The sequence below is a fragment of the Centruroides vittatus genome, unplaced genomic scaffold (assembly GCF_030686945.1).
Source record: "Centruroides vittatus isolate TY-2023 unplaced genomic scaffold, ASM3068694v2 contig_272, whole genome shotgun sequence".
In the NCBI taxonomy this organism is placed as follows: Eukaryota; Metazoa; Arthropoda; class Arachnida; order Scorpiones; family Buthidae; genus Centruroides; species Centruroides vittatus.
This window is the reverse complement of record NW_027121732.1, coordinates 576,282-638,215: the sequence shown is the minus strand read 5'-3', so window position 1 is coordinate 638,215 and position 61,934 is coordinate 576,282. Positions and strand designations below refer to the sequence as shown.

Genomic DNA, 61,934 nt, shown 5'->3' with positions numbered 1-61,934 from the left:
AGTTCAATATAATTACCTCTGTTATTAGATTCAATACATTCCCTATGCCCTCTAAATGCCAATTCTTGCTTTGCTAAAAAGCATGTAATATCTATTAATTTAGATACAATATATCTATTAGCCGTAACTATCTTGTTATAATTTTCAATATTAATTTTATATTGTTTACTAATGTTAAATTCTATTCTATTTTGATTTCCAAATTGCTTCAATTTTACGAAAGAATCGATGTGACATTTACGATTTTCGTGTCTTTTTCTAGCTTTACTCAAATTATTTAAATCGTCAAAGCCATTCTTATTCCACACACTAATTTCATTTGAAAATAATAGGCAAGGCCAACAAAACAATTTTTGCATTTTTATGCATCCACAAAGCCATTTTACGTCTTGATAAATTTTATCGTGAAAATGTCGAACAAATTTTTTTGTCGAAGTACTTATATTTAATTTAGGCGTTGGTCTTTCTCTTTTAATAATGGTTTCTTTTTCATTATATGGTCTCGAGCCAAAACTTTTTTAAAATAAATTTTTGAATCACTAGCCACGATACAAGGGCTAAAATTAAAATTATAAAAAAAAACTTACTTGGTAAAACAAAATGTGTGATGAATATACATACCTAGTACAAAAAATTCTTCAATTGTACGAATATACTTTTAAAGAAACTAATAATCAAATATAACTTTGTGAAGAAACGTACATAAAAATAACAAAATATTCTTTACTTTTTAAATCTTAAAACAGTCCACTTAGTGAAATAGCTCCCTACTAGTGGCTAATGAATGAAATCGAAGACGGTTCAGGTAGGTGTGTGCGTGCCAAATCCCGAGGGTGCCGATACCGGTCAATGTCAAATGCCTCTTTTGTCGCGTCACTAGTATATATCAAAGGACGCCACAGGGCCGTTGTAAATTTTAAACGTTTCTCACCATAGATGTAAATATGTTAAACTTAATAGTCATTTGTTTTCTAACTACTGTAATTCGTTTTAGTACCAGGTGTACACGGAAATCAGTTCCCCACTGTACTGAGCTAGTAATTGGTTCGGTTAAGCTTTTGTTTAAGTAAAATTCTGGCTCTTTCGGCAGGGTTTTATTTATGTCCCCATTTCCTAATCTCTTAATTATTTAACTACTTCTTAGTAGAAATAAGTCGAAACCGGTTACTTTGTACTTGGATATCTGTAGTCTTGGGAAAGAAGTGAAAAGAAATTTTTATGACAACCGATACATAAATCGTAAATTTAAGGAAAATAAATTCTAGAGCTTTTTTTGTACCATTGTACGTCTCATTCATTAAATTTGGTTATAAATGATGCTGCCAAAGTAACAATTAATTTTTTATCACTGTACTAGAATTGTACACGTTTTTTCTGCATTCCCTTACAGATGGGACATACTAAATCGTAATATCACCGGTTTAACATCGAAATCCGTAAGTAATATAAGATGGGAGAGCGGAATAAACGCGAAATAAATATATCAAATATTTTAATGGACTTTTTTAAAACTCCTGTCAACTAAACAGAACTATCATAAAAACATGCCGGTAAATTCCTATCGGTTGGGTTAAGTTATAAATCCAGTCTACAGTGGACAACCTTTTTTATAACATGGGCCAGAATAAATTTTACGTTTTTTCCGCGGGCCGTAGTAGTTAATTGACGCCTTCTTGTGACTCGTAATTTTTTTAGTCTGCAAATATGAAATAAATAAATAAAAAGTTAATTACTACATTTATTTCTCTTATCGTGTTCGAAAATTAGAAAGAATTGTAAAAATAACCATTAATTAGTTATTTTTGCAATTTAATAATCTATTAAAGATCTCGCGGGCCGGATAGAAACTTTTCGCGAGCCGTAGCTGGCCCGCGGGCCGGGGTTGCCCGCCGTTGATCTAGCCTGCTCATGATTCGCATAATCGGGCGAGGGCGGCCGAACATCTAGCAGGCGGGCGGCTAACAGCCAACAACCGGTCCGGGATATAAAATTAGATGCTTTATGCGTGTGTTGCTTCTACCACCTAAACCGGGTGACGTTGGTGCTCTGTAAACCGCATGTGCCAATGCCTATATAATCTGGCTGATTGGAAATTGACTCGGTTTCGACACTCCTTCCGCCACTGAATTATTCGAATATACAATAGCAATTTTATCGTTTTTTTCACATGTAGTATAGAAATTTGTAAAAGATACATAATGCAGTTTGTAAGGACCCAGACGAGGTCCGAAATAGCAAAAAATGCAGAATGCTGTTGTGGAAAAAAATAACGATAAATTATATAAGAGAGAGAGAGAGAGAGAGAGATAAACTCTTAATCAAAACAACGTAACGAAAAATGTAAACAACGAGTCTCGGGATGACGTCAACGCGTGTTAAACGACCTGTTAATGTTTAATCCAAAGGTAGAACTCTGACACACGCACTCATAAAGAGATATAAGGTTGACACAAGTATTCAAAGAAAAAATTAAACATAGGAAAACAATTTCAGAAAAAGGGAAAAATTGAAGGGATAGAAAAATATCGCGTGATCGTTAGAATTCCAAAATGACATCAATTGCAAACAACGGATTAAATTATGAGTGCAGGTGTTGTGGTTCTATCAACAATCTTGGAGCATAGTCGACAAAGGGTGTCAAATAGACACCTCGAATCGGACCTTTCCCGCGACCCGACATGGTCTCGTTTTGCGCTTGAAAACAAAGGGGAGACCAATCGGGAAGCGAGGAAGGGGACGAGAGACCAATCCGCAAGGTGGATAGGACGCGAGAAAAACGTATAAAAACTGGGACTTCAAGATCAAAGAGAGAGTTTTTCGGAATGACGGACATGACTCTTGTGGATTAAGACAGTGTGTGTAGTGTCGTCGCTCGGAACTTTAAGTGTGTCACCGCCCGTCAACATCGCTGTACGGCCCTTCTCGTCCGCCCGGGACTGGATATAGTGACCTGCCGAACTCTTACGTTCTGAAGATCGCCGAGATTTGGATCAACCTAACCGATGTAAGCATGTATTCGACCAAATAAACGGTTTTCCGCATGTAAACACTTGTCATCATTTGCCTCTTTCGCAACCGCCCACATACACGGATTCCCTTAAGCTCATCCTGACGCGGGATTAATTGTATCCTCCCCTTTCAAGTCGGCAAACCTTACAAGTTATAATAAAATATTAATTTTAATTAATGCAAAGTACGTTAAAATATGAAAATTTATATTTTATAAAATACAAGGGAAGGTCTTTGGAAGGTGGAATCGGCGCTTCCATCACTTCCAATGACGGCACGCCACTGAGCATATGCACTTTTTGTCTTGGACTGTTATGGCGGCACCTACTTTCTTTGGCTTCGGACAGCGGTGATAATTGCTACGTTAACTTTTATCCGATTCAGGGTCTAGTAGTTATATATCGTTGACGTGGACCTGTTTTAGTATTATTAGTTGCATACGAATTTGTTCTCATAAATCTACTTACTAGTCATGTAAATAAACTACCACAGAAAATATCTGCAGAACTTTAAATTTCTTCAATGTCAGGAGTACATGTAATTAAAGGGGAGAAACTTGATAAAAATTCATTACTGTACCCAACAGGAAGGGATGCGGACAAAAGTTGTTCAAAAATTGTACACATGATTAATTGATAGCCCCTGAAGAGCCGAGTGTAACAATCGTTTTCACTCGACGGCCAAGCGGGTAAGATGGTAGCCTATTGCTCTGGTGGATCCAAGATCGAATCTAGGCGAATCAAGAAACTCCAAGAAGTTTTCGGGCCCGCCCTTCTGAACTAACATTTATTTCTTTAGATGTCTGGTACTGTTGAGTGTCGTCTCGTTACAAAAACTGAAAGAACAAATTGATTTACACTTGATATCTTTCTTTACAACAAAATAACTTATAAACAGAAAAGAAAATAATGACAAAGAAAATGTTCATTTATAAATCCAATCGTACCGGAGGACGACTTATTCTCCCGGTGCTGCCAAAATCCCGGACCTACCTCAAGGCACATTAACTGTCAATAAGTCAAATGTTCTCTTAGACACTTTAAGCTGCCAAAATCCCTTTCTTTGCATCTAAAACTGTAAAGTACTTGGCAGTTCCCACTCGAGCTGCTATTTCAACTGTCATAAGCAGAAAATGGCATCGTTTTATCGCTTTATTGATATCTGTCGGGTCCAAACACAAGCGTACTCTCTCTTCTTTCTTCACGTCCACTAATGGACTAACTGAAAGCGTTGGATGTGTTACTGGTTTCAAAATTTTTATCTTAATCATCGAGTCAATCTCTTTTTTAACTATTTCGCGAATAGCATACGGTATTCTTCTAGGAAAATGTATCTTTAAAGTTGCAGTTCTATAACATATTCAAAGTCCTCGACACAGCCTATACCCTGAAGCACTTTCTTGTGGAAAACTAATTACTATTTCGGTATCTTCGATGCATTCTTTGTTTAGCTTCACTAAATCTAGCTTTTCACATGTGGAACAACACAAAATACAGTTAAAATTTCTTTTGACTATTATAAATCGGAGTTTAACCGGTTTGTTTTGGATAGTACAATTGACTTGTGCCTCGCTCGTTACTGTCATATATTTATTATTAAAATATTTCAATCTCGGTGTTTTAGATTGACTAACAGTTACCCGCAGCTTTTCTGCCAACTTTGCTGTGATAAGATTATCTTTGGCACCAGTATTTAATTTAAAATTCACGGCTAATCCGTTTTCAAAAGTAACCGTTGTAAACCAAGCACGCTGTTTACAACGTGCCGATACTTTGTCAACACAATGGGAAAGTTGTTTGATTCATCAACACTATTGTCTTTATAAACTTCTCGAGTTTTGTATACGGACTTTGTTATATGTTTTCGTTTTCTGCTTCGCTTTGATTTTATATTGACGAGCGCAATGTCCTTTTTTATTGCTAACTTTCAATTAACATTATACGCAGGCAGGGCCGGTTCTAGGGTTTTGAGCGCCCCGGGCAAAACAAAATTTGGCGCCCTTTCATACAAGAATATACAAATTTACTGCAAATTAAAAAAAAAGTAAAAAAAAGGCAAAAAATCAAAATTACACAATAAAGAACTGTGTAAAAAATTTATTTATTTAAAGCATGGCAAGTGTTGTTAATGCAAAGTTTACAGAAAGACAAAGTTATTTAACCATTAAGGCGTATGACAGGCGCCAGTATCACTTTGACTATTCATAATTTTGTTGATATTTGTAATTTATAAATTTGATCTCGTCCGTTTTTTGAGTAGATTGTTGTGATACGCGATACTGATTGCAAATTATCTTTTCAAAATAAATAAAAATAAACTTTTTAGAGATTAAAAAGCATTTGTCTGCATCAATGTTGTGTGATAAAAGCCATAAAAATTCTTAGGTTTCATTATTTTAATTAGTAAATTTTTGTTTTTGTCTATTAATTTGTTTTTTGTTATTATGAATTCTGACTATACAAATAGTTTTCTTTGAATAATTGCAATATTATTTATATCTGTTGACAATAATAAAATAATTAGCGTTGTGACCTTTATTTGGTATTATTACAGAAAAAACAATTTATTGCTTGCTAAAAAAGTCGATGTCTCATGAAAAATGATCAATTTTAATTTATAAAATCTAAAAAAATAATGAATGTAAAAAATATTTTATTTTTATATCGGCGCCCCTCAAAATTTGGCGCCCCGGGCAGTCGCCCGGCTTGCCCGCCCCTTTATCCGGCGCTGTACGCAGGGCATTTAAGAAAGGCGCCAACAAACTTTATCTTTCTTGTTAATTTTTTTCGTAGAGGTTGTGTAGAAGCCTGATTATTCCATTTACTTGAAATTATCGTTTTAGAATTCCTAATAAGCATTATTTCTCTGTCGTTAGTATCAGAAGCCACCTTTATTTCCTTTAGTTGAGTAGTATTTCTTTAAATGACCGGACAATTTATATGATTTGATGTCTTCATAAATGTTTAGCGATATAAAGCGATATTTAGATCAACTTTTTTTGAAGATTCTAAAGAAAATTTAAGGGTTATAATGCCAATTTTCATCGAACCAAACTAACTGAACAATAACTTTAGGTGAAAAAAAATTTATATAGTCACATGGAATTCCATAAAGTCAATTAAACTGAGGTTAGTAATGTCTTAATCTCAATATAATTAAATATATTTAGGATGACGTGCTATTGTACAGTACTTTGTCTTTTAAATACAGTTTGATAATTTCATAGATTTATTCCTTGTAAACACTGTAAACGAAGTTTCTTTTATAAGGCTTTCAGTATATTCGCCATTTTTTATACCGAAGATAGTTAAAATCTTCATAGTTGATGTTATTCCTTCGATTACGGAAACTAATTTATATCGTAGAAGAGAATTTATATGCTATTAAATGAAATCGAACATACAAGTAAATTCGTTTTTCACAATACATTTTAAAAGAACAATAGAATCTCGATTGTTTCTACCGTGACTGTATCATTTCGCGGTTCACCGATTGCAATATCAGTAATAGAAGAAATATTTTCGAAATTGAAATGCATAAAAAGTAAAATTGTCAATGGATAACTCTAATTTGATCAGCAATAATTTTAATTGAAAAGGAGCTTGTAGAGTTTAAATACAGTTAATACAGTAATTCTACTGTAAACAAATGTTCTTTATTATATTAAAAAACTAGCGGATAAGCCCGGCGTTGCTCGGGCAAAAAGTAACGATAGCGAAGATTAAGATGATTACATTATAGCATAGCCAATTTTACCCGTTTTCACAGAATGTAAGAATTAGGTCCCCCTGTTTCCAGACTAATTAGAGAATTTTTAGATGGGTCTAAAAATATGTTTGATTTCCCGCAAAAACGCAAAAAACCGCATCTGCGCCTATAAATCTTGCACGCCGCTTTCTCTTAACACTTCCATTGTTACGCAACACTTCCATTGTTAACACTTTCATGTTAACACTTCCATTGTTAACATTTCCATTGTTAATATTTCCATTGTTGACACTTCCGTTGTTAATACTTCCCCGCTGGGAGAAGTGTTAACAACCTCTCTCCCGCGGGGGTAATTTCGAAAAATCCCTTCTTAGTGTATGTACCCTATTAAAACGCAATCAAAAACGCAAAAAAAAACATCTAAAATAGTATAATAGAAGCCGAGCTCTTCAGGGAAAGACTTAATCCTCTCCCTCTCCCTCGTGGGGGAAATTTTCGAAAAATCCCTTCTTAGTGTACGTTCTCGTGGCGTACCCTAACTATGTACCAAATTTCAACTTTCAACCCCTAACCGTTTGGGCTCTGCGCTGATTATTATTGTTATTATTATTATCATAAACTCGTCTCGATTATATATATGGATTAATTAAAGCTTATAACATGCAAAATTGTAAGTTTTTATCTGTGTTTCATATGTATTTAATTAATAAAATTTTTAATGTAATATTTCATTCACTTTATCTATGATATACGCATTATTAGAAGAAGCGATGTTATTTTTCAAACATGGCTACAAAATAACAATCCAGAGGTCGGACGGCCGAACGACTAAAGCGACAACCTTCCGCTCTGGGAACCCAAAATCGAATCCGGACGAATTTTTCGGGGGTTTCGTCCCTTATCGTCCGGCTGCCTCATTGCGGACTTGGCCGAACCACGATGGTCTGGAAAAATGCCTTTTTAGTACCCTTAGGTCGGAAAGAGGCAAAATAAACTTTTTCTGTAGTGACTTCGAGCCTTTTTTTTGTGATAAGCATCTTCCAGTCGATGTCATCACATTCTTTCCTAGCACTTAACGTGGAAGTACAAACAGGAAACATCGCCTAGCAAAGCGGCTTTAATACAGCTAGATAAGCAAACCAATGACACGGTTGGTTTCAAATGAAACCGGATATATCATTAGTTTGCTTATCTAGTCATATTAAAGCCGCTTCACCAGACAACGTACCCATAATTTTCTTTCCCTTCATTCGATCTCTCGAATTAGCCTATTTGACATTGAATTAATAAGAGAGGGGGAAAGGAGCAATCCTTGGTTGGGTTAACGTTTAGGTTTTATTCGTATATGACAACGCGACACATGGACGATCTGCCGAGGGAGAGGATTTTTATAGGAAACTGGACCTTATTTAGGTGTTACTAACGTGAATAAAACCCGGAAAACTCCAGTGGCCAACCCGTTGGAGAGGCACGAACCCACGATTACTGTTCAGTGGTTTTATCAACTTGGCACTTGCAGAAACAGAAATATCCTCCTGTTGTTTCCGCAGAACCGAGGATATGAAAGGTAAAGAGGGGGAAATCACACATTATCTTCTTCAAATCGCGATTGCCAATGCTCACGAAGAATGCGGTACACCAATAGCCGAGTGGCTAACACCATTGTAGTCGCAGGTTCGTGATGTTTCGATACATTTACATATTCACGATTATTTTCTTTACAAAACAATCATTAATTACGTACATTACGTATCCATTACATATACCCATTTTATTTAATTAATTCAAAATTAATTATTTAATAAATAATGCATTACTGCGCCAATACATTAATTATTTTAAAATCATATAAAATTTACAATTAGACAATAAATTTTTTGAAATGTACAGAAATAGTTTAATATATTAAATACAAAATGTTGAATAAATTCACGTAAACTTTTAAATTTCCTTTATATTTAATTAACAATTAAATTGCGTAATTAATACTTTTTTATATTTAAATTTATATGTTTTTAATGCTTCTAAAACCACTCACCAGATGTCAGCACAAGTAGAAATTGGTTTAATATACGATAATATTTCTATAAGTTTATGAGGCTTATTTATACGAATTTTCTAGGAATAAATTAATGTAATTAATATTAAAAATAATTAAAAAATTCGTAATAATATTTACTTCAAAAATCCCGACGTTTTAAAGTTAAAAAAATTTTAATTTCCATTTAAAAATTGTAAAAATAAAATTCGATTTTTTTTTTTTTTTTTAAATAAATAGCTTTAATCTAAACCGAATATCAAATTTACAAATGGGATGTGTGTCTGGATGATTTCCCGTTTAAAGTTTTATGTGTCGAATATAATATATACATTTCCTAATTTTCCAGTTCCTTTAATCATTTTTGTTTATTTATAATTTTCTCTTTCCTTCTATCGATAATAATGCCGAGTTACTGGTCTTTACACAGCCTTGAATAAAACCAGTAAAAATAGATAAATTAAGAATCAAAAATTATTCTGAATAAAATTATATGTTCTACTTTATAACGTACAAAACGCGATGTCAGGGTCGTCTAGAATCAGTTATACAGGATAAGATTGAAAAATCACAGTTTATGAGATTTCTTTTGTTTTTCTTTAATAATATTAACTCAAATATAATATTTATCAAGGTTTTTCGTAGGCCATAATGAATTTTCGGAATCAGGAAAGGCAAACAACGTAAAAAGTACCTTAATCAGTCAAGAAAAATCGCGATTTTTCGCGATTTTTCTTGACTGATTAAGGTAATTTTTCGCGATTTTTCGCGATAAAAAATTACCTTTTTTTAATGATAAATTTTCAAGAATTTTTAACCTTTTTTTTGTCTTAATGATCCAAGAAATCCACGTTATAAACCTTTCTTTTAATATTAAACTTGCTTTTAGTAGGTACAACACTAAGCAAAACTTTACAAGAAACGTTTATCAATTATATTATCGCTTCTGCAGCTTTTTCTTTTTTGTTTTACGTAAAAGGAAAAAGAAAACAAATTCTAAAGTTGCAATTTAGTTTGGGAAGAGTCAAATTGTAATGCTTAAAAAACTCTTCCACGAGTCTTTGTTACGGGAGATTCAGTTAATGAAAGCGCAGCGTATAAGAAAGTGCAATAGATTACACTTTAAGAGAAGAAAAAAATTTTTTTTATTTCTTACACCCGGAAGGAAGCTATGAAAAAAAAGAAGCGCTACTCTCAATTTTCTCAAATGGAAACAGAAAGGAGAGTGATTAAAGAACAAGAGCGAGAAAATGCTGAATAAGACGAGTATACGTTCTAAACTTATAAGACCGACCAGTGATGTTTCATTATTAGCAGAACACTTAGAGGAACTTGAACACAAAGAAGTAATCAATAAGCAATTTATTTTATTCTCTCTATTTTCTAGAAGTGAGTGGTCGATTTGTTAATTTATTTCTTTCCTTTATCCTACGAAAGAATTGTTTCGACTAAAATGTCAACCTTGTAATTCCCGCTTGTATTATTTTTCGCGGCAAAAGATTTTTCCGCCCTTTCGACCTTAGACGAAATTTCTGTGAAACCTATACACTATTTAAAGAATTATTAATTAAATTATAAACGACCATTGATAGAATATTTATTTGAGGAGCGAGTTAATTGATAATTTGATTGCGTTAGGAGAAACAATATAAAGGGCGAGGCAAGAAAAAAGGGTAGGGCATAGAAAAAAAAAAGAAATAGTAGTTACGAGGTAGTTCGTAGAGCCACACCTGTCCAAGCTTAATAAGTTAATAAACCGCGGGAATTCTTTAATTTTCCACATAAATTAAGATTATGAAGGGAGTTAAGAATAGTATCAATGCTCTACTACTACTACAAATGGTTACTTAGAGAACAGAAACGTCAGAAATGAGCCATTCCTGATTACAAAGACTCAGCTGGATAAATCCCTTTACTGCGAGAGCTTCCTTGATCATCAGAATCTCCAAAGTTCTTTTATCAGTTTCAAACAGTTGCTAGCTTCACATTTTCTCCTAATTTATGGTTTTAGGCAAGATTAAAAGCATTATATATATATATACTAAATGAGGCTTATAAACGAATAGATAATGAACGTACACAGTTAACTTTAATAATAATAATAATAATACTTTTAAACATAAAAAATAAATTTAATAATAATAGAAGAGAAGAGAGGAATGTTTTCGTGTTGTCTGAATATTTAAACCGTTGGTGGGAATTTTAAATGGACGTCATTTCTTATATTTATTCAGTTTACTCTTAAGAGAGAGAGAGAGAGAGAGAATTTTCGATGATGATATTTCCTAAGAATAATGAGACTAGTCAAGAAGAGGAAGGGGCAAAAAATATTATTTTAACCAATAGCACGTAAAATTAATTTCTATACATGAGGGAAAATGATAAATTATATTCCTTGTTTTCTTTTTTTTTCGGTGTGGAAGCACGAATGGAGGTTGTTTTTATGAGAACTGTCACTTCTCTTTTTGTAAGACATTTATTGGAAATAGTAAATGGAAGAAAGAACTTGCAATCTTTTCTAAGATTCCGAGAAAAATAATACTCTTTGTTAACTGTATACTACTAGCGACAGTAATAAAAAATTACAATTTATATGACGTTTTACAGACAGCCATTTTGTAATAAATACTTTCTATCTTTAATAAATATTAATTTTTTTTTCCTCTCTCTCTCTCTCTCTTATTTTTCAGTGGCTCTTCGTGAGGCCCAGGCAAATTTGATTTACAGAATCCCATGTAGTGTTGACTTCAGACATTTTTGGGGGAAATATTTTCTAATAAAAGATTGGTTTTGGGCCTCCTATTGTTGGGGCAATTGCCTTATTCTCCCCATAGGATAACGCGCCACTGGTTGTTTTTTAAATGAAAACACTCATAAAACTTATCTTTATTATTTAAAAAAGATAAAAAAAATTAAAAACGGAAGCTCATATTTATACTTATTAACCGGATATAGCATTATTAGCCATTTAAAGTTAGTTATTTTCACGCATTCGACTTTGAAAATCGTTGAACTATATAAAAATTCCTCCGAGGGCACGAACTAAGATAATTAAATTTGACGATGATAAGACGTATATAAAATAATAATAATGTAACGATAAAATTATTTATTTAACAATATAGAAATTATAAATTTTTTAATTTATTTTCACTTGGCATTACTCCAAAGTAAAGGCTAATAAGATTAAGCAAACAGAGATTTTTATGTTTTTTTTTTACGCTCTATTTCTTTAATACTTAGATATTTTGTGTAATAATAAATTTATTATATTATATTATTATTATTATTATTTAATTTTAAGAGGGTATTGACATTACTAGTGCCAAATATATTTACTACAGAATTCAATTATATGCAATATAAAATAACAATAAAACTAATTTATCTGGGATGTCAAATTCCACAATGATTCTTCAAAAGGGTCTTTCCAAATGATAGATTGTTTCCTAACTCTCTGCCTTAGTCATTTGTACAAAAACCTTTGATTATTCTGAGAATTCATTTTCCCACCCACCCCCTCTCCATCTCTGCCATAGAAAAAGGCTCTCTTAGATGTCCTATCATAAAAACCATTAGTTCTTATGATAAAAAATAAAGGAAAAGAAGAATTTCCGAACGTTCTCGATTCATCTGTTATATATAAATTCTTTCATGAAACGATGAAAAGATTGGCAATTTTATTCTATAATCTGTTGCTTAAATGTAATTTAGATCCATTGATACTATAGAGTATGCTGAAAAGTATTTGCTGTAATGTAACAAGTCAGCCAGTGTGCATTCTTGATTAGAGTTTTAGCTTTACAAATTGATTTACATTGAATGGTTTGGTTATGTAGTGATAATTTCTCAATGGTGTGTTATCAATAAGGAATCTCTGAATATATGTTTAATATTACAGCTAAACGAGCGAATAAATTTAAAGTAGGAGAGAATATTCAGGCGGAACAACAATTAAAATGAATCTTCCAGCAACCTATGCGGTGGCGCGTTATCCTGTGGGCAAAAAAGGGCGATTTCTCCAATGACAGGGGGCTTCAAATCAATTATTATCCCTCAAAAAGTCCCCCCGAGTAAAATATCTGAAGTCAAAACGTGGGGCCCCTCAATTCAAATTCGCCTGGTCCCCATGAAGTTATAACGTGCCACTGAACCTATGTAACTTTTTTTTATTTTCCTGGCTCTCTTGTGTATAATAGAGGGAAAGTATGGCGATCGGTAAAAAAAAAGACCCCCAAGATATTTACACTTTTGGACTCGGGACCTTGAAACGTCGAGATATGTAAAAAAATTCGGGTTTTTTTAAAATATATGTATGGATGTTATATGTGGATGTGTGTGGGGGATTTTTTCACCCCTTTTGAAGCTTAATAACTCCCGTGCTTTTTGTCTAAAATTTCTGAAATTTTGCAGGGAGATTTGTGTATTAGGGGGATCGATGTTGTTAAATTTTGGTGATTAAAGATCGAAGGGGTGGAGAGATACGGGGGGGGTCTTGTGTCATATCTCGAGTAGGGTCGGACTTAATGACGATTTTATTAGTTTTAATTTTTTTTTTTTTATAAAACCCATCCCTACCCACAAAATGAACTTTTTTTTGGCTATTTTATAATAATTAAAACAGTGAAAAGTTTTTTAAATAAAATGTCACGACAGATGGCACCACGTGCAGTTTCAAACGTTGCCGGGAAAGTTAAGCAACCGGTTGCTGTATTTTTAAGTGAAGCGTGTTAAAAATTTCTAAAACTCTACACGAAGAATTGATTGTAGAAGAAAATAGACAAGCTGTGATTCTTATTTAAATGACCACCGGCTTTCATTCTTACTAATACAATTAAAATCTCATAAAGGCAGCAGAAGAAATCGAACCAGTTTTTTTTCTTTATTATTATTTTCCTTCTAAAAGTTAAATAGGTCTAGGCACCACCCAAGTAACAATTTGCTTTATTCTGTTGTTTAACAGCATTTCTGAAGTCATAGCACGTTTACGTTCACGAAACACAGAACTTTCTTATCCATACATTAAGGTTTCATTGTGTTATTGGGTTTCCGAAACACGATAAAATGTTATTCTTTTGTTACGAGAAAACCTTGAGTGTGTGTGCGTTATTTTATATATACTTGTACTTTATAAGGCCCCCTCTTTTTTTTTGGCTATTATTCTCATGTAAAAAAGTAAAAAATTTAAGAAACGATACCGGCTATTAAATCCTTGGAGTAATAAGGATTCTATACTAGAAAACTTGATATTGACTTTCTAATTAGCATACAAACTTAACCCGGTTTCAAAATAGCCTTGAGATGTCTGGGTTAGTAATTATTGTGCATCTGAAAGGTTTTTTTATGCGATTTCTAAAGCAAAATTATACAACAAAAACCCGACCCATTTATTTAACCTATTTATAAAAATCTTTCTTCTATTTTTCGGGGAGGTTGAAAGATTTTTATTTATTGATCCCATCTCTATCTTGATAGCACTTTTTTTGTTTTTTTCCCCCCTTCTTATTCCTTAATGGAATTTAAGGAAGTTTTTAGTTACTTCCGTTTAAAAATAAGGTTATGAAAAGCTAAAAAGTTTCTTTAAAATACAGTTTTTATTACGTTAAATCGTCTCATAGAGGAAATATAAAATATATAAAATAAAGGAAATTCTTTTTTAAATGCTGTAATAAATAATAATAGTAATAATAACTGAATATTATTATTTATATGCAATTTTAAGCCGTATTTAACACGTAAAACATAAAGGAAGTTTCATAGAAAAATCTGATTTCCGGCTTTAAAAAATATATATATTTTTTTAATATTCCACCTAAAATAGAGCTTAATATGGGATTAAAGTGTCATTTAAGTAAAGTTTTTAGGGTGATTTAGTAGTATATTTAATGGCAATAAAGGGCGTGTCTCCCTAAATACTTACCTTCTTAGAATCTCTTGTTAAGTTCTATGCATACGCCCCTAAATTTTTATCTATATCTCTTTACGTACAGCTCTATTAGAAAGATATAAAGATATTATATCTGGATATAAAATTGCTACTTAGCACGATATCAAGCACATAATAAAATTTACAAGCAAAATAATTCTTTATTCGCGATGTTTAAAAAATATAAATGTAGCGTTTAAAAATATTATCGCTATCTCAAAGCGCCATTGGTTCGTTTTGAAATGCGACATATGTTCTATTGGTGATTTGAAATGCGACATATGTTCTATTGGTTGATTTTAAAATACGTCATTTTTATTTAATTTTTTGTCGCATTATCTTGGGCATAAAGGGCCATCGCCAATCTTTTATAAGAAAATATTTCTCCCAAAAAATATCTAAATTTAAGTTAGGGCCCCATATACTGTTCAGTGCTATTTGAGACTGTATGTATACAGTACAGTACATGGTGCCCTCTAACTTAAATTCGCCTGGGCCCCCACGTTAATAAAATTATTTTATAGCCTTAAAAATAATATTTTAATAATTTAAATTAATAATTAACTTTTTGTATAACTTTTAATAAAATTTGAATATATTAAAACTTAGTGTTTATAATTGAAAAAGAGTTAAATGATAATTTTTTTTCGGAGCCTGAAAAGGCTAAAAGTAAACATTTTTGTCGGTGATTATTCATTGAATAATCCCATAAATAGTTTGACATGATTACGAGATGTCTCTAACACATCAACAGCTAGGTAAGTGCGTAACACACGATGGAGAAAATCCTCTTTGAATCAACAACTCTCCAACATCTCCAATTCCTCCGCTCACGCCCAGTTCGTGCAGGTAAGAATGAAAAACGACATTCTCGCGTGACGGGCGAATTGACTTGATCAATGTTCATTATATCCCGAAAGGGGTTAATGGGTTGTAACATCGTACAATATTAAATACACTTCTATATACATATATATATTTTTTATACAAAAGTAAAAATCAAAATACGTATTACTCTTGAAATATGAATGATGAACGAGAAGTTAATCCTAAGGATTTTTCTGTTTTGCAACAGGAATTGATACGGTGTGACTTGAAGCGTTAATAATATTGCATTGTAGTAAATAATATATATATATATGTGTTACATCATATGCCAAATTTAGAATTTGAAAATTATTAAATTAAAAATAATATTACTTAACATTTTTAAAACTGTCCTAATTTAAAAAAAAAAAAAATTGTATTATCAATTTCGTTTAGTTTGATTGGTTAAATTTGAATTTAAACAATCGCCAATTGGTTAATTTCAAAATACGTCATTTTCGCTTCTTTTTTTTTCGGGAAATAGTCACATTTTGATTTAAAAGAAGAAGAATAGAAGGCAATATTCACGCCGAACATTAAAATTTTTTAAAAAATACAACATAAATCAATATTTGTACAATATTTTTCATATAACTGTCAAAAACTTCAATATCACGAGACTTTAATAAAGATAAGACACACGCATTATTGGAAATTATATATTCAGTTATATTTTAATACGAAACAAATGAAAAAAAAGGAGAAATCTAATTTATTAAATAAGAACAATTTATTTAAACGATAAGTTTCAATCAATTTAAATCTGCATATTTACATTAATTCTGTATTAAATCAGTTTTGTTTTTAACTTATCTCGTTCATCTCTTAATGGATTTTTTTTCTCTTTTATAACTTTAATTAATCTAGACTCTTTTTTTCTCTTCCTCCTCCTTTTCTTCTTCTTCTTCTTCTTCTACTCTTTATCGTTTCTAGGAATTTTGAGTAAGAATAAACTCTATTGAAATGTGTCTATAATAAACAGAAAACAGAAAATTTCCATTAAGCAAGCTTGGATTATTGAAGAAGACATTTTTTTAAAAATTCGGCTTTAAAGTAGATTTTTCTTACTTTAGAAACTTTACAGCCTTTTTTTCTTCTCTCTTCCTTTCTGCCCATGTTTTATAATGGAGGAGTTAAAAATAATAGAGAAGAGCCGCTACTAAAAATGCCACACAACGTAAATATCGCAGTAAAATATATATATATATATATAAGTAATTATACATTCGAACAATATTGAGTTTAATAACGTAAATTTAGGTATGTAATTTATTTTACGACAAGATTTTTAATGTCTTAAGTGATTCTTATCATTAAACCAGTTTATAAAACCCTCGTAACTGGTATAACATGACTTTACTTCGTTTTAATGTGTTAAAAATACAGGAAGAGTTCACAATATCTTGCCTTAGAAACTTCTTAATGTTATAAAAGATTTAGTAAGCTATTATACATTTAATCCTTGTTGTATACTTTTAAAAAGTAAGATATATTTTACAGAATTCTGGTTTTTTTTTAACTTTATCGTTTAGCTATTCATTAATCAAATCCCTCTTTAAAACTCTGTACGCTTGTTAAATGTCTGTAGATAAAGCTTCATTGACAAAAAAATTGATAGTGACCATTCTGTGGGCTATCACTCTGTTGTTAATCATTAATAATGCGGAAATGATTAATTGTTATCTCGAAAAAAACACATTTTTTCCCGTTTTATATACCTAAATAACGAGCAATTGTTTTTTCTAGGCCCATGAAAGGGCTCAGAAGATGAAAGAAAAGGGAGAAATTCTATTGTTTTAGCTATTGAGAAACGTAATTTTCGCCAAGTAGAAGTCGTTCACCCTTAGCTATAATATTTCCAATGTTCAATGAGATTGATATCGATCTAGATACACGTTAGAATTTATGATTAGAAGTGAACCCACTTAACAAATACAGTTTTTAGAAACTTTTAGAACTGCTAATGGTTGGTATGAATGAGTTTTTTGATAAGAAAAACAGTAAAAAAAAGAGGCTTATCTCATACTTTTGTTCGTTTGTTTTATGAAAGAAAACGCATACATACTGTTAAGAAATCGGTTTTATTCACATCGAATTCACAGATTGACGTTAAGAATGATAAGGTTTTATAGGCACAAATACGAGGAAGTTTGGGAGAGGCGAATCATAACAAATTAATCAGTAGGGATGCTGATTGTTCGATTCACCTACACTTCATAAACTTAAGTTTATCGGGCCAATTTGAATGGATGAATTATTTCGTATAAAATACGTCATTTTATTCGAATTATGAGTGATATTTATCGGTTGGTGACTACAGGAACTCATTTTAAATACGAATAAAAGTTAATAAAAAAAAATTTACTATTTCACATTTTCCCTTCATCACACTCGTGGAATGTTCAGTATCTACTTAAAGATGGCACCAAAATGTTTTGATATAAATTAAACAAACAAAAAAAAACTGTACCCGTTTGACACAAATAAAAGAACACTTGTTTCCAACTTTACAAATACGCTGGTCCTTTTTATATCGAAAATTCTTTCCTGTAAAACATCTTCCTGATTCACCTTTTCGTACTCCTTGACATACTTGCAAATTTATGCACATAAAACAGGAATGTCTTGTTTTTCGTGCTATTGCCCACATGAAATCATCACCGGAACCACGCGGTGAATAGTCAAAATCACTAAAAAATATGACTTGGATAGATTATGATTAAGAAAAGAATCCTAATTTCGATAAGACGTTCGCCGTTCTTTTTACTAATTCATCTTTGTAGCGCCAAATGATGGTGTCACGTATGGTGTGAATTCGAAAGTCAGTCTTGCAGCTGTTTTTTAACGATCCCACACAATCTTTCCTGTAATGTTGCAACTGAGCCAGAGAGGTATTAATGGAGAAAGTTGTGCAAGTCCCCAAACAATTCAGTGGGAAGTGATTATGCAAAGATACTACTCTCTCCGTATTGTGGAAGCATTTAACGTAAGCGCCCGGTTTAGTAAAATTTTTCGATCGATAGACGTGTTGCAGCATATGAAAATATCGAGGTATACCATGTTCGTGTGCTACATGAGTCAATTCGTCGCCATCTTGGAGATCGTCCAGAAAATAAACATTACGGACGTTATAACTAGCTCGTGTATAATTTTTCTCCTTTAGCGCCGATTTAACAACTTCGTCCATTAAATCCTTCCAGTTTTTATGCTTAATTGGCATAATTATTTCGTCCGTATCTAATAAAACTACGTAACTATACGAGTAAAGATTCCTGTACAAGCAATCGTTATATGGAATCAATTCATTTTGCCTTTTGTGAGTCAGCTTAGATTTCAGATAAAAGTGTCTGAATCCCGGTATATTTGGCTGATTTCCGGGTAAAGTAATGGGAGTCAGATCTACCAGACCCATTTTCTTATAATAGTGTAGTACTTTAGAGATATTGGGATGTATTTCTAGCTCGTACAGAAAGATTTTCTGTGCTCCTAAAATATTCAGGAGCTCGATCCACTCCACTAATCGTACACTCAAGTCTTGATGGAGAAAATCCAGACCTTTCACGCAGACAGCGAAGTTTTCTTTTACTTTCGGTCGATTGTTGATCACTCGTAAGTTTGTGGTTGGTTTATCACATCTGTGCTCGACCAAAGATACTGAAGATGGTACTTTACCACCCGATTCCTTCTTCGGTATTTTACAAGAGATGATAAAAGGCTGCAAAATTCCATCTTTATAATTGCCCCATTTACTGTACCAACCGTAAGTATAGGTTGTTGGAGAGAAAACGGCAGTTTTCATCCCATCGAACCAAAGCTGACAAGTGGTTGGGAGTGGTTTGATTTTATCTACCATTCCTAATATTCTTACAATGGGTACGCCACCGGCTCTCCATCTATCATCGTAATAGGCACCATAAAGATAGAAAGTGCCGTTAGAAGTGCGTAATGTTTGCCAGTAGATATTATTAAACTCTAATTCGTAGAGGCTGGGAAAGCGAGCGCAAGTCTTGTTGCCTACAGGACGGTTTTTATACGTGGTCCAGTATGCGAGAGGAAGGTTAGAACGATCGGCTAATGAACTCAATAACTCTTTTTCACTCAACGAGGGGGAACTGTCCACTTGAGGGTTGAGATCAAGGAACTTCTGTGGTATACCGGGTGTAGGAACATTGTCAGCCGAAGCGGTCGTAGTAATTATTTCACCAGATACTTTTTCTAACAGCCCTCTATTGACGTGGGCGTAAAGATATGTAACTGGGCCTTTGGAATAGCTCAATTTAAATACTACGTAACAGAGGCACGTCCAGATACAGGCGACGTACAGAAGTCTCATCACAACTCGGGCTGGCATGTTACGTCTTAAACTGGCCATATCTAGTTGATCGGTTGTCAGGATTTCTGAAAATAAAACAGAAAAAAACACAATAAATATTAGCCGTTTGGGTAAAGTAAACTACATACAAATGGTACAGTACAACTCCAACGGTATATTAATTTGTTATCATTTTCTGTCCGATCAATATTTATGCAATTTTATCCTCTAATGACCAAATTAATTTATGATATATACAAACTCCTAAATTTGATATTCGTCATTTAATACTGTCATTATATCGGTGTAGTTACGAAACCTAAAAACAATAAGGCGTGTTCGGTCGCACCAATCAATTTAAGAAGCGATCACGATTATCATTTGAAAGAAAGTAATATATATATATATATATAAATCTAGATTATAAAATTCTCGAATTTATACCAAAAACAATTAATGCTATTTTTTTAAAAAACAATAGGATTTTTAACAGATGACACGGATGACCTAAAAATGTCATAATGTACAAAAGAATAACAGAAAACAAAAAGATGAGACTAAGTTTAAATGTCAACATACTCACAATCTAAAGATACTTTACAGCTGCATAAACGTTTTAGTTTACACACAAATAACACGGGCCAATATCATAATACACAATGAAGTTCACACAGGGTTAAGCTGGATAAAGGAGATAAAAACATAGGTTCCATGCCAATCTTGCGTTTTTAAACGATATCAGAAGCTAGAATAACGTATTAAAATGTCTAATAAAACTGTCTGTATATTCAAACACTTAATAATAATAATTAACGAAGCGTTTAAAGTGGCAGTTGAGTATTTGATTTACAGACCCATCTCCATTTTTACGACACTTTCAAAAGGAAGTGATAACTACTATTACTTTTGACGCAGTTAGGAAATCTAAGAAGTTGATTAAATTTGGTTTGCTGTGGATCACGTTCTCTCGAGTGTCATAAATTCCCTCTTTACGTCATCCCTGAGCTAATTTTATCCGGTTATAATTGTTTATTAATGGATAATTAGATTTTGAAAGATAGAAAGTCGTTTTTAAACTAGAAACTTTTACTGATAAGAAATTGAATTACATCGGAGTAACCGGAATTATTTTCTAACTTAATAATAAAAAGAAAAAAAAGTGTTGTTGTTGCCCGAAGTTCATGAAGTGAAATACAAAGCCCGGAAGGCAGGGATAACACAGTATCTACTTGAGGCCAGTGTAGATGGCATCTTCTTCGATATATATATATATAAAGAAGAGCTACCTTTTCGTAAACTGCAGCTGAAGAACTATCATTCGTCGTCTGTCTGAACCATCTGTAAGCAAGCAAACCCAAACACTATCGACCAAACCCGGACTGGGTCGTTGACCTACGAACTAAGAGAACATGCCGTCTATCGTTAGTAAACTGCTATGTGCGGATATGTTACACCATAAACTGGAAGAACGACTCAGGTAAAAATGATAAACTCCACGGATAGATAACGTTCGTTGGAAGGGGTAGAAAGTAATGTCGCATAGAGCGAGCGCCTCCTCATCGATCGATTCTATCGCGAGTGACCATAACATAAACCTTTCTATACTTATAGTATATAGATTTCCAATACGTACATTAGTGTGTCTACACAACAACTAAGTCGGAAATATATATACGAAACGGGCAAACTGCCAGTAACTGGCTTCTTAAGAAAGATGGCATCAACCGAGTTACGCCCTCCATGAATATTTCACATTCGGTAGAAAGGAGGACTTCATTCCGGCATTATAGGAATAAAAAATATTAAATATATATATATATGTGTGTGATCATTCAACGGAAACTTTTTATTTTAAACACCTTTTTTACCGTATATCGGGTTACGATATTTATAATACCACCATCACGATACATCAAACGTAGAGATTCGCCTTTATAAGAATGTAAAATTTTGACCCGGTTTCCAATAACATACATGAAACTCCAACAATTCTGGGCTGAAGTGATAACACAAACGACAGAACTCCCTGTCAAGAATAAATTTCATATCTATAATATATATATTTATGATTATATACACAATATATAACACACAGTTACACGAATAAATGTAGAAATTATAACGTTCTTTATCGATAAAAAATGTTTAAAATAATTAAATATAACACTTTATAATCAATAAACGTGACTTTAATATACATTAACATTGTTTCCTGTGTTTATTAATGTGTGTTGACACTAACACGTGGCCATTAAACACATGTTTAGTCTATTAAGCCTATTAAAATTTGGAGAAAACAGAAAATGCATTCAATTAATATTTAATAGCGTATTATAATCGCACATGTGATAAAATCTGTGCTGTCGTTTATCATTATTATTTTTTTAAATTTTAGATTATAATCTTTAATATTTTTCAAATTTATTATTTTATTATAGAATGCTGAGACGAATTGCATTAATTAATTATAGAAGTATTTGTCTCGAGAGAGGACGAATGTCAAATGATTATAGTAAGCAATTATTATAATCCGAAAGCGCTTAGTAAACTATAAAATTATATTATTAAAACAGAAATTAATACTAAAGTAGCCATTTAATTTTTCGTTGTTTTAAAGGGTGATTTGATTTTGCTAGAATTTATTAATAAGGGATGTAGAGAGGGAAAGAGCTGAATTTTTCCCTGAAAACTTTGGGGTTATAATGGTTCCTATTCCTATAAAATGATATTTTTACTTTAAAAAAATCATAAAAATCCTTAATACTACATTTTATTAATAGAGAAACATTATACTTATTTCATCTGTTCAAGAAAATGATAAAGGGACCTCGCACGTCATCATGCTCTCGGGGCCCTAGCTCTAAATATAGGCATTGCTTAGGAAGGCCCACAGTGATTGAGTGTATAAAAACCATTGAACAACGATAATTATTCTCGGGTTCGATCCTTCCGGGTTTCCTTCACGTCTGTAACACGTAAATAGTTCCCATAGAAACTCCTCCCTCCTTGGCAGATAGCCATAACGTTGAGTTTCCGTATTCTATCAAACACGAACCATCGGTTAGGACCCACACGCATTAAAGGCCCCATACAGACTACGCATCTAGAGTGCTGCGAATAAATAAAAGTACAAATTTTTAAATGTTCCTGAACTTGATAGGGCTTCCTACTTAAGGCCCCTCAAGCTGTACGAGAATTGACCGACTGAATTAAAAGTAAAATTATTTATTAAATAAAAACCACCAATAAACTTTTATAACTGTATAGGCTAATATTTGAATACTAACATAAAATTAAAGGTTATTTGGCAATTAAATCGATGAAATACGAGAAAATAAATAGTATCACAGCATAGAAAAGTGTACGTAATTGCATTATTTTATTAATTTATTTAATTCCTTTAATATAGCTGTAAACAGAATTTTTCAATAATATTCCAAGTTATCGAGCACTTCACCTACTTTAACTAGAACAAACAAGTTAATAAATAAAGAGGCAAAAACTTCTTTTTCTTCCATTTAAGTGTTTACAAAATGTAAATTTTCTTGAAACATTTTCAAAAAACAACAAATAAAGAATATTTAATCAGAAACGTGAATTAAATACTGTTTATTTCCTCCTTTTTGACTAGATTTTCCTGTTATAATTTTCGTTTTTATGGGTAGACTCCTGTTGTAATTTCCGTTCCCAAGACCTTATAACGTCTGGGGAGACTCACCTGACATTTTGATCTGTTGAGGTGTCTGTTTCAACGCTTGCGAGTGGGGGAATTTAACCTTTAAAAACAGTAGAAACACGTATATTTTTTAAATCGATTTTATTTAATATTTTTTGCTTTAAATCAAACGTATTTAATTGTGATAACGTTTCTACATTCTTCACCTGTACATTGCAGCTGAACCAGTTCTACCCGTCACCTATGTAAAACTCGAAATCGTGGCATCAACACAGATTCATGACATCTATTCCGTAAACAAACGAAAGTCATTTTCTTTATCTAAGAAGGCAATTTTCATAATTAAAAATGCTTCTGCGGCTGGCCTTAAAGGAGAAAATTAAGAAAAGAATGCTTACTATAAAACAAAGAAAGAATCTGTAGAATAATAGAGTCTTTTTCTGTGTGTGTGTGGGGGGGGAAGCTTGTTTTCGCTAAATCACGTGAAAATGACGTCAGACCAAGACTGAAATTGGTGAATGATGTCACGCTTGAAAACGCGTGAGGGGGAGGATGTTAGCTGACGTATTTCACGGTAGTTAGTTACAGAATTCTTTGGTCAAGAAGCTGCTATTCAAGTTGAATGAATTTCATTGTTGGAAAAAGTCTCCGTGATTAGCAAAATACTTGCCTTTGGGTAGCATCCGTATCTTTTATTGTATAACCGTCCTTTCTCGAAAGTGAAACTTTTCAAAGTGAACTCGACCAAGCGAACGAATTTCTTGAATTGTCTACTTAAAATTTTAATAACAGCTACTGTAATTATTCCTCGAGTTTTTAAGACGTTAGCCTTCCCTCTCCACTTAATTTTATCATTGCCAAATCCCATTCATTCCGAGTGAAAAAGAAAAGGAAAGAAATTTGATTGTTTATTATCTTCAGTTCTGAACAAGAAATTAATTAGGTATTACTTTATCACGAGTAAAAAAATGCAATTTAATTCGCACGAATATCTACTGCTGTTTCTTCCAGAAAGTAAGATTTAGAAGAGGGGGGAAAAATATAATTTTTTTAAAAATATTTAATATAAAAATTTATTACGGAAAATATGCAAATTTTCCAGATATTGTTAATGAAAATTTATATATTTACCTAATATCTGAATTATACAAAAATACAGTATCTATTATGTATAAGACGTTTTTTAAAATCAGCAGTTTGTTTATGGGAGGAAAAGAGGAAAAAAAAATTGATAAAAATACTCGAAAAGAAACTGAAAAATCAGCAAAAATATAATATTGACCATGTTTTCAAGTGAATATTTTTTGCCAAATTCTCGTCTACTTATTTAAAAAAGTATCAAAACTCTAATTTAAAATCGATTAATTGTTACCTTGTTTATTGTAATTCTGTCTGTCATAAACGTCATCGAACCAACTTTGTCACCCCACGTAATTAAATTCTAATTTATAATCTCATCGTAGACTATTTAATAACAAGAATAAGATATAAGAGAAGAGAATTAGTACATAAACTCGAGTACAAGTTGTACAAAAAAAAATAAACAAGCTCATGTAGGTTAGTATCCCATTTATTTGTCATTAAATGGCGTAATTTGTATGTAAAAATTGGATTCAAAATAGAAAACAACTGTCGACCGTTTAAGTTTCTTAATTATTCTAGTATATAGTTCCTTAATCCTGATGATAATCGTTAATATTAGTTGCGGATACTTTAAATAAGATACACGAATAGACAATTTTCCGAACAATTTAAGTCCGGAAAGATTAAATTTAGACCAAATGAGGAAAAAACTTTACGAAAGAATAAAAGTTCAAGGATAAATAAAAGTTATTTCCAGTAGTAGAAAAGTTTACATAGAGTATTTTTGAACTCTGTAATACAATATAGTGTAGTAAACAAGTTATACTTTATGTATATGAAGAATTCTTGATGAAGAGAATGGCTTAACAATTCACTATATGACACGCTACGAGAACACGTATAAGTGTGGGTTGTAATGAGGTAATTCTATTAAGATTATAGTTAATATCTCACGCATTTGTAAGAAAATGATTTTATTAACGGGATCAAACAATATTAAATAACTTTAATCGTAGAATCAAGGCCGTACAAAGCTATAATTAAATTTCATTCGATCAAGCTGCACGTTTTCTATTTATATAAACGATCTATAACTTTTATTCTGTATGCCAGTTTATAAATATAACATATGATAGCATTTTTGTTAGAATGATCTATTTCGGTTATCTATCATCTATTTAAAGTATATACTTCAGGCTTGTTTTAAATAGATTTATAGATTTCTACATCGGAAAAAAGATATACTCAAGATAGATTATATCTTCAATGTAGGGCTCTGGCTTTTTCTTTGTAAAATAAATAAAATTTTGGCCTTACTTTTGGATTAAAAGAAGAATCTAGCTATTATAGAACATTTCATATAAAAAATTATGTTATAATTTCTATAAATATAACTGTGACGATACAGGAGATAGTACGACACTGAACTCTGTAAGCAGCCTTCGTTATTCTTTGCAAGGTTGAAGGTTGACAGTTGCCATGACGTATTATCAAAAAACACGAGACGTGAAAGATTTACTAAATGTTAGGGCAAACAACCTGCACAAAAGAAAAGACGATGCTTAAAGTTACACAATAAAAATTGCTACATGACCTTTTTATTCTCAACTTATCAATTCGGTAAAATCATAATAAAAATGCCAACTATGTTATATAAATAGGTTACAACTATATTTACTATATTTTTATCTATTTTAGTACTTATGTTTGACAACGAGCTTGTTTTTTTTTTCTTCTTCTTTTTTCTTTCACTAAATCGCTGGCCGCTTCTATTCCTGTTGTAGTGTTATCCAACAGATCAATGTAACCGAAATAACTCATTGTCAGGAAATGCAAACTAGATTAATATTAATTTCTATTATCGAATTTTTACGCTAGATATCTCTATTAATTTTCTATACAATTAAGTAGTATTTTGGCCGATCTGCAGCAACTTAAACGTGGAAGAATGCGTAAAGAAATTTCCGGAGCGGATCCCTTTCATCTGTATTAATTTGCATATTTACATTGGTTCGGTGGGTATTAGAATTTGTACTTTAAAACCAATTTCTGTATGTTAAAATTTAGTATCCCTGGAGGTTATTTGGGTGGTTATAGAAAGCATACAAGTAGCTATCGTCTATAGACATACCGCGCTTGGAATTCGTCAGATCGTTGGCGCCTTATTCAATACTCTTCGGTCTACGAAACGGCCTTCTCACAATAGAATACCCCTACGAGTTACACGGAGAGATTGAATGAGCTAAGGTATGCGTCACACCCGCAGGGGTTTAAATATAAGAAGGGTGAACGGTCGACAAATCCTTCTAGGAATCATAAAAGCACCCTATGGTACCGGTCATAAACTCCGAAAATAATAATTGTTTTTAAGTAGTGAAAAACATACAAAGCTCATTTATCTTCCATTTAAGTTGTATAATTTCGTCTAGAAAAAAAAAAAAGTCGATTATGTTAGAAGAAAAATGAAAATAAAATAAAAAGAATCCTACCTAGTTCATCATTATCTTTCTAGGTTAAGAAATGCCGTGTTTAAAACCGAATAAATGCATTCTGCTTCGTTTCCTCTACGAATAAACCTCCATTTTCATTCTTTATCTTAAATTTCACTCGAAAAATAAAAAGTTTTCCTAGGATACAAGTCATAAAAAATGCTTTATTATGTGTTAAAATTAAAATGGAATGTCAAGTAGGCGAGTTTAAAAAAAAGAGAGAGAGAGAGAGAGAGAAACGTTAACGAAACTCAAATAATAAAGAAAGTAGTAAAGTTTATTAATTTAAAATTTACTTTCTTATACATTTAACTCTTAAAATAATTCCTTAAAAGCTGTTTGAACTCATAAAAAAATATACAGTCAAATAAAAGTGAAAACGCAATTTAGAACAAGGAAAAACTAAGTGTTTGAACTGAATGTAGCCACTTTGTTCAAACAGGCCCTTAAAAAATGGAAAGGAAAAAGAATCCTAAAAAATTCAAATAACCTTCTAACAAAGCTTAAAATAAACAAAATACAAGACAGAAGTATAATAGTTTAATTATTTTAATTAGATTATTATGTCAGGCACGTAAATTTAAGAAAATTTGACAGTAGTGGAAAATTATATGAGACGAAACGAACTTTGTGTTTCTTAAAATAAAAATATTAAATTAGAAAATTCTATAAAGAATTTCTAAATTAAGAAAACTGATAGGGCAACGTCACACCTCGAAAATTTCGTCCAAATATATTATTATACTTGATATTACTTTCTATGTAAACAGTAATTATCTCGCGAAAAATAAGGCGTTGAATTATTTATTTATCTTTTTTTTATAAAAAAAAAATGTAATTAAAAGTAGAAATTTATAACGAAATATTTCTTAAAAATTCTTCTATTTTTATTAGAAAATTTCCGAAAAATATTGATGAAAAATTCGTAATTTTAACATACGGAAACTTTATAGTTTGATAGGTTAAATAAGCTTTGAAATTAATTAGAGAAAAGAGCAAGTACGCATTTCTCGATTGGTTGACATAAATTTAATTAAAGCATTTCATTTTTTAAAGTAAGGTTCTATTTATTAAAGTTCCAGAACTTAAATTTTTAAATAAAATTCTCTCTATTTCGATTAATAACCCTCGTATTATTTAAATAAAAGACCAGAGTTGGATCTAGAAGGGAAGAGACACCTTAAGATTTTCTTCTATTGCTAACGGGAACTTCATTATTTCTTTAAATTGACGATTATATTTTAATATTTTCGTTATTAATTTTCAATTTTGCACATTTATTTTAAGTAATTATCGTTTTATTTCGTTACGCGAATTAATTAAAAATCGCTCACCCTCCCCGGATTGATTCTTGGATTCTCTGTTTGAAAGGTTTATAAACAAGTTTAGAGTATATTTAAATGAAAGAAAAGAACATTTTAAAAAAATAAAAATATAATATATCCGAGTAAATATCTTGCAGATCGCATTTCAATCGATTTACAGTCACGACTAAAGCATCCATTTTTATTCATTTACAAGTCCTAACAGCTGTTCCCCAAAATCGCAATTGTTACGACCTAAATGCTTCTTGGCAGGTGCATTCTTTCTCTTCAATGAATATTAGATTCGATTTAGTGTAATCTTACAATATTATCTACCATCCTTTTTCTTGTAAATTTACGAATTGCGTGGCTGTAGCGAATTTCCCCTTTACAGGAAACATTTGGTTCTATGAGATCGAGTAGTAAAAGTCGAGTTTTAAAAAAAATCTCAGCGATTTCTCATTAACAGAAAAGCGAAAAACTAATTATGTTTGTATGGAGAAACGAGGAAGAGATTTTAAAAAAAATAAAGAAAGAAAGAAAGAAAAATCAAGAGGCGTACGTAGGATTGTTTGAAAATGTCAAAGGCGGAAAAGTCCGGTCTTTGGAAGTAGGACGATGATTACATAGGTCAAAGTTCACCAGACGTAAAGAGTGACACGACATTCGGTTTATAGGTTATGCGATATGCCGACTTTTCTTTTACTTATTGTTTTGCATAACGACGTAACGTCGAATAGAGAAAGCTTGCTGTGAGCTGGAAACCGGCATCTGTAATATTCTCACGACTAAGGAAGGGCTCAACCGATAATCAAAGCTTACTTCCACTCTCCTGCTTTCAGAATTCCGACGTTAAAACGTTTTAAAAGAATTTAATAAACGTTAAAAAAAAAAGTTACCATTCGAAAGTAAATCGTTTATTTATCAAGTAAATAAAAATATTACTAAGATTTAACCTCATTTTCGATCATCCATAACGGCACAGATTCATGGGTAGGACTAAATGCAGGAGCGTTGGGCCAAAATGTAGACCAAGGTTAACCTGTGCTGAAGTAAAATTTCTCGAGCCATAACGAGGGCAAAATATTTTTTTATTTTTTATTGACAGTAGGAATGATTGATTTAGCAATAAATTATAGTAAGAATCTCATTCAAATTTCTAACTAGATTCTAAAGGTGAAAATAAACGGATGATTTCACTCCAAATCTAAAATATTTTAATGCTAATTCGGATAATGGCTTTCCTTTCTACGCATCCTTGGTCTTTTATTCGATTTAACTTTTTATTCTTATACAAATTTAAGTCTGAAACTCTTCAAGATCTTGGCCAAAAAGTTAAAACCGGATCTAAAGTAATTACTCATCCTTTACAGACAAAAAAATAAAGCCATTCTTTGAAGTACAGTACGTGTCATATCCATTTCCGATACTTTTCACTTTTAGATGTAGTTAAGTGATTTCTAATTATTCATATATCAACTGTCTTAAGATATTCCGTCAACAGAGAAATTAATTTAAAATCCATTATGGCTGCAGCAACCAACCATCTGACTAAGTATTTACTACACTTTTACATTATTTTTTTCCCCCCAATTAAAGTCACGGTTCATTAAAATCCCTACAACTTCCACGAGAAATTCATGAACCACTACCAAAAATAAACATGTTAATGATTTCTTAATTTTCTAAAGTATTTTTCAAGACAATAAAGAAGTTGCAGATTATCTCATGTCGTAACAAAAACTAGATATATTTTTTATATATTTACATACATAATAATAAATTTAAAAAAAAAATGGATTTAAAATGCATAAAAGTATAGGCTTTTAATTGTATTTATATGTATAAATCTCTGTTTAATTGTTAAAATAGTGAAACACAACCCGGAAAAGTAGTAGTGAAATGATGTATCGCCCATAAAGTTAAAAAGCACAAACAATTAACGTTCTTTACTACCAAGCCCAAACATCCCCCCTTCTCTCTCTCTCTTTCTCCATCTTTTTCTCCCTCTCTGGTTCCTAACCACAACAAATTTCCTAAAATTTGTTCGAATGTTTCGTGACTGAGCATAAAAGATGGCATTGAACGACCTTGGTCTAACCTGTTCTACTTGTATATATACTCTTATGTTTATACGAAAATATTCCCCGACTTAAGAAAATAAAATCTCAAAAATACAATTAAAATAAAGAACAAAAGAAATATATAAATTTCTCTTAATTTTAAACGTTTAATAAACTTTTTTTAATTTTTTAATAAATAAGTATAGCCGAGTGGGTTTAATCTTGGAATTTAATTACAACACGTCGTATTTGATTGATTACTCGATAAACATTCGAAGCTCTTCTATTAAAATGATAATCAAAAATTCAAAAATTTAAATTGCTTTAAAAATATTAACGCCGATTGGTCGATTTAACAATGAAAATGACATCACGGCTGAACTAGCCAATTATGATCGATAACGGTATATTTATAAAAAACACATACAGCAATTATTATATTTACTTTATAAATGATTTTAATTTATAGATTTTTAATATTATAAATCTTATAAAAACCCCTAAATATCTTATAATCGAATGTACGCTTTAGAGAGTGGTTTATGCAGTCATACAGCTAACCCTAACCGGTAATAGGGAATAGAAGATAACGCTTGTAAGCGATTGTTTTTTGAGATAAAAATAAAGCTATAATTTACCTTTAGTTTGTAACTGAGCGGAAACCATGTCAACTTTTCCATCGAGACGATCTCAGAATGAGAGAAGCACATTTTAGCAGCCGACAAAGACCGACCACCATTCTCGATCCTGATTGGTCGAACGGAAGTCGTCAAACCTGACAGGTGGGATGGTCTTATTCAGAGCACGAGGGGTGACTCACACCAGGGAATATTCCCCAAACAAAGGGAATTTCGAGATTCGTTTTTGGGCGTATTTTAACAATAAAAAATTTCATCAATTTTAAAATATTCGAATAATTTTATTATTATTATTAATATCGACGTAAAGTGTAATTACGTAAGAGAAATTATAAAGGCTAGTTTTAATCATTTCTCATTTATCATTTGGATCGAGTGCTACTTAACTCAATTACTAAATTTATTTAATTGCATCAACACATTTCGTCACAAAATACGTGATTTGAATTGTTGAGATGCGTCAAACGGACGATACTCTGTCAGCCAGATGTCGCCACTATAATTTGTGTCGGCATTCAATCCGTACGAATAATTCCTTCGCTTGCGCTTTACTATCTCTTCTAATTATTAAGGAATTACGCTAATGACTTCTAATCTGTTCATCTGCTTTGCATTATCTTCACTCTAAAACACCCTAACACGGATATTGATCCCCAACCGCCGCGAAAATCATTAATATAAATTCTCCGATCGAACCTAATACGACAACGATAAAAGTTCGATTTAAATGGGAAGAAAGTTCATTTTAAATAATTCCAAACACATTTTTATCGTTATAAAAATGAGATTTTTGTAGTGATACGTCAGAATTTTACGTTACGCTACGACGATTTATCTATCCCGCTGTGATTTCTGTGATAGGAAGAGATGAATTATTAAGATGTCATGAATATGAAACTACGTTATTTATCATAAAGTAGAAGTGGAAGAAAGAAAAAAAAAAGAATTTATTAATTAAATATTACTTTAAAAATTTACACAGATCTGTTGATAGTTTATCATCTCCAATCTTTTATCTGTTTTTTAAATTGGTTAAACGTGCTTATCTATGGAAAGAGTTTTATATAGGTTATTAGGTCTGGGTTAGAAACTTAGACCTAATTGTATATTGTTTTTAATATCGTTTATATCCTGTAGAACTGAATGCGAGTTTATAAAAAAAGGAAAAACTATGTTAAACTTTATTTTTTTTTAAACAGGATACATTTTGATTGAACCCCTGAGATCTAAGCAATTTACGTGTTCTGAAGTGAGTATTGGGTCCTAAACAGTTTATGTATAGAAACTTGCCAACACTTCTCATTGATGGCTACGATCCAATTGTTATTTTTCTTTTCTTTTCCAGCTTATCTTTTATTTTCCTTAGATGCAAGCTTTCTCCATCTAGTTTTCCAGATGGAAAACCTTGCTAAAATGGCATTTTTATTTATTTATTTTTTTTTTCTTTCTTTCTTTACTAAGAAAAAGTGATTCTATATAATTTCAATTTTACTTGTTTTAATGTTATCTAGAATATTTAAAAAAATAAAAAAATATATATATATATATATAAATATAAGTTTTATATCTTTCTTTTTTCTAGTTTCATAAATGCATTTGATAATTTAAAAAACACAAGTAATGAAAAATTTGGTAATAAAAAAAAGTAATTACATCAGCAAATAATAGTAAATAATAAGAAATAAAAAAAAATAAATTAAAATATTATGAGTTTTCAAAGGAGGAAAAAAAAGCATAAATGATGTAGTAAAGTAGAAAATACATTTCTTTTTACTTATTTTCTGTAGCATTTCTACCGTTTTTTTAAATTTTATTATTATTTTTCTTAAAAAGATTCGCAAATTTTACGACTTTCTAGCACAATAGAATTGCATTTGTATTTTATTTATTCATTTATTTTTTTTTTCTGTAATAACAATAGACAAATTTTTCTTTATATATTATTATTATTACTATTATTATTATTATTATATAAAATAAAAGAAAATAGAAATCTAGTTCACTAAGAGTTTTTACTTTTTTCTATTTAAGTTTACTGTACTTAACTCAGTAGCTAATTTCTATCTGCTAGGAAAGATAACATTGCTCCTGGCAGAAATACACTTAAAACAAAATTTCCCCACCATTTTGGTTGTTATGGTAACCAAACCGATGGTCACGTCCCTCCAATTGTACCTAATCTGCCAAATAGTTTCCAACGCTTTCTATAATTCTAATTTTAAAAATTTAATTTATAACTACAGTATATTATTCGATTTCCTCGGAAAAATATTCTATTCGAAAATTACAGGTTAAAAGACCTGTATTTAAAATAGCATTAGTCTTTCCTTTAGTAATTATTGTATCCGTATGTAATTGTATTGTATGTACTGTACTTTAAGAGAACGTGATAAAAATTGCATGCGATTTTCATCCTGTTCCGTGAAGAAGAGTGATGCAATAAGACATCTGTTTAGGATAAATGATTTCTTACAAAAGCACTACAATTATCTCGATGATAATTTGTCGGAATTTATATTAAAATAAATTATACTTTTTTCGGCGGTGATTTTTACGAATAGAGTAAAATCTTTTCTAGAATACGCTCGATTATATCTTGTTAACATGCATCGAAGCATATCGATCTGCTCCGTTCTGCCCATAGATTAACTTGGTAATTGTTAATTTATCTTCCTGCCAAAAAGAAATCCTTAATATTATAAATGTTGTAACTTTTGTACACTAATTTAGTATATGGATAGAAAATCTAAATAGTGATTTACTGCTTACTCTTATATCAATTTACAGTTTACACACCTAATAATTTGTAATTAGTAAACTACTATTTAATTTCCGTTTATATACTTTAAGATTTAAAAAGAATTGTTGTATTTACAGTATATACAGAGCGTTTTACTGAAAAATTATATCCAAAATAATGATAATGGAAACATACAGATAGATCTATAGTATATAAATTTTTAATTAAGCATAATTTAAACTATGAGACATTTCTTTTATAATTTATCCTGAATTTTATATACCAAATAACGATTCTTGGGTGGAGTCTTCCGCATACCAACACACACATCACGTGTATCACAACTTAGGTACGATCTTCGTTTAATGAATATTTTACAGGATTACAAAAATACGATTTGAATTCCTACAGCATCCCATAATTAGTAAATGCTACACTTATTATCTAAAACGATTTTTTTGGCTTTCACACGGGGCGAGATCGTTCGAGGAATTTCTGTAAAGCGAAACACTAGATTTTCATTAGTTGGACCCTCTCCATATAAAAGAAAAGATTGTAGAATAATTATTTGCTAAGTTACGTCATATATTAACATCCATGGCGTGTTTATTAACGGATTCCAGTTTCCGTTTCAATTATTTCCGGCCGGAAAGAAGAATAAGGAAACAGGGTATATAGTATTTGTTGTTATGGTAGAACATCGTTGACACCCTTTCGTATCAATCGGTTTTTAACGTCACGCCACGTACAATCAACCGTTTGCATCTCGTAAGCGACACGAGGTGTCTTTTCAAGTAGAGGAATTACACACTTTGCTATTCATGACAAAACAACGGAAGCTTTTCAGTTTACGGTTCTTGATACGGACCAACAACCGAAGCAAGATGGCGACCGATAACTTCATCCGTTTTTCCAATTCACTATACGCTTGCTTCGTCCTGTTGTAAAATGCTATTTTGGTAACTATAGCATTTAGATTTTGATCTGTATATCCGATAAAAAAATTTTTAATATCTTCTCTGCTTGTCTGCTTGTTGCTAAACAACTGCCGACAATAAATATTCTACTTTTATTTATTGTCGTATATAATAAACAAATCATTCAAATTTTAAAAATATAATTAGAGAAACATTAAATAGTTACTACGGTGTTTAAATTTTAATTAGGATATATAAATTTAAATAATTATATTGTTTTCCGTTGCTTAACAACTATTTGTAACAAACATTCCGGTTCATGATTGTACTCAGACAAGGACAGGAAGACACGTATTGGGACGACTCCCCCGGTCTCGGAAGGCCTGTGGTGAGGGCCTCTTTTAGAGGCTCTATCGGGGTCGGATAATCAAGCTACGAGAGTTGTATCGAAGGCCTCACACTATTGTTATTATTATTATTTTATGGAGCAGGAAATGCCTTAAAGTTACATATCTAAATCCCGACTACGGATCTCATCATAATATTTTTCAGAGGTTCCCTTTTATGTTTTTGATGTTATATTGCAAAACAATTAAATAATGATAAATATGAAATTCTATTTTTAAATCTTGTAAACAGAATAATATTACCAAATTATATTAATTCATTTATAGGCAATGACATTTCGACGTAGCCTACCCCTAAAAGTCGATCATTTTAACCGTTTTACTTTAATAATTCATAAAAATGTATTATGTAATCTGTAAATATTAGCATAAAACTTACTTCAAAAACAAATATTATCATATTTGTCCACACTTTATAGCCTATATATTAAATCAAACACGTTTTCAACGTATTAAATCCAACCAAAATCATATAAACACGTTTATAACAGTGATATTGCTCTTGCTATTTTTAAATTAAAGGTTATAAAGTATATTTGTAAAAATAAAAATAATGATTAATTAATAAAATTAGTTTTGTAATAATAAATTTGACTTTTATTATAATAATTATTATTTATTAAGTCATTAAAACAAGAATTAATTATAAATATTCGGTTAATGTTACCTATGGTTCCAAGATGGCAGCTCGTCTGATTACAGCAAGGAAACAATGGGGACGCACGTTCTAACCTAACCTATTCTAATAATTTTGTTGGTAATAATTATGGTAATTTATTAGAATAGGTTAGATTAGAACGTGCGTCCCCACTGTTTCCCTTCTTCTATTTGCTGGAATCAGAGACGAGCCGCCATCTTGGAACCATAGGTAACATTAACCAAATATTCTTATATTGTGGGTGCGTTATACAAAGCGTAAAAAAGGCAATTGCCTGGGGCCCCTAATTCAAATTTGCCAGGTCCCCATGAAGTTATAATGCTCGACTGAACCATTATGGGTGTTATTAAAAGAGCCCATAAGGCAAAAAGAGTAAAAATTGTATATTCAGCCATCTTATATCTACCGAAAGTGAATATTCCAACAACACAATTACTGAATTAGAATAATATAATTAATGAATTAAACATAATTAAATAAAATATTAAAGACTCTTTAACAAATTATTAATTAGAAGCGTTGTCATGGAATATTAATTAAACCTTCTAAATATTAAATGAAACACTGACTTGATATAACAAAAGCAATATATAGAAACAATGTTATCAAACCCGTCCGAATTACATCTGTCACAATATTGTAAGGATTAAATTTGAAATGGTTCACTCTCGGTTCTGAAGGCAATATTAATGCCACCAACGATATCACAAGTTATGTCACATTCAACTAATATTAAAGCTTAACAAAGGCAAATCTTGTGAGCGATACGAAAATGAAAATTTGATTAAGTTTAACTTGAAGGAATTATACGTAAAAACGTTCCAACAAAGTCGCATTTCTTTATCGATTTACAAGGTTGGAAGATTTCTGTTTGTAAATTACAAAGATAACTTAAGTAGATTTATTATTAATTAAGATTTTGCATTATTTAATTGTTTATAAAACTGCCTAGGCAATTATATAATCGTGTGAATCGATTTACATTTAAGCTACTTGGCTAATGGTAAGTTCTTAAAAGTTAAAACTTGAATAAATATCGTTCCAAGAGTTTGGAGGATTTCAATAATATTTAGCCAACTGGTTCCTGTCCAAATGTTCTACATTAAGAAGCGTGGGGAGAGGAAAAAAAAGGCATCGAATTTTGAACGAAAATCGGATAAAATCTGAAGAGTCAATGTACTTTTAACATCATTTTCAATTATATTAATGCTAGACAATTATGATTAGGACCAATCATTATTATCCGAGTAGAATTAATAGCCAAATTAGCTTTCCTTAATAAGAATAAAATGCGGTTTTGCTAAATTTAGCTACAGAACAAGAGGGAACACCCAAATAACAACTGATTCTTGCCAAAATCGTTTATCATTCCTTAAATTATTTCATCACCCTCTGATTAAATACAACAACAGAAATCAAACTTTTACAAATCGAATATAAGAAGTGCTAAATTAAATTAAATTATTTTAATTAACAGATTAAACATTGGACGAAATAGTTAAGACGTCGGTCTATGGCTCTGGGGAATCCCGAATCGAATCCGAGCTGCCTGTTTCCAATATATCAGGCCCTTCCCTCACCTCCACTGTGGGCCTGGCTCTCGAAAGCTCTCTTATTGCCTATTAAATAGAAAAATTTTTAAAAAGCAGATTAAATATTGACATAAATGTATATATTAAGTAGCCATTTTCTTCTTGTATAGCAAGAAGTCCATCCTAAAGGAACGAAGAAGTAATAAACTTGGGACCTTGTAATGGATGTTTGACAGGCTTTTATATTGCCAGTTCGAAAAATATTTACTTTTTGATGTATTTCTTTTATTCTGTAAAGCATTATACGAAGATGAAAGGCATTAATTATAATAAGAGAAGCCTGTCAAGCAAGTTAGCTTGAATTTTATGGGATAATGTGAGATTATAGCTCTTATTAATGAATAGTTTGTTGTCAAGGTGGATTTTATGCTTTGAATTGTAATAAAGTATGAAAGTGGTTATAGATATTTTGCTCGATGGCTAATAATAAGATAATAGTAGCTAATTATCGGTATTAAACTAAATTATATATTCTACTTAAGTGTTAAATCATCCGAAGTGGATTGTTATGAATAAAATATTTTATTGAATAGTTTTAATTCGCGATGAAAGTCTTTTAGAAAATTAATTACTTCACATGTAATCTGATTACAATTAAGGAAATATTTAAATTTATAAAGTGAAATTAAACCATTCAAAGCTTCAAAAAAGCTAAAGTAATTGTTAATTTATACATTAAAAATGATTATAAAAGTAATTAATGTTTATGTAATTGTTTTTTATAAGTCTAATTTTGTCTATAACAGTTTCGGTAGTTAGTAAGATCATTACATTCTAATTTAATTAAGCGTGTCTTGGATGCTCTGGGATACAGAGCTGTCAGTCAATAAACATTTCCAATAGCCATGACTTCTGTCTGCAGAACCTTCTACTTTATTAGAACCTGTTTATAGCATGAGAGCAGCTTTAACTTCCATACAACTCATGCCTAAATATTACTTGTACATTTTATATTAATAATTTATTACTTATTTTTAATTAGATGTTTAAATCTATATTATGCCAATCAAGTTCAAATATTCTGAATTTCTCCAAAAGTAATGGTTTTATATATAAAAATATAACTAAATTATTAACCTGTATAATTATACCTATATAAGATACTATAATTGATATATTCTACTGTATATTTATATTTAATCTTAGAAAAATATAGATATTTTCTGGTATTTTATATAAAAAACTTTATTATTTTTCTACACAGAAGCTATTAAGTTATATAGCTAAAAGAATCAATTCTGAATTACAATGAAACTAAACACTACAGCATACTAAAATATAAAAAAAGTATTGTTTTTTTCCTATATCAGACAGTATAAACAAAGCATTACTTTAATATATATTAAAGATATACTCGAGTGTTTTGAGAATTGTATCGTAGAAACTAATTTATAAAAGCAACACCAATTTCAACCATTTTTATAGTCCCGACTTTAATAGTTTTGTTTGGAAGCAGCAACTAACAATACAAATAGTTGAAATAATATCAATTTTTATCCTTTTTTGTTGTACTTTATGAACTTTTTCCAACCAATTCTCTAGAGGGGAGGAATATTTTTCTTGTTTTCCATTCTATTTCATGGTAGAATACGCCTTATATATATTATAAAGTTGTCTAAAATACAAAGGAAATAATTGTAGAAGTTAAGAAACATCTTTTGCAAAATAAATTGTAAGAATAAATGTATCAAATAGCAAAAAAATTCGTCACATCTCCATCACTCGAGGGTTTAGCGTTACGAGGCGGAAACAAACACGCCACAGGAAACACATTTCGGAGGAATTAAATATCAAGAAAAAGGTATTACGTAGCATAACGAAGCGCATAAAACGATATAAAACATTAATGAAACTAGACAGCTATTAAGTCTTTAAGTAAAAGCGAAGAATTTAAAATTATTACATTCCCCCTTCCCTGAAAACCTTTAACACCATTCATTCTTAATAATTTACGTGTATACAGGAACACACAATTTGCATAAATGCACGAATAATAATAACATATTCATCCATGTGATAAATTATCTTAGAAGGGAATCTCGATAATTGTTATATTGTAAATTTTTATAAATTATATATTAAGAAGGAAATTAAGTAAATTTTTTTTTTTCTTCTTCTTCTTCGGTTTGTAGCTTATTCCAAATTAAAAATTGATCGCCGACGTCATTTATTAACGATGGAGGAAGATAGGAGACTTCTATTAGAAGATAAAGAGATATCACGCTAAATCCCGAGAGTGTGCCAATAATATAAAACGAAGCCAACCCAAACCAGAACACTTGTTATATTCTAAAACATTGATCTTCTGAAGCCAGTGAAGGATGAAGATATTCTCAGCATAGTTTGCTCTACCATTAATGATTAATTGTCTATAAAGAAGATAGAAAAAGACAGTTCGATTTCTCTTCCATTCAGATGCATCCTTTCCATCGTGTTAACTTCGTATAGAATTTTTAGATAAATTATAATTATCGTTTCGTAAACTCTGAAATTTTTTTATGGCTGGATGGAGATTAAAGCATCAATCTACACCTTGGGATCGAATCCGGGCCATCAAAAATAGCAGGAATTTTTGCAACAAGAGAGGATACATACATCCAAGTGGACTTTCTAAGGAAAACTGGACCCTATTTAGGTGTTAGGCACGTGAAGAAAACTAGAAAACTTCACGTTGGTGAGGTGCGAACTCACCACCAGTGTTTTTATCCATTCGGTTACTGGTTTGCCGGATATTTCGGACCCCATTCTTCACTACTCCCCATTGTGGGCCTGGCTGAATCTATAATGGACACGGGAAAAACGTCCTCTTGATGTCCTTAGGGTGAAAGGAGTGTAAAAAAAAATAAAACCTATAAAGTTTTAATTTTATTATATTTTTTAAAATAAAATTTATTAGAGTTTTAGTTTTTAATATATGATGATTTCTTGGAAATTCGATTCAATAAAACTATATTCTTCTACTTCCTATTCTTCATCGAAAACATAAAAGTTCCAATCTCAGTGTCCATTCTAGCAGCTAGGCTATAAATTTCCTAAATTCTCTCTCTCTCTCTTTTCTCTATTGAGTCAAAAGAGCCAATATCAGTTACTTTCAAATTGTAAGATGAAAGAAATTCAAACTGACAATCGGGACGAACTAAATATAATTACAGAACACCCCGACAGCATGATTCACTCTCGTTTCCATAGCAGAAGAGGACTAGAGTAATGAGAAAATGATACCAAAACCTCAAAAATTTCTTCAATTTTCGAGCCATAATATATTAAATCATAAGATTTTTATCCTAATCTTATAGTGTATTAAACAGTCAAACCTCCCGTAACGACCATTTTTCCAGAAAACATTTAATAAAAACAACCTCCAAACAACGGCCAATTTCACGTTCCCGTCAGCGGCCGTTGTTCACAGGTTCGAAATTAATTAAAAACGATTCCATTTCTGTATAAGAAATTAATCTTTATCGGCAAAATATTAAGAATTGGCCTTACAGAGGCTGACGGAGCGATTCGTTACTAAGGTGAATTAATTCAATCACACTACGAACAATTTCCTTCCTCGGATATAACGCTGTAGTTCTGTTTAGTTACATCTGAGACACGTGTAATTTACTGAAACTTTAATTAATCAAGCATGACTTAAAACAGATATTACTGGACTGCTTAGTCAATTTATATTCTCGCATCCACTTTAATAATTAATTTGCTACTTCGTGCAAATTCCCAAGTGTGTGTAGTACTTATTATTATCATTATTATCATTCTTAAAAACTCCAATTAATTATTAATATTTTGGCTTTTACATCGGAACTTTGTTTCTAATCCGAGTTTTCAGTTGAAAGCCTCGTAAAAAATTTAAAATGTGTTCCTTTTAAAAATTTCAACGGTCTTTTAGATAGAAACTGTATCACGAACAAACAAACAAACAGAACAGACACAGAAAAAAATGCACTGAAAGTTTTGAAACGATCCATTTGTGTCCTATTTCCTTACCTTTGTGAATAGTAAAATGCTTGAAAATTAATCCTCTTTTTAAGAATAGATTTATTTTCTTTTATTTTATTATTATTTCTTTCTTTCTTTCTTTTTTTCTCCTCTAGATATTTGATACGAGCCGTTTCAAGTGCAGCTTTCTATTCTGACTTTTAAATCCAAATCGACTTCGGGATTGAAAACTCTTATGGGAGATGGAAGAAAACATATTCTGATATTACAATTCGTGTTCTGTGCCAGATTTTCTCGTTTTCCAATATTCTCTGCCAGTTTCTTCCCGCAATTGAAATTCGTATAGATCTTAGTATTCAAGCTTGATAAAGACATGATTTTGCGCATGAAGTAGAACGTATAATAATGAAAAATTCACGATTAACTGCATCGTTTTTTTGGAAAAAATAATATCTTTTTCTGCTTATTTTTATATATTTTCCTTCTTAATTACTAGCTCTAATTTACAGAAGAGTAACTAAGGTTTTGCCCTGGAGTAATCTTTGGGAGGATGATGTATAAAGTAATGATAAAGAAAGTTTTCTGTTTATTTATTTATAATACATTTATTAAAGTTTAAATTCTCTAATAGATCCAACACCCACATCGTAACTACACGCAGCTAATTTACTAAGTAGAGACAAAAAAAAATGTGTGTTTTTAAAGCTGTTAATGATAAATAAAACCTTATCAAATTGGATTTTTATGCAGAAAAGACATTCTTTTTTCTTTAAAAAAAAAGCAATTAACGAAATTTTATTTTTAATTCTTACCAAATTGTCTGAAAGATATTAATCTTAAGATTGTCTACACGAAATGTTACCCCGGAGATTCGGATATTTTTCTTTTTTTTTCTTCGAGTTCTTAATGAAATATTCTAATCAAGAATTTTCATCTAATTATATACGTATGAATATTTGACAAATATAAATTTGGTAGTAAAGAAGTCGAAACTCCATTAGGTGATCCGTTAATAGAGTTTCGAACGTTATTCTCAAGAGTCACAATCCATTAATACTGTGTTGGAAATGTTAGTCAACATGTAGATTAAGTAATGTTTCTCCATAAATAAAAGAGAAATATATTATTACATTTGTATTATGAAGTAGCAAAGTTATAGCCTTTCCATCTAAAAATTGATAAGAAAAAAAGGTCTTTCTTCTTTCAAAAAAGTGGGTTCTGTAGTGTTGCAAAGTAGATGCGAGTTGCATCCTATCTGGAAGGAAAATAAGATAAAAATGTTTCTTTAACAGTTTCCTCTTTTGGTAGAAAAGGGATTGAATGTTTTCGTCGGAATAGATGTCCACATCCCTAAGGTCGCTGTCTAACCTCAAAAGACACTTTTATCACTTGTCACCAGAAACATTGCCAGATTTTCTACTGGAAGTAATGATACCGAAAGTATCAAACTTTAGATACGATATTAAAGTATCCAGGCAAAATGTCTTTGTATTTAAAGTTAAAATGAACAAAAAAACAAATTAAGTCTTTGGTTAAAATGTTAAATTTCTGTTATAAGACGGTCCGGTTACAGAATAAAATTTTAATGGACAGAATCTTATTGTCGTAGTAGGATTTTATCGGTTATTTTTCTGTTTTGGTAGGATATTATCCGTTAGAATTCGATAGAAAATTTTGTCGGTTGGGATTTCGTCTTGTAGGATCCTACAGTGGCGCGTTATCCTATGGGCAAAAAGGGCAATTGCCTGGGGACACCACCCGAAACCAATCTTTTATAAGAGGATATTCTCCCGAAAAATTCCACCGAAGAAAAATGTGAACTCGGCACTGTAAATGGGAAACTCTAATTCAAATTTGCTTGGGCCCCGTGAAGCTATAAAGCACCATTTTGGTAGGATTCCGTCCCTAAAATTTTATATTTATAGGATTTTATTCGATAGGATTTTGTCTTGATTGGATGCTGTACTTTACGATTCTGTCTTCGTAGGATCCTCCTATCCGGTAGGATTTCTTATAATACGTCCGGTTTGAACCATTACCTTCGTTACAACATGACATTAAACTCCATATTTGCAAAATAAATAAGGCAATTTTATTATTTAAATAGCAAATAACGAAATTTATGTATATTGAATAAAAACTTTTAGTATTTTCAAGTCAATTAAATCGATTGTTTAAACTCAAAAGTGGCATGAAAACAATGAAGAAAATCGACACCGCAGTAATTTAAGTTGGCATGTTGTAATGGAATACAAAAATTCGAGAAGCTCTACAATTTTAAGCATTAAAATTATCGAATTTCTTGAATAAACCGTAATTTCTTAAAATATTTTATCCATCAAATACAGTAGAACCTCCAACAACGGACACCTCTAAATAGCAGCCATCTTTTATGTTCCGGTCAGTGGTCGTTGTTCAGAGGTTTGACTGTATTTAGGTTAATTACACGGGTGTTTTTTCTTTAACAAAACAATCTTTCTCCTTATTTTAAAACCAAAATAATTATTTTAATTTGTTTAAATGCCGTTTTGTTTCTATTGTATCAAGGACTTAACCTGTGGAATATTATTAAAATTGTTGTACTGTATATTTACGAAACGTGCTCCGTATTTATTATATATTTTTACATTGCACAATGTAAATAATCTTGTAACAAAGGTCAAAATTATTACAATAGTCATACACTTAAATGAGGTATCAGTACCTGATCTGCGTATAAGCCAAACAAGCTGCAATTTAGGGCCTCGTGTTATGAATCTGGAGCTTAGGGCCTCACGTTTACGGCCGATAGAGGAAAAGGTTGCAGTAAAAGTTCATCCCTGAGGCCCCGAGGATTTTATTTATATACTTTTATGACATTCGGATAGGGCCTTAGCCGAATTTATACAAAGTTACAGCTTATAGGGCCTTCGCGTTTTTATTTAGTGGAGAAGAAAAGCTTTCTTATAGTTCAAAATCATAAATCCATACTTGAGTGGTGCCTCACATTTGTATGGGTTCATCTTTCGTAGACCCTAATGCTATTTTATGAAATTATCTAATTGGAAAATCAAAAATATTTTAAATAGATAATTTTTATTCAATTTGAATCATTAAAATTACATAAAATTTCCTGGATTGTGTTGAAAATTAATATATTGATTGCTAACGCAGGCTTCATCTGTTTATAACAGGTGTTAGACGTCATATAAATATGAAATTCAATATGCCAATTTAAACACTAACAATTACATTGTAAAATAAATTATGGAAATTATAAAATAATAATTTAAGTCGAACCTGCTAACAACGGCCACTGACGGGAATATAAAAAATTTGCTGTTGTTTGGAGGTTAATTTGTATACATACAGGCTATCTTTGTTTAAAAGAGTCCTCGAAAGAAAATGGAGGTGTCCGTCGTTTAGAGGTTATATTGTATGCTTTTCTGTTCGAGAAAGTTTCCGCTGTTTGAAAGCTTTGTTTAAAAAAAAGAGCCCGAAAAGAAATGGCCGTTGTTAACAGGTTATTACTACTAGTATTTTTCTTCAAAAAGTTCCCGAAAATGGCCGTTGTCTGGAGGTTATTTTATATACATCTTTGGCCTAAAAAAATGTTCCTGAAAATTAGCTGTTGTTCGAAAAAGGTCCCGAAAAAAGAAAAATGGCCACCGTTTAGAGGTGGCCGTTATTGGAGGTTCTATTATATTTTGAATATCTGCACGATTTCATACAGGCGTAGAGTTTTTACAACGGAGGTATTGCATTTGTTACAGTCGAATACGCGCAATACCCAAAGATTAGAATAATAGAATAAATATAGAAAAGGAAAATGAAAGAAAATGAAGAAAAATGAAGCGAGAAAAATCGAAACAAGTGATGAAATCGAATCAACACAGAGTGAAACAAAACACAGAGCAAATAAATGACACTAAAAAAGTCCAATGCGTCATATACCATCAAGTAAAAGAAAGGAAGTAAGTGGCAGGTGCAAAAAGTAAGAAGTACAAAAAGATGACAGCTCTCTGGTATATGTATAATATTTGTTGGTATCATCTTACAATAGAAATCACTTCAATAATTCTTGCTGGTAAAATATGACCACAACACAATACAAATAACTTATATAGAGAGTTATATAAATTATTAGATTACATTGAAATTATAATACGAGAGTTATCTTGTAATAGAGCACCAGATGTTTTGTATAATTAATTAAAAAACGAAAGATAAATGAAGCAGTTTTTCAATTACAGTCGAACCTGTGAACAACGACCACTTATAGAAAACACGTTCCTGAAAAAATATCCGCTGTATAGAGGTGGTCGTTATGGGGGGGGTTCGACTCGATATACAATAGATTTACGTAAATTTAAAGATTATTATAAGAAAAATATGCGTTTTAACTTAGAAAAAAACATGAAAACTTGGCGTAATTTATTACACTTTACTACTCTTAAACACACGTAATCACATGATAAGAAAAAAGACAAACGGTATTTTTACAACAAAAGATAACTTAGACGTGAAATGGATAATCATCCCGTCTAGTTTAATCCATTTTGATAATAGTTGCTATACATATTTCTAGTTCGGAAGAGAAGGCAGATCGTATCCATAAACATAGCCATTACCTACAGCACGAGTCGTTATATCCGAATTGCTGTCGGTTCCACCTAAACAGTGTCATTACTTTTGTATTATATCATCCAACATGTTTTGTGGTGAGAAATGTACAGTTTCAGATGGTATCAGCACAAAGAAATCCAGACAAATAAAGGATATTTCTCCCTTTTTTTTTTATACTTCTTTCCTAAGAAATCTACTAAATTGAAAATATACTTTTATTTTTTCTAAAACAATTCGCGAAGAATAATTTATGTTATTGTGGTATATAAACTGAAGTACTTCACTCGATTTTTTATTACGGAAATCTATTACAGTTTCTTTTTTTTTTTTTTTTTGTCGTCTCTTTCTCATGCTGCAGAAATCGCTAGAAATCACGATTTTCTTTTGTTAATACCTCGATTTAAAGCAGCACGGATCGAAAGTGATAAAATTTTTACCTCAATTATTTAATTTACACCTCATTAAAGTGCGTGTTTATGTTTCTGCACACACTTGCAATTTGTTTACATTCTTTACAGGATTTTATAACTGCTTTTATGCACGATATTTTATTACGTTTATATGTTAACAGGATACACAACGATTGAGTTTTAAACATTTTATGCACCGTTCAATCAAAAGTAAATGATTAATAAATAAATTTATTAGAATAATTTATGGAGTAAACACGAATATATTATTTTAATTAATCGCATTTCGTGTAAAAGTCAGCATATTTCAGCACTTGATAAGTGTAAACAGTACACGAAAATCATGGTACTTTTTCGAGTTACTGTATGTAGTTTTTGCCATACTTTTCTCTTGACGATGTATTCCAGAACCCAATAATCATGTTTTATTGCAAGCATTCTTGTTTATTACATAAACTTTTGCCAAAAATTCTCACTTACGCATCTTTACACAACACTCAAAGCGCTAAACGTTTAACAATATTTTCTTTGTAAGAGATTTTTTTTATCTTATTTTTAAAATGTAATTTATTACGATTTCAACCATGATTAGACACACAATAAAGTATAGTGTGTGTGTAATACACTATAATAGGAATTGTTTTTTTTTTTCTTTTTTAACGCACAGAGTGACAAATCGTGATGGAGAGTCGTGTGCCAGAATTTTACATTATTTCCTCGAAGAATAAATGAAAAATTATTCGAGTAGATATAATATGTACTTGTCCAGCTCTACTTATACTTTTGTTATATTTTAAGTGTATTTTTCTGCCGACCTGAAATCTCTTAACCTTAATTTTCATCAATTTTCTTCATCTTTTTCCAGTGAGTCAGATTATTGCAATGTACTGTACAGTATATACTATGCAACCTATTTTTCTATTCTTATTCTTTCCTGTGCAGGATCACTCTGCGTGTGCCCCATTTTTTAGTGTGTTGTACGACTTTAGTTTACTTGAAATGAATAATTAGGGAGTTATTATAATCATCTTTCGGGTAATTTCTAGCTTGTAACGAAGGAAACTATCAGAAAACAATTTTCTTTATCGAACAACCTGTTCGATTTAATCCACGTCTTAAAGCTATCATTGATCGATAAAGCACATCTGTAACAATCACTTGAAGCTCTTTCTATCTATTAGGATGCTTCTGATATCACCCTTCTTGATTTGCTGGGAATAAAAATAAATAAAACCATTTTCCAGATTTCTTCCTCTCATTTATACATTGGTGGACCTACACTTTTGGTACCCCGAGGTTTAAACTGTTACGGAGACCCCCTCAGTCGTCTATTACGGAAGCCCATGTTTTGTTAATCTAGCCTATTAAGCCGTGCATCAACGAAAGAATCGAGGATCCGGATGCCAAAATTTAGACTACGAATAGATTCTGCTTGTTATTCTATTATTAAAATAGGCTTTATTTTAATAACAAATACTTAAAAAAACATTACGTTAATATCGTTGAAAGTTAACTCGTTAAGAAAAACGTTTCTCCAGTTGAAATTAAGATTTATTAGTTTTATAACAGATCCACCACCGTATTTATATAGTATTTTCCTCGTACGGTTAAATTATCTTTACCAATTGGCATTAAACAACACAGGAAGGACTTTTAAAACAACAATCATTATATCATGAATCAGTAATTTTAGTCATAGTTAAAAACAGAAAATGACCATAAAATTTTTAATTCTTTAAAATTTTCCTGGTTTTATTGTAATTTAACCAGCCAAAAAAAAAAAAAAGTATAGTGAAAGTGGTGAAGTGTCTATTTGTGTTGCGTATTTCGCAATTGAGAAGGGCCCATTATCTCGTATTCACTTTTATTTGAATTTTCCTATGAAAAAAAGGACCAATGTTTAGTGGTTATTTATATTTTTGTAAAAGGGAACCATTATAAGGTAGTGAGAACAGACTTGAAACCATTAAATCCTCCACTGCATCAAAGGTATTTTCAACCCAACAATAATAGGAAAAACTAAAAACAAGTTTAAATTAGGGATTTGTCTTCGTTCTAGCTTTGTATGGTTGATAATCGATTATATTCGATTACACATAAAGAAATAAAATAATAATAAAAAAAAAGATACGTGCCTTTTATTGAGTCGAGCTATTTTCGGCTTAAATTTGTCAATTTAAGAAAATCTTGTCAAGTGATACTTAAAATATCTATATCAATCGATTTACGAGGTTTTCAGCATAAAAAAATGTCAAAAATATTAAATAAAATCGAGCGATTTTATAATAATTTTAATTTATAAAGTAGGAGGTCGAGGAGGAAAGAGGAATCGATACATTTTAATACATTAAATTTGCTAGGAGCATAATGTAATTAAGAAGTAACATGAAGCATAACAAACAAATAATAATAGTAATAATAATAATTTACAGTTTAACAAAATAATATTAAAATATATTTTCAGAAATTAATTGAGGAAAATTAGAATTTATTAAAACAAAATTGAAAAGTTTAAAAGTTTTAATGAAACTAAATGAATCTGATAAATATTACAACAGAATAATACATTAGTCATAATTAAAGTTAGAAAATCAACTAAATTAATTAATTTATATATATATATATATATATAAAAGATAAGTAAGAATGATAAATTAGTTAATGGAAAAATTCATAAATAAATAAATAAATAAATTAAAATTGATAATTGGAGAGAGAATTTTTGTCTGTAATTTTAATTCGTCTTCTTACAAAAATTGTAAATTGTTATAATTAAATTAATTATTCTTGATTGTATGCGACATAATGAAGATTTATATTTTAAAATGAAGAGATGAACGTGATGTGCCTTTAGTAATTTAATCAGGGACATGTTCACGTTTTTAATTACGGCTAATAATTTACATATTGCTGACGTTGTAACTTCAAACTTTTATATATATTATTTTAAATGTTAGTAGAAACGTAAAATATGTGATGCGAAGAGCAAGTTTATCATTCTGTCGTCTAATTCGTAATCGTAATTATGTTTTATTTTATACAATTTCAACTTTTCTGTTTGTGTAAAGAGTACGGTGTCTGCGGAGTGTCGTGTCGTGTTTTCGTGATATTTCTACGTGCTTTAACTAAACTAATGCATTTGTAATTTACTTCAGTTCGTTAGAAAAGTATTAATGCAGTAAAACCTGTTTAAAACGGAACGTTCGAATCGGATCTTTCCGTTTTGTGGAGGTGGGTTCGTTGCTTGTTATCTGAGTTTTCTTCACGTATCTGAGGGCCAGTTTTCGATATAATTCCTCCCGAAAGGCACCCCGTTTTGGCAGATTGCCCGTGCCACATCCCATCAATCAAATCCAATCCGTTTTGTAGAGGTTGTGTTTGTATTAATTAACTCTTCTAGAAAGTTGAATTTGTATTGTCACGGCAACTTCTTTTTTACTGTTTCCACCCTGTGGGCATTAAGAGGGCTTTCTCTCGCGCCCGTTGTCACACCCGCATTATGGGCATGAGGTCCATAATAGGGGTGAGGGACGGGACTCGACATTACTGCCAAAACTTCTGGGATTGATTGCCCGTATTGGATCTCGGGTGCCCCAGAACCTCGGGTTATCCACCGTTGTCACAGCTCCTTTCCAAACAATGGAAGAACAATCCTAACAATAAAAAAATGGTCGACTGTTAACTTTCATCATCGAGAAGTCGAGCATAAATTTAGTATACTTAACTGCTGTTAAGCAGAAAAATTACGCTTTACACAGGTGTTTCTTCCCGCGTTAGACAGGTTTCCGACTTATAATCGCAGTTTACATAGTAAATGATCCCGTTACGAGTATTTAGGCAGGCTTCTGCTTTGTGCAGTGTCCGTTATAGACAAGTTATACTAAATTTCTCTATTACGTGTCGACCTATATTAATAATAAATTGTAAAATATTTTGTTTTCAAACTCTCCCATTCTTTATCTATGACTTCTTCAAGTAATTCGTGTGTAGAACGGTAGATAAATTCACTATTAAAGGATGAATGGATAATATTATACAATATCCTATTAACTACAATACTTTTTTTTACGTGATTCAGGTTTCTACGAATGCAATTTATGTTACAAAAGAAAGTATTTTAACAAGGTGAATTTTGCACGCTTCCATAAACATAACTGAATAAATTTTACATTTAAATAAGTAAATTCATGCTAAATCCCGAGTACAAATCGCTATTTGTTCAATGAATCTGCATCTTTACGAATTCCTCACATAATTTGAATATTTACCATTACCAAACTGGATTAAATCCATCAGAACGAATCAGAAATTCCAATTGAGAATACGGTTTACCGTACAATCTGATGATTAAAGCTATTGTATAGATTACACGCATTTTACAACAAGTTCTTTTTAATTTTTAATTAATCTTACTCAAGATTTTCTTAGAAAAATTTCGCTCTTGTCACGCTCTTGCTCCTCCTTATCGGGATTTTACCCGACTGTTTTTAACTACGATGAATAACTTTAAGTGTTGCAATTGAAAGTGCTTCTAAAACAAAACATGAGGCAACAATTCTAGCTAATTTTTAATGTTTTCATTAAATTAAAATAATAAAATTTTTGTTTTCTGCTGACTGATTGCCTAATTTTTACGAATAAAAAACTATGCAGCGAGTCGACAAAAACAAGAAGAAATCAGTGTTTTGTAAACATTAACCATAGATTTTTAATGTCTCAGACGTAATTTTTTAATGAATAAAATTAAAATTTAATTAAATTTATTCGAAATATCATTCTTAAATTATCTGACGAGTAATAATATTAATAAATTTTTAATATTTAAATTCATATAATCGTTTTCTCGTGAATGTCAACCATTAAGGCTTATCGTTACAAAACGAATTATTTATGCATAAAATTGAAATTAAATTAATGTAGATATAAATTTATATCTTTGTTTATGTATATTTTCAATATTTAATAAATTAAAAATAATATAATTTTAATATTTAAATAGAATTTAGCTGAAATACATTCGAAACGTACAGCACGAAAAAAAAAATTGTTTGCAGCTATCATTTGACGTTAAAAAACCCATAGTTTTTATGTATAAAATACAATATACATTCATTTAAACATACAATTACACAGTTTTAATGTCAAATAAGTTAAAAACAGTAAAAATTCAGTAGTGAATTATGTACCGTCGAGGCCCTTGGAACATAAACTCCACTATTGAATTTTCACTAATTTTTACCCCTTTTACACAAAGGTCCTTTATATAAAAGTGTTTATTTATATATTAAAAAGACAATAAAATCGTCACTGTTCTTACTGCGGTGCAAAACATATATATATATATATATATTTGTTTTGAACTCGAGACCATTTATATATAGGCCTGTATATAAATGGTCTGGAGAAGCCTCAAGCGTAATTCTTGAGGCCTCTCGAGACCATTTCGAGGCCCTAGTGCACTTATTGTGTAATCCACCACCGTAAAAATTTAACGTTTTAATGAGAATTTAGTCCAGGTATATATTTACAGTATGCGCCATTGAGATTTAGCGTTACGAAATGCATTCTTTTACCGTATAAAACTGAAATTAAATTAAATATATTCGTAAAAGTCACACATACAAATATATATAGCCTCGTCCCCAATCCCTAACGGAAGAACTATACAAACATTTCACGCAACAACGAACACAACGCATCAGACCAGAACATACAATGGACAGACGTGCGCCTTGCAACCTTGAGAGAAGTTAAGGTTTTTATTTCTTTGTTTTTTTTCTGCTTCTTCAGTGTTTTTTTTTTTCTTCTCCTTTAAAGAACGTTGAATCACGTCTATTTAAAGCTTTATCTTTTAAGAATAACGAGATTGGTCTAGACGATTGTGCAATATCGTCCCTTTGCAGTCGAGTCTGCAAAGAGCGTGGAGACTAGAAATTATTTACACCTTGAACTTGTTTAAAATAACAACCCTTACTCTTCGATTCTTATGAAATTATAGGTCTTAGCACATATATTTTTTAAATATATAATGGTTAAGTGATAAGATCTTGCACCATCCGGATAATAGCATGACGTTATCAACAGCATCTTCGTACACCTCCTATCTCTTAATGTTATACTGAACTCGATTGTTTGAGACGAGTTTAGAATTTATACATGATAGACAGGAGGATGTGGTATAAATATTTTAAGACTTTTCATACGCATCTGTCAAAATCTTCGATAGAATTAAATTTAAAATATTTATTCCTTTATTAAAATTCATTTTTAAAATAATGGTAGCCTTTTAGGCTACCATTATTTTAAAATAAATTTGAATAAAGGTGTAAAAATGTATGCAGAAATATTAGGAATTTCGTGTCTATTTATAAAAAAACAAAAAAATTAACTTTTTTATACGCGAAATTAACAATTTAACTGCATTTTCCACTAAAACAAATAACGGTTAAGCTGTATTATTTATAATAGAAACTTATGATTAGAGAGATAAGTAAAGCTCTCTAAATCATAGATAAGCTACCCTTAAGATTTAGCTAGGATCCGTTTATATCTACTAATGGACATGTCAAACCCTGAAAGTAGATTTATCTTTCCTTACATCTACGTCTTATTCCTTACAGATCAATAATATCTAAAAACATAAAATTTGAATTTTCTTAGATAGATAGAGAGAGAGAGCAGCATCATTTTTTCCCTTTCATTGTTAGCAAATTTATTAAGTAACCTTATTAAGTACGTCCCATTTTCATCTTTATTACACTTAATATATTAATAAGCTAATTAATCTTACATAAAAGAATGCGAAAATATCGGAATTTTCCATGTTTCCGCTCCAGAATTTACTCCCGAAAGATGATAAATTGTCCATTTTTAAGATAAGCAACTCTAGAATTTAAATTAGAATACGACTTTTTCTTACTTTTATGGGGATAATTTTTGCATTTTTAAATAAAAGAATAACAGTGCTAATATTAAATCTAGAAGTGTTGTTTATTGCAGTGTAACTTAATAAATTTGATGGCGTAGCTCGATGAAGGCAACGATTTCGGAGGGGAAGAGAACTCGATATGATTGTAAAAACGCTGCCAAATTGCATCTGAAAAGTTTTTTTATTGGAGGAAAAGTGGGAGACAAAGAAATTAAATTTTCTTTCCCGTAGAATGTACTCCGGAAGAAAACGTTTGAATGATTTCTCTAGAGATACACAACATAGTTCGGATGCCTAAAAATTCAATGTAGTTTTTTTTTTCTTTTCCTCCTTCGAGTAAACTCCCGTAATTCTCCAAGGATTCGTGATACACATTTACTATTTGTTCAACATCTATTTTATATTAAACATCAACAGATAGAAAGAGAAAGAAATATATTCCCTAAGAAAATATATTCTTCTACTCGCTCTTCCAATATATTTTTTTAAATATTAAATTCGAGTGTATCCTAGGATTTATGCTTACTAAATATGGGATAATATGTGGGAGAAAAATGGACAAACTTTTGGCATGGGGCCCATTATCCGTTAATGGAATCATTCTGTAGCCATTATGTTAAGGTCGAATCATTATGATTCGACCTTAACATAAGAATAGTTAAATAAAATATTATTAATTTGATTTTTTTTTTTTTTTGTTCGATTTATCTCGTAAATGTGCCGTTTTTAAAAGGGTCTAACACGAAAAAACTTTTGTTTCGGCCCTAAATTGTAAAATATAACAGGCCCTTTCTCTCGACCAAATGATACACGTGAAAATGCCAGGCCATAAGCTAAAATATTAAGGCTCTCTCCTCCAGACAATAATACACATAAATATGTGGGGCCCTAGGCCCTTTCCCTCTACCACACAATGATACACATAAAAATGTGAGACCCTAGGCCCTTCTCCCTTCAGACAATAATACACATAAAACTGTGGGGGCCCTAGCTGTAAAATATAACAGGCCCTTCCCCTCTACCAGACAATGATACACGTAAAAATGCGATTCCTTAAGCTATTGCCTCATAACACGAGGCCCTAAACAGTATCTTGTTTAGCTTACGACCAAACCGCAAAAAAAGGAGCTTATTTTATGAATTAAAATGCATTAAATTATATTAAAAAATAAGCTTTAGAACGTATAAAAAAATCATTCATGCAATCTAAAATTTATTATTATTATTATTATTTAAATAAAATAAAATAGACAGGGGAAAAAAAGCAAAATTTAATCTTTAAATTTGTTTCTATTACACGCGCCTGATTAACATATTTTTTTTATATTAAAAGTTATGCTTATGGAATCTGTTAACTATTCGAAATTAAAAAAAAAATAGGCCTATATATAATTAAAATTTGCATAAATTAGTAAAAATAAAAAATAATATTTCCCTCTTAAAAATAGAAGAATTAATGCTGATATAATGACGTTTATTCTCACTAAAACGGATCATAAATTATATAGGATATTATTCAAATTAGTTTAAAGAATGTTGAAATGTGCATAAATAAATACGAGATACAAGAATTATTAAAAAAAAAAAAAAAAAAGAGGAAATTTCATAACGTTTAAACTCCCTTTATAACGTCTACACAACCCTTTATTTACTGCCCTACTTGTCAATAAACACACGATTTGTTAATCTTTCACGAGAAAATGTATTGGAAAATATCCAACGTCAACGCTTCTAAATAGCTTAAAAAATAATAGAAGTTCTGCGTATACAAAGATGATTTTCCTGTATAAAATAGCCCTCGATATAACGTTAATCCCGATGAAATTCTTCTCTTTATTTCGTGAATAACGATTTTTAAAAAAAAAGAGGGAAAAAAACAAAAGATATAACCTTGATACGTAATTTGATGTCACGCTGCTTTAAACGAACGTCGAACAATGATGAGTGACGTAAAAAGTTACGACACAAACGTAATGACTATGTTACGCGGAGCGGAAAGATGAAATCGTACGTAAACTCCGAAACGGAGAATTTTAAAAATTTTATTTAAAAAATAATATAAATAAATTGTTTAATTTTATAACAATATCTTCTGTATTAAAAAAACACGTAAAGGTGACGTCACAGAAACACCTTTATATATCAATATATAAATGTTATATTTTATATATAAAATAATATACTTACTTCCAGATTTATTATAAGTGAATTACACTTAATTTTCGACGGGAGCAATAACAGGATCCATGCGAACACACTTAGTCTTCTCACAACAGTGATAGAATTCTGCACGTGACTACGCCACACGCCAAATCTCCTAGCGGTAAACAACCGCATTAAATTGTTTTATTATTGATCAGGTTTTTAAAAATTTTATAAAAATAAATATATAAAAACCTCGGTGGAATTGGTTTAAATTATGATAAATATTACTTTACTTATAATGCCGTATTGGAATTTGAGAGAGAAATACGACAACTGTTTTCTACCAATCACTCGGCTTCTTAGTACGCGGTTTGTTTGGCCCACTTCTCATTTTAATCGATAGAAAATAAGGTTTTTCTTAAAATATAATTTATGTAATAGAAGGCCACAATAAGGCAGCGCAATACGCTGATAATGATAGGGAAACTGTTCCCCATTTAGGTGTTGTATAGGCCTACACGTGCCTCGATCAGGTGCGAACCCGCGACCGGTGTTTAGTGTATTTCGGTCACACAAATGGAATAAACGTGTAATGTAAATCAGTAAACAAAAGAAAACTGTGATTGGTGGAAAACGGGTAACGACGTCGTTGTATTCATCTCAAGTAAGGCCTCACAGGTTACCATCATTGGTATACCCTCGATATAGTGTAACATTACATACTAATTGAGTATACATTAAGTTTATATGGCTACTGGTTTTCATAGAAGGCTTATAGGCGCTAGTAACTTACTAAATAAACATTTTAAAACTACCTAAATTAAAGCGATCATTGTTGTAACAGCTGTTTGATTAGTTACATTATAACAGCTATGTGAACTTACTTAACAACGAGTTAATTTAAACAAGTTTAGTGCCGTGTATGCTCTTCTACACCTACTTTCGTGCCTGAAACCTCTCTATAAAGGACAAAAAGTGAATGTAAACAGAAAGCACTCGACGTGAGGCTTTCTCCTTTCATCACTTTACTCACTTGAAATTAAAAATAAATTAATTTTCTAGATTATTATAATATAGATTCTTATACAGTTTGGGCCTTAATAAGATCACTCTCTCGTAGGCCCTACAGCTCGTATTCTTCCCCCTTTAAATCTATTATTATTTAATAGAAGGAAGGGCCTCTTGTGTGTTAAAATTTAAGGCCACATCAAATATCCGAATGGCTCTGCAAGATTTGTAGAGTAATAAAACTAAAAATTTTTCCAACTCGACAACTAAAATGTAGAGAGAAAATACTTTCAAACATTAAATTTTTGGTGTTTGTTTGATCATAAAATAAAACGAAAGATATTCCTTCCATTTTTCTGCTTAAAATCACCATATTTTTAAATATTTTCTCACGGATTTATTTGTTTATCTCGGGTTATAGATCAATTGTTCGTTACAGAATTATCCCTGAAAATAACAATACAGGGCCTATATATATATATACACACACACACACACATTCATGAATTTTATTTTTAAACATTTTACCTTCGAAATATACGCATTTTTCTCGTGTTTATATATAATCTATTCCCTCTCTGTATTCTACAATATCAAATTTCCTTCCTCGATGTAACGTATACAGTTATTGAAATGCTTTTCTTCTATTACATAAACACGGAACCAAGGACGTACTGTACAATGATTTAATTTATAAATGTTTTTAATTTATGTACAGACATCCGAACGTTCGCATCAACATTCTTCAATCGTCTGCCCAGGATGACGCCATCAAGAAAGGGAAATAAATAGAATGCACTCATCTCTTATTGGACATGATGTCGTCAACAAGGTAAAAAGAAAGTCAAATACCTCGTCCATATCGATATTTCTGCCATTTTTTTTTTTAAATTTCCGTACCCCAAAACAGCTTTTATTCTTTTATATTCTTAAATAAAAATAATTTTATGAAGTTTTCTTATATTTTTATAAGTTTAAAGTGTTTTAAACTCATCCAGACTTGATGGAATATTGACTGATTTGAATTAATTCCGACTGGAAATTCAATTCTGTCTTTGGACTTTATACGTTATTCGAGTGAAATTATATTCTTCAAAGTCTTCTTTATAGCGTTGTTTCAAAATAATAACAATAATAAAACATATACATGTATATATTCAATTTTAAACTTGGAACATTTTCAAATTCTTCATAGTTTTTTTTAAGTAAAATAGCAAAAATAATTGATGAAAAACTCTTCTACATTTTAATAAATAAATTATATATATTCGAACCTCGATTTAGCGCCTGTGAAATTGGAATTAAATCGAGTGTGGAGTTAAAAGTATACCAAACAAGACATGCCTATACAGTAACGAAATCTACATACAAATTGGAGACTCGACGCTATAATGAGAGTAGCGCTATTTAGGGGTACACTATATCGAGGTTTGGTCGTATTTAGGTAGCCTATATATATATATCTTTAAAAACGTTACGTATTCAATGGTTTTAATGATTTTATATGCGATATTAAAATAAAATCTCTTACTCGGTTACGAGAATTAAAAATCGTATTTTACGCCGAAAATACATTTATATATAAATTATTTTTATCCGATAAAATCTGTACGAAAATATCACTCGACACGACCCGAGATTTTTCTGTGCACAATCACGCAAACGTAAATAGAGCACGTGTGTGTGTCTGTATGTTGTTGCAAATTTATTATCACGAGATAAGCAGATAGGTCTGTACCTTGAGTGATTTAATAAAGAAAACACACACAAAAACACACACTTCTATGTTAGTTTTTTCTTTTTTTTTCATAAAATATTCCCTTGCGAATCATCAGAAACACAATACAAACTTTTGTCTGACTAATTTCGTAAACAAAATAATCCATTAAGAATAATTGAAGCTATTTTTTCTTTCTATTATTATTATTAATTATTTTTAATAAATAATTTTATTTCACACGGCATTCTAATTGTTTATTTTACGTCTTCGAATAAATTACTTCTTTACGGGATTCTTATCTTTAATTCCTTCCCCCGGTGAGTACTAGAGGGCTTCTTTTTATGGCCCACACAATGAGGATGAGGGATGGACAATTGCCTGGGCCCTGTCAAAAGGGGGGGGGCCCAAACTAAATTTGGGCTTGCTTTTTCCCGGAAGAAAATATAATTTTGTAGTCAAAATCTCGTGATAGAATAGGAGGAAAAAAATAAAAAATGGAAAGAAAATTCGAATTTCGTGACGGTTTCGATTTTTAGAAATGCTGATGTATAACAACTACTTTGGAATTCCCAAGAGTAGTGTGTTACTTTCTATTCTAAACTCAATTTTTATAAATATTTAATATAACTTATTCAATATATCTTATAAAAGTTATACTTCTGTTTACACTCGATGTAAGAGATATTCGAGATGAGAGAGCGAGATACTGTATAAAAGAATTTAAATATTATAATGCCTTTGCAGTTTGTTAGAATTGCTCTGTGTTTAAATATTTTTACAAGTAAAGTAAACACTATACTGCATAATTATGAACGTATTAATAATAAAGTCGTTTCTATGGCAATTTCATATGAATTTAGACCTAATTAATTTTTTTTTGCATAATTTTTGTAGGGCCTCTTAATAGATTATGCAAAAAATTAATTACTGAGGCCCTTAAATAATAACAATAACAATAATAATAATAATAATAGAATTAATATTATGGTCTTAAAAGGAAAGTGTCTAAGGCTTTTTAATTGAGGCTCTAGACACTTTTCTTTTAAGGCCTCAGTAAGTTAAAAATACAAAACATCTTTGAATATTGTAATTTATTTATTTATTTACTGAAATTTAATAAAATAAATATGTGAAATTAAATAGTGAGAAATATTTCTGAGGCCCTCGCCCAGATTAATCGAAATGTTGCCAGTTATAACACAGCGGTTGGCACCACCTGTTTTATAACTGTCAGGAGTTTCATTCACACAAACTACACCAAGTTGCCAGTCGTAAATGTGGATTCTCACCGTTTTTCGAATGCCACGAAAATATAAATAAATTCAATAAAAAATAAAATAAAAGCCGATTTTTTATTATTTGTCAGCAGAACTTTTAATTTACATCAATTTTTCTGCAGTGGCGCGTTATGGCTTCACGGGGCTTGGGCAAATTTGAATTAGGGGCCCTACGTACAGTGTTGACTTCAGAAATTTTTCTTCGGGAGAATCTCCCGTTTCCTCGACTTCTGGTGTTGTCCTGCGCAAATTTAGGGTCCTCAGATGAGGCGCCTAATTTAAGTTTCGATATTCTTACTACAGTATTGAGTTTATAAAAGATTGGTTTAGAGCCTTCTATTAGCCTCCTCCGAGCAATTGTGCCCTTTATGCCCATAGGATAACGTGCCACTGCCCTTCTGTGCCCGGGCTTGGAATAGAAACAGAAAGATAGAAATGTCTAGCAGTGGCATTTTATTCTATGGGCAAAAAGTGCAATGGAGCCCCACAAACCAGGGGTCCCAACCATTCTCCCGAAGAAAAATGCCTGAAATCAACACTGTACTGTATACGTGGCACTCCTAATTCAAACTCGCTGGGCCCCACTAAGCCATAACGCGCTACTGGAGTCTGGAAAGGTTTCTTCTATACGAATTTCTGGATTTATCTATTTTTCATGAATTAAAGAAAATACGAATACGAACAACTACCCCCTTCTTTCTAACTCATAAATCATAAAAATATGGAATAAAATATACTTTAAATTCTACTTTACCGTGTATCAAACGGGTGTGGGACGTGTTTGAATAGTGTAATTTATTTATAAAGCTTAGATATTGTTTATAACTGAGTGTTTTTATTGGTTTGCGTTAGATATTTCGCCTTCAAAGTATTTCAATTTCCAACGAATTTAAATAGTTTAAAAATACTCGATATGAGAGCCATCATTCGCAATTTACTTTCTTCCTCGGTTCCACCATTTTTATTTTTTTATTTTATTTTTTTCCTTATTTGAAAAATCTTCTTCGTTCCTCTCCTGTTAGAAATTTGGTAAAGTCGAAGGGTGGTTCATACGACAGGTAATTTGTTTGGTGGAAAAATTCTTTCAGAAAACTGATGGATTGGAAATTTGAGTTGGAAATATAAATATTTATAAAGGTAATTTCTCTTTCTTCTGGAATAAATTTAAAGATTTTTGATATACTAACCAAAATCCAATTTAAAATATAAAATAATGCATAATATAGAGAATATTATGCGATATAAGTCCATCACATTTCGATTTTACACGAGGAATTTAATTGTTTGTGCTCGGTTTTATGAATTAAAAACACAGATTTAATGGTAAAATATTCGACTATTCGTCTAGAAACACGTAAAATTAACAAGATTTAAGATGAAATATCGCATTAAAACGATATTTATTCGCTAAATTACGTTTTTTTTTAAAAAAAAATGATATAATATACCATAAAACGTGAAGTAACTGTAACACATTCGTTTAATTCCAATTTCGGAGGCGTTATATCGAGTTTTGACTGTATAATTTTTATTGTTAGATGCCCTTCGGCCTATAGACACATCGATTTAATTCCAACTTGGGAGGCTAACAAATCGTGGCGTTATATCGAGGTTCGACTGTGTAATACTTCAACTCCATTCTGTAATATCCATTCGTCAATATTATAGACTGGAGTAGAATAATTATATAATATAGTACAATAAAACTTGTTTTAAACGAAAAAAAAAAATTTGTACCGTCGAAATTCCGGCTTACACAGGTTTTACTGCAGTACGCCGGAGCCTGAATAAAGAGGAAACCTGCGTAAAAGGGGAGGAAAAAATCTTTTCGGAACGGAGTGATATTCAATGCGGGGAAAAACCCCGTTTAAAACGGAAACCTGCCACTGTACTGTGTTGAGAAACCTGTTTAAAACGGAAATAATACTGTATAATACAGTAAAATACGCGTAAACTGGATCAGGTATATTTATTTCCGATTTGGCAAGTTCCCGTTTTATTCAGGTTCCGCTTTAGACAGGTTTTTACTGTATTATACTGTAGTACACGTATAATACGATTCAAGTTATATTTAAACAGTAAATTAAATTGTTTATTAGCTTACACACGTCTAGATTTATGAATTGAATTGCCATTTATAAAAAAAAAAAATAATAATAAAAATAATAATAATCCTGTATTTAATTCGCTTGGGAACATAAAATTAATAAAATTGAAAAAGAAAATGGCGTATTATGCGATTAAAATGATATTTATCCTCTAAATTATGCTTTTTTTTATGATATAATAAGCTATTATTACGCAAACGACACTCGATAATACAGACCGGAGACAAAAGAATTGCATGACTTAGCTCACTTTATATTAACTTACAGATGTGCAAATTACGTTACAGAATTCGATTAATCGTAATTTATAGTTTATATATTAGTAAAATGAATAATTTTTTAAATACCTCGATATAACGTCCCC

At 31.0% G+C, this 61,934-nt stretch overlaps 1 protein-coding gene across 5 annotated transcripts; it reads right to left on the bottom strand.

Moving 5' to 3' along the window:
- Positions 1–17,610: 17,610 nt before the first annotated feature.
- On the bottom strand, positions 17,611–55,580 carry LOC136971774 (uncharacterized). 5 transcript variants are annotated; one of them, XM_067266270.1, is made up of 2 exons: positions 55,500–55,580; positions 17,611–19,946 (listed from the first exon to the last, which is right to left on the bottom strand). In XM_067266270.1, the coding sequence occupies exon 2, from the start codon at positions 19,918–19,920 to the stop codon at positions 18,268–18,270; it is 1,653 nt and encodes a 550-aa protein (XP_067122371.1). In that variant the 5' UTR covers positions 19,921–19,946; positions 55,500–55,580; the 3' UTR covers positions 17,611–18,267. The 5 variants fall into 5 exon arrangements, with proteins under 5 accessions (XP_067122371.1, XP_067122372.1, XP_067122370.1 ...); XM_067266271.1 differs by lacking the exon at positions 55,500–55,580 and adding an exon at positions 41,418–41,690; XM_067266269.1 differs by lacking the exon at positions 55,500–55,580 and adding an exon at positions 31,114–31,299.
- Positions 55,581–61,934: the final 6,354 nt, after the last annotated feature.

What these genes read in the sequence shown, in the direction of transcription:
- LOC136971774 (XM_067266269.1), bottom strand. Translation starts at nt 31,141, where the DNA reads ATGGTTTCCGCTCAGTTACAAACTAAAG. An exon ending in CGCTCAGTTACAAACTAAAG is followed by an intron (nt 19,947 to 31,113) that starts GTAAATTATAGC and finishes TTTTATTTTCAG; the next exon opens with AAATCCTGACAACCGATCAA.